Source organism: Dryobates pubescens, chromosome 16 (genome assembly GCF_014839835.1).
Source record: "Dryobates pubescens isolate bDryPub1 chromosome 16, bDryPub1.pri, whole genome shotgun sequence".
Taxonomy (NCBI): domain Eukaryota; kingdom Metazoa; phylum Chordata; class Aves; order Piciformes; family Picidae; genus Dryobates; species Dryobates pubescens.
The window spans coordinates 20202780-20267223 of NC_071627.1; the positions used below are offsets into that span (position 1 = coordinate 20202780).

General features: G+C 44.8%; 4 protein-coding genes across 8 annotated transcripts in view; 2 read left to right on the plus strand and 2 right to left on the minus strand.

Annotated features, from left to right (window-relative positions):
• Window positions 1–24746: 24746 nt before the first annotated feature.
• On the minus strand, window positions 24747–32156 carry MRPL22 (mitochondrial ribosomal protein L22). Its single transcript, XM_009904596.2, has 7 exons — window positions 32104–32156; window positions 31973–32018; window positions 30366–30501; window positions 29467–29532; window positions 28474–28551; window positions 27596–27665; window positions 24747–26216 (listed from the first exon to the last, which is right to left on the minus strand). Exons 1-7 carry the CDS (start codon window positions 32129–32131, stop codon window positions 26005–26007), a joined length of 636 nt encoding a protein of 211 aa, XP_009902898.1. The 5' UTR covers window positions 32132–32156; the 3' UTR covers window positions 24747–26004.
• A 51-nt stretch (window positions 32157–32207) lies between these two features.
• GEMIN5 (gem nuclear organelle associated protein 5) lies at window positions 32208–50503 on the plus strand. The gene is made up of 28 exons (XM_054168254.1): window positions 32208–32413; window positions 32634–32788; window positions 33288–33469; window positions 33949–34100; window positions 34305–34436; window positions 34621–34753; window positions 35166–35325; window positions 35943–36155; window positions 36737–36822; window positions 37213–37307; window positions 37909–38045; window positions 39092–39165; window positions 39561–39742; window positions 39844–39983; window positions 40409–40580; window positions 41180–41407; window positions 41885–41995; window positions 42447–42575; window positions 43211–43306; window positions 43601–43738; window positions 44284–44431; window positions 44530–44649; window positions 45481–45691; window positions 46323–46580; window positions 47203–47365; window positions 47993–48569; window positions 48986–49082; window positions 49731–50503. Exons 1-28 carry the CDS (start codon window positions 32251–32253, stop codon window positions 49884–49886), a joined length of 4608 nt encoding a protein of 1535 aa, XP_054024229.1. The 5' UTR covers window positions 32208–32250; the 3' UTR covers window positions 49887–50503.
• A 773-nt stretch (window positions 50504–51276) lies between these two features.
• On the minus strand, window positions 51277–59610 carry CNOT8 (CCR4-NOT transcription complex subunit 8). Of its 2 annotated transcripts, none has more exons than XM_009904594.2 (7): window positions 59543–59610; window positions 58374–58573; window positions 56826–57019; window positions 54857–55018; window positions 53909–54053; window positions 53149–53259; window positions 51277–52820 (listed from the first exon to the last, which is right to left on the minus strand). In XM_009904594.2, the coding sequence occupies exons 2-7, from the start codon at window positions 58488–58490 to the stop codon at window positions 52671–52673; spliced, it is 879 nt and encodes a 292-aa protein (XP_009902896.1). In that variant the 5' UTR covers window positions 58491–58573; window positions 59543–59610; the 3' UTR covers window positions 51277–52670. The 2 variants fall into 2 exon arrangements, with proteins under 2 accessions (XP_009902896.1, XP_054024514.1); XM_054168539.1 differs by lacking the exon at window positions 59543–59610 and adding an exon at window positions 59412–59530.
• A 2641-nt stretch (window positions 59611–62251) lies between these two features.
• FAXDC2 (fatty acid hydroxylase domain containing 2) overlaps window positions 62252–64444 on the plus strand; it is a 12192-nt gene continuing 9999 nt past the window's right edge. For 2 of the 4 annotated variants that reach the window (XM_054168477.1, XM_009904593.2), the window contains exon 1: window positions 63549–64045. The gene's annotated coding sequence lies outside the window, so the exon portion shown is untranslated. Of the gene's footprint in view, window positions 62297–62892; window positions 63048–63548; window positions 64046–64444 lie in introns of those variants that run through there. The other 2 variants (XM_054168479.1, XM_054168478.1) reach the window with 2 other exon arrangements.

Consider the following 64444-nt stretch of genomic DNA (forward strand, 5'->3'; position numbering starts at 1 on the left):
CCATTGGAGCTCGCTTGCCCCTGACCACCAGCCCTGCAGACGGGAACAGGACATTCTCATCCTGCATCAAAAGGCTGGGAAATGCAGTGCTGACAGTGCAGGAATGGTACCAGAGTAAATAATAATGAAGAGCTGTTTCAAACACAAGACTGAGCTGTTCAGACAATAACACTTGCTTTTACACTCCACCTCAGCCAAAGAGTCACAGAACTCCACCCAGGAGCATCACATTTGCTTCCTGCAGCACCAGGCAGTAGCCTCAAAGCAATTGCTAGGGCTCTCAGCAATTTCACCAGAGAAAGCTGCTCCTCTTCTCTAGCTTCCCTATAGAAGAGAGCACACATTTTTGTTTCTTGCCCTTTATCTTGACTACCCAGGTCATTTTTCCCTTTTCCTGCAGTCCAAACCACTGCTTGCTGTCGGTGCATACAGTCCTGCAAAATAAACAGGGGCTCAAATTTCACATGGGCTGAGATAACTTGGCACAAGCAGAATTAAATTGAGCCAGTCAGCATTTGAGCACTGTCAGCACATTGAGGAGAGGTGGAGAGCATCAGCTCATCCTCACAGCTCATGAGAAATCCTGATGGACGCTTCAGTCCGTAGAGCATGAAGCACAACAGTAAAGATGCATCTCAGAGCTTGGGATTTAGTCTCAAGGGCAAGGTAGCCGAGTTCTGCTGAACCATGCCTACTTTTAAACAGCATGGAGAATAAGTAGAATCAGCTTGGCTGCTTTCTCCAGAAAAGCAGCACCACAGTATCACAGTATCACAGTAACTAAGGTTGGAAGAGACCCCAAGGATCATCAAGTCCAACCTGTTCCAACAGACCTCACAACTAGATCATAGCACCAAGCGCCACGTCCAATCTCCCCTTGAACACCTCCAGGGACGGCGACTCCACCACCTCCCTGGGCAGCCCATTCCAATGACGAATGACTCGCTCAGTGAAGAACTTTTTCCTCACCTCGAGTCTAAACCTCCCCTGACACAACTTGAGACTGTGTCCCCTTGTTCTGGTGCTGGTTGCCTGGGAGAAGAGACCAACCCCCACCTGGCTACAACCACCCTTCAGGTAGTTGTAGAGGGCAATGAGGTCGCCTCTGATCCTTCTCTTCTCCAGGCTAAACAATCCCAGCTCCCTCAGCCTCTCCTCATAGGGCTTGTGCTCAAGGCCTCTCACCAGCCTTGTTGCCCTTCTCTGGACACGTTCAAGTGTCTCGATGTCCTTCCTAAACTGAGGGGCCCAGAACTGGACACAGCACTCAAGGTGTGGCCTAACCAATGCAGAGTACAGGGGCACAATGACCTCCCTGCTCCTGCTGGCCACACTATTCCTAATACAGGCCAGGATGCCATTGGCCCTCTTGGCCACCTGGGCACACTGCTGGCTCATGTTTAGGCGGGTGTCAATCAGCACCCCCAGGTCCCTCTCCGTTTGGCAGCTCTCCAGCCACTCTGACCCCAGCCTGTAGCTCTGCATGGGGTTGCCGTGGCCAAAGTGCAGCACCCGGCACTTGGACTTATTAAATGCCATCCCATTGGACTCTGCCCATCTGTCCAGTCGGTCAAGGTCCCTCTGCAGAGCCTTTCTACCCTCTAACTGACTAACATCTGTTCCCAACTTGGTGTCATCTGCAAACTTGCTGATGACTGACTCAACCCCCTCATCCAGATCATCAATGAAGATGTTAAAGAGGATGGGGCCCAGCACTGATCCCTGGGGGACACCACTGGTGACTGGCCGCCAGCCGGATGTGGCACCATTCACCACCACTCTCTGGGCTCGGCCCTCCAGCCAGTTCCTAACCCAGCACAGAGTGTTGTGGTCCAAACCACGAGCTGACAGCTTAGCCAGCAGTTTGCTGTGGGGGACGGTGTCAAAGGCCTTGCTGAAGTCCAGATAGACTACATCCAGATCTGGGTCACCCTCTGTCAACAACAGGGAGGAAACCTACCCAGAGAAAATTAGCCAAAGGAGGAAGTTAGGAAGTGAAATAGTACTGCAAAAAAATGAAGCTGCAGGAAAGAGCTCTCCAGAGTTTCAATTCATCCTGGAGATGAATGAGGTGATGGGTTCAGTGCCGCTGTGAGATGCTGAGTGGTTTTAACCCCAGGCCCAAGTGGGGGTCATTTTCTATTATAACTGATAAGGCTCTCATTCCTTGTCATTTCAATCCATTTTACAGGCACCAAACCAAGATTTGTGAGGTTTTGTCCCTCAGACTCTCTCAAAGCACTGCATGGAGGGGTAGACACAAAGGGGATGGCACATACAGCACCATACTAAAGTCTCACCTTAGAAACTCACATGTCCTCTCCTGAGGTGTGGGTGAAGCCTACTGTGATCTACCAGGGACCGTATGCATATCAGCACAGAGAGTTTAGGACATATTATGGGCTGGATCTCTGTGGGTTCTGGTGCCTTCAGAGCAGAGTGTCTTACCAGGAAACCCTGGCAGTAACACTTTATTACAGAGTCATAGACAAGTTTGGATCAGAAGGGACCTTTATAGGTCATGAGGGTCATCACTCAAGCTGAGTCCTGAAATAAGCATTCCTTTTGGACATTCATTTCTATTAATGAGGCTCAAAACCAGAAAATCCAAAGCCAGAAGAACAGAGCACACACCCAGCAGCATCCAGCCACACTGACAACAGCCAGCCTGGTATCCTGTGGCCTCTCTTGGGACACAGAGTGGGGCTCAAGAAAGAAAAAGCTCACTTTGCACTGACATTCTAAGACCTCTAGTACAATATTAAATTAGAGGCTTGGTACTCCCCATAGGACCACATACTGTTATTTGTAATACAGCTGAGCTGCACTTAAAATGAGGACCTGTGAAAGGAATGGACTACCATTAAAAAAGAATTAATTTTCTGAGCTCCAGATCAGAGCTGCAGCACTCAAGTGAGTCCTTTGGAAATGAGTAAGTGAAAAGCAATAAACCTATTAAAAGAACAAACTTTTACTGCACCAAAAAGGGGTGAAACAGTGACCTGTCAGATGAATACATTTTGTGTTTACCAAATCAAAGCACATTTCCTAGGGAAATGGATCTCTCTTTGAACAAATGCCTCTTTCAGGATTAGACATGTTGGAGCTGCAGCTTGACTTTACAACATGGCTGTGCCCTAAGCAGATTTTCACTAGAGCAGAGAAGTTATGGATGTAGGTAGTCAGCAAAAAGCCAAAGAGGATCATTAGCATAGTTAGGCACTAAAGACCCAGAGAGAGTATACTGCATGCAAAGTGCTCTGGAGCTGCAGCCTTCAGCCTGTGACAGAGTGCACGTGGCTGGTACCCAGTGCTCTGGATGGAGGCACAGACCCTGTTGAAGAGCAAGTGCTCCACTGCCCACTGCCTCTGTTGCTCTTATCTAGTCTTCATCAGTGACAGCTGTAGTTTGTACTTATGGCAGGTTGCAGCCAGGGCACATCTACTTTATTAAGCCTCTGTCCCTCACAAGGATGATCAGAGGGCTGGAGCACATCTCCTGTGAGGACAGGCTGGGAGAGTTGGGGCTGTTCAGTCTGGAGAAGAGAAGGCTCTGAGGAGACCTAATTGTGGCTTTCCAGTGTCTGAAGGGGGCTACAAGAAAGCTGGGGAGGGACTTTTTGAGGTCTAGGACTAGGGGGAATGGGGAAAAAAAGTAGAAATGGGTGGATTCAGATTGGATGTTAGGAAGAAGTTCTTCACCATGAGGGTGGTGAGGCACTAGAATAGGTTGCCCAGGGAGGTGGTGGAAGCCTCATCCCTGGAGGTTTTTAAGGCCAGGCTGGATGTGGCTCTGGGCAACCTGATCTAGTGTGAGATGTCCCTGCCCATGGTAGCGGGGGGTCAGAAGTGGCTGATCCTTGAGGTCCTTTCCAACCCTAACAACTCTCTGATTCTATGTTTCACAGCAGGGATTAACCCCTTTCATATTCTCTCATAGGACCTCCATTAGGTTACGCAGGTCCTGTGCATCAGCTCCTCATCCATTCAATGTTGTCAACCTCTGCTCCAAAAATACACACACCTAGCTAAAAGTCCTCAGGTTTGATGGCTAAAAAAGAGTTTGGCTTTTCTCCCATCCTGCTGCAGATAGGTCATGTATTCAGCGTTCAGCTGGGCAGATGAAAGTAGGAGGGTCACACCTCTAAAAACCAAACAAATCAGACATTTCCAGAAGCTGCAGTCCTCAGAAAGGCATTGGGCAAGGACTGAAAGTTGAAATGGCAGAAGCAGCAATGGTTACACGTACCCAAAACACCCCTGTGGTGGTGAGAGGGAAATCCACCTCACCTACAGCCCCAGAAAAATCCATCCACTCCCTCTTAGCTTTCCATAATGACAATGTTTTATTTACATTAAAATCAAAGATGCATCTGGATTTTGATGAGCTCTTGCTGCTTTTTAATCTATCTCTCAGGGAGCTGCTCTTGCAAGGAGTATTTGATACTGAATGAGAGGCAGCAGTGCTTGGCAAACCCTGACTTGCCTATCTTTACGGAGGCTGTTGGAGCATCCATCAGGTGTGCTGCTCACACAGCCCAGACAGACACTGGTCTCTGGCAAGTTTGGCAGAGAGCAGGTATCACAGCACTGCCACTCACTCAGAGTGTTGGGGGTTTCCCCCACCCCCACCCCTTCTCTCACTACCCAGATGAAGGAGAAACCTGAAAAAACCCCACCCCAGTCATCCTTCCTCCTCACATCACTTTTGCACTTCACAGTCATGGCATTGCTGAACTCTACAAGAGTCTCCATCTTTTTCTCCTCTCTGAGTAGGGTAAGGTGCAACATTATTTTTTGTTCCCCCTTTAACAGCATGGAAACTGGCATTTAATTTTTAATGTTAGCTTTAAAGCCAAGTGGTTGCTAGGCTTTCCACATCAGCAAAATCAATCTGCTTTGGGGTCATTTAGAGAGTTCAGGAGCTTGACACTAGTGCCTGCAACTAATCCCTTCCTCCCTCCTCTTTCAAACACCCTTTCAATTTTGCTGGACTAAAGGCAGGGGTAAGGTCAGACAACCAGCAGGCCTCCTGGGGTACTGCAGGGGCCATAAAGCACCAGGAATTAAAGCAGGCTATATATGCCAGGTTACCAAACCCACTTCCCGGCCAGCACAGTTTAGTGGCCCGCAACACAGTCCCTTGTGCTTTATCTACTGCTTTTGAATAGAGCCTGCTACTATTCATTTCTGGTCACTAGGACTCTGCAGCCCTCTGGATGACCTGCAGGCTGGTTTGATCCTACCTGCAAAGGCTGTCTGGTCTAAGAAAAAAATAATTCAGTATATAAAGGAATAGATAAGAACACATTCCTGCAGAGAGGAGTCCCTGTGGTTTTAGGGCTTCTTGCACTACCAGCAAGTTCATTGCACTAGTGGGAGGTGTCCATACCACCAGTGTTTTTAAACCTACAGTAGAGAACAGACTGCTTTTTCTTCTCTTTAGATTTTCTAAAGGGAAAGATCAAGAGACTGGAATGGAAGAGGGGGTGGGGTGGGGTGAAACCACAAATAGGACCAGTTCCAAGAATATCAGCTACTTGTCAGCTCTGCAAAATAGCTGTTAATTTATAGGGGAGAAGTGTGCAGGTTCTTTCAGAGCCATACATCAAAGCTTTCTCACTATGATACCTGGCTTTATTTGGCCTTCATATTATGGACCAAATTGGATTTCTCTGGTTCTGGATAAATGGCACAAGGGTGATGTACACTGTGATTTATTGCTGTAAGTGCTTAAAATGCCTCCCACTAAATTTGTTGTGACCTTATCACACCATTAAAACCTGAAGTAAATAAGTGCACTGAGTAAAGGTTAACAACACACCAAATAAAACAAACAGCAAACAGGGGGGATAGGACCTACTCACTCACATTGCTGGCATGCTCCAGGGGATGAAACTGCTGCATATTCTGGCAGCACAAGGGAAGAGCTCAGAGGATGCAGAGTTGTACAGAGGGCAGAGATAAGGAGCTGTGCTTAAGGCCCCAGACTAACACCAAACCCTACAGCCCACCAAACCCAACAGCTTTGCTTGTACTCTATGTAGAGCTGCATTCCTCTACCTCCAGGCCAGGCTGGGTAAGGCCAGCAGCATGGAGGTTCACAGGGCTCCCTCTGTGCAGGGACCCTTCCTTTAGGCTCAAAGCCCAAAACCCACTGAAGAAGGCCCTTTACAAAAGCATTAAGGATAGCAGGTACTGCAAAGAGGTAAGCAACTAGCAGCCTCTGAGATGGGCTTAACTGTAAGGTTATACAACTTACCTGCCTCCATTGTCCAGGCAATGCTCCCACGACACCAAAAGCAATGAGCCAGGCAGGTTTATGAAAAGCCAAGTACCACAGAGATCTCATCCTCTTCTCAAACAAGATCCCTCTACCTCAGAGGTTGCTTGTCTTCACACCCTCCTCTAAGCTAGCCAGCTAGACCCAAAGGGCCAACAGAGAGAGAAAAAAACAAGTCCTGGCTTAAACAGATCCCTTGCTGTCTCACAGAGGGAGGTGTTTTCATCTCCAGGTGTTCATCCTTAAAGCCAGAGACACCCACAATGCTTTGTGCTACTCAGAGCAACAGGACACACCTGTGCAGCACTACAGCTTGCTCAAATCAAAAGTGAAATTCAGGGGTGGGGGGAGAAGCCATTGATCATTAAAAAGCCTAAAACAAACCCAAAAAAAGGGTTTAAAGTCCTCAAGACAAAAGAATAGAACCTGATTTTTTTTTTTTAATAAAACCTGAAGCAGTTTATTCATTTGGCCTCTGCCTCCAGCTGGCACTGCAAACACTAAAGCACTTTATAATTCAAGGCAGTAGGTTGTGCCACCAACATCTCAGAAACCTTAGAGAACGTTTAGCAATCCACTGTGATCTCTGCAAGGAAAATGCATGAAGACTGACAAAGCAGACAAGTGCATCAGGCATCTGCTAAAAAGCCTTTTATCCTTGAAACATTCTGGTTCTCAGTAAGCAGGACCTAGGTTGAACCAGGTGAAAAAGTCTGTGTGATCAGGGGCTGAGAGCTGATTCCCACAGCTGGAGAACTTGGGCTCTGTGGGGGTGGAAACCTGCGCAGGTGAGGCTGATGTTTGCTGCTGTGGCTGGCAGGGAGAAGATCCCAGCCATGGTACTTCCCTGCAGCTAGGGGAGTTTCTTAACCCTGAGGCTTGAAGGCAGCAGAAGCCTTTAAAGAAGGTTCCCAAGGAGTCTTGTCTGCCCTGGCAAATGTGAGAGAGTGGTGTAATAACATCACTGAATTCCTAGAAGAAAGTATTTGGAAAGGAAAGACAGGCTGGATGAGAGGAAGGGGCTTGAGTGAGCTGCTGCTGGGGGAATGGATCCAAGCTAGAGGAGAGTAGATTAAGATTAGATGTTAGGAAGAAGTTCTTCACCATAAGGGTGGCAGACACTGGAACAGGTTGCCCAAAGATGTGGTAGCAGCCTCATCCCTGGAAGATTTTAAGGCCAGGCTGGATGGGGCTCTGGGCCACATATCTAGTGGAAAGCATCTTCATCCATGGCAGTGGGGTTGGAACTAGATGATCATTGAGGGCCCTTCTAAGCCTGACAATTCTGTGAGACCAGCCTTGGGGAGGTGAAGCCTCTGTGGGTACCCAGTGTCTCTGATTCAGCACTATGTCTGCCCCTCTGCTCTCACTTCAGAAGTACATCAGAAAAAGTCCATTATATCATGTGCTTTTAAGCACAATATTTTTTCTTGGCCTCAAAGTCATGATTTTTAATAGGATGTTAGATAAATTTCATGCTACTTACTTTGTTTGGGTAATGCCTTGTAAGGAGGATTTTAGATTAATTTAACTTTAATTGTTTATTATTGTGGCTGGGTAATGCCTCATAGTAAGACTTTTGAAATGAATGTGAACCTATTACTAAATTATAATGGAGCAATTATGAAAATAATGAATTTACTATCACAACTGCTGCTGGAATAAGAAGGAAGGAGAGTCTGACAACCTGACTTGCCTTCGCTGATACACCAGAAGAAAATGTTTCTGTGTGGCTAAGCCCTGCCTTGGACTGCTTTTTCTGAAGGTCACTCCATTAGGTTGTAATCACTTTTTAAATGAAAACCCTCACCTATTTTCTTTTAAACATGTGTTGAACTGTTGTTGCTGCATTTTCTCTGCAGCAGCAGAGCTTGTCATATTAATGCAAACCTGTCCTTCGTAGAGCAAACGCACGGTAACCCAACACGTTTCAGTAGCGTGGCTCAACAGCTAGGTCATGCACAGCGTTCAGAAGAAAGCTCCAGATCAGCTTCCCATCTGCCATGCCCAGCAAGAGGAACCAACAGCATCATTTTGGAGGAGAGACTTGATCTCAGTGTCCAGGGTTACACTTTAGAGTAGAATAGGAGTAGAGTAGGAGTAGAGTAGGGTAGGAGTGGAGTAGAATAGGAGTGGAGTAGAATAGGAGTAGAATAGAAGTAGAATAGAAGTAGAGTAGAGTAGGAGTAGAGTAGAATAGGAGTAGAGTAGGAGTGGAGTAGAGTAGGAGTGGAGTAGAGTAGGAGTAGAGTAGAATAGGAGTAGAGTAGGAGTAGAGTAGAATGGGAGTAGAGTAGAATAGAAGTAGAATAGAAGTAGAGTAGAGTAGGAGTAGAGTAGAAGTGAAGTAGAATTGAATTAACCAGGCTGGAAGAGACCTTTGAGATCATCAAGTCCAACCTATCACCCAACACCACCTAATCAACTAAACCATGGCACCAAGCGCCCCATCCAGTCTCTTCCTAAACACCTCCAGTGATGCACATCCCTGTTCAGAAACATATTAAAGCAAACACTTCACTCCACCCCTGTCAGTTGCCTCCTGTCTCTGCCTTAACAAGTCATTAACTGCATTTCATCTGTTCACTTCCAAACCCTCAAATTCAGCTGTAAAAATGGAAGCCCTTTGATCTCAGATTGCCGCCAATTCATAATTGATAACCCAGTCTGGAAGGAAGGGAAAAGCTCCGTCCCCATTAGTTGTTCCACTTAATATGTTCTGGTGCTTCAATTAAGCGAAACCCAACTCCCAGGGTCTGACTGCCTTCCAAAATGTGAGTCAATGGGGGAAAGGGAACAACCCAGATCAAATTATTCCAGCTGTAAATCTTTGTAATAGCATAGATGTCACGAGAGTGATCTCCATCACTGAACAATTCTGTTTGTTTTCTGAGCTGTTGCTTTGTAGAATTCCCAAGGCAGCCATTACTGACTTCAGAAAGCTCAGCAGAGGACTCATCCTCCCTCACTCACTTTTTTTGGTCAGGTCATTAGGCTGCATGCTGTAATGACCCCTTTTGGCCCAAGGCACTAAAAACATGATCTGGTAAGTGAGTAAGCAGGAAGGAATAATTAACACAAGTCATGTTACTCTCTATTTGGTAGAAGAAAACTGTAATTAGCACACATCATGTTACCCTTTATTTTGTAGAAGAAAGACTGTCACTTCTTTCTGAAGATGCTTGAATTATAAATGTTAAGAGTGTGAACACCCTGAAGAAAACAATAATGTGCAGACAGCACTGGGCTAAAACTTGTTTTTCTGCTGGGAGACTCTGACAGAAGCAGGACTACACAGCAGGCAGCTTGAAAAACTTCAGTTTCTCTACCTTGAGGGTAGTGGAACAGATTGCCCAGAAAGGTAGTTGGGGCCCCATCCCTGAAGACATTCAAGGTGAGGCTCAACAGGGCTCTGGGCAACCTCAAATCATCCCTGCTTATTGCACAGAGGGTTGGGCTACATGACCTTTGGAGGTCCCTTCCAACCCAGACCATTCTGTGATTCTATGATTGGATAGATGCTGGTGAAATGAGACTTTTAATCACATTATGCCCCACTGAAAACAGCTGGAACACCTGCTCAGGATACTTGGGTCCCATATTTCTCCATAGTCTACCCCCATCAGCTGTGTCTAGTGACTGATGGACTTCATGCAGCAGGAAGATGGGAACTCCAGTTGGGTATTTTTCTGGAGTAGGACCAGTACAAGGACTCTCTTCTAGATGCCATCATAGCTTGTCACTGATTTTCTATAAACTTTGTTCTCTCCCACACTTGTTCTCATCTGTCAAATCTGGTCAGCAGGTCCTGACACTGCTGGGAAGTCTGGGGGATGCTCGGAGTGCAAAGGCATTGACTTCCTGTCTGTGGTAAACTGTGCTAAAGAACACCACAAATATTTTGCAACAGAAATTCACGTCCTCTCTTTTTCTCTTATGTGCAATGAGTTTCCTAGAGTGACAGAGTAAAGGCAAAGGCTTAAAGCAAGTGGAGGAAATGTCTTCACATTGCATTTACTGCCAGAATGTGTCAAAGCTGTCACATAAAACTCCCTGCACTTTCTGGTACTTTTTAAGGGCTAAGCCATTAACCTCTTACAAGGGGAAATCCACCAGGTTCTCCAGACTTCCCTTGCTCTGCTCTTGCTTCCCTTCCAAAACTCTTTGAGTGCTCAAGAAATGGCAGGGTACACCATGTCCTTTACAAATAGATGTTACCTGTCCTCACATGCCATCCCCTTTTCCCTCTTTTCTCTTTGTCATGTGCTGCAACTCCCCCCCTGTCACATTTGTCCTCCTGGCATTCTCATTCCCCTCAAAATTTCCCCTTCCTTCTCAAGAGAAAAAAATTGCCTCAGCCTTGCCCAAGTTGCTGAGAGCAGTAAACTGTCAGCTTGCTTCCTCGGGCAGCACAGGGCAGGGGCTGCCCTGGGGGTGATGGCACTCAGAGCTCTGGCTTGGCTGGCAGACTTCAAGAATCCTGTCTTGTGGCCAGCAGGACTCAGCCCATCGATCCAGGGCCAGCTCTTGCTTCACACTTCGCCTCTTCTGCTTTGCTGCACGTTCTCCTGTTGTTTTCATTTTTCACAGGCACCTGGCAAAAGAAAAACAATTCTGCACCTCACAGACATTTTAATAATTCATATTCAACTGCAGTTACTGCAAGTTTAATAAACAAGTACTTATTAGAATGTAATCATTTCTCCTTAAAGCAGGCAGTTTTGAGGAATGAAATCACAATCATTACATCTAAGAATATGCATGAAGAACAAACATTCAGTCCTCCTGTTTTTGTTGGCTTGCTCATTTGCATGAAAGCCTTCCCCACTGTTCCCCTTGCCTTTGTTTTAGCAGAGACTTGGCTTTTAATTGGACTGAATATTCAGCTGGGTTCAAACCCAGATTTGTGTGTTAAAAAAAAAGAAGCTATACATAGCAACCAGCTCCTCCTGGAATCCATTAAAAATAACAAGGAAGGCTGGAATGAGATGATTCCAAGAGCTCTCTTGCATTCATACGAAAACAGATTTATTGCACTTGCAGAGCAGCTTTCCCAGATAAGGGAGATGCAGGTGATAACATTGACTCCTCCTGGTTTTTTTTTCCTGCAGTCCATAAAGCAGAACCCTCTGCATATCTGAGCTAATTTCAAACCTGAGAAAGGCTTGCATGCACTGATAGCCTGCTCTCCATTTCCACACAGTGACGCGCCAACACTGCCCATTTCTGCAGCCTGCTTCCTTCAGCCCTCCCTTGGGATGCTTTGCACACCCCTATGAAATTAACCTTGTGCCTAACGGAAGCAGTGGGAAATGCAACAGTTGGTAGGAAATGAAAATAAACCAGACATCATTAAGTGGCAGCTACAACAAACACACCTGCAAGGGCCAGGAAAGCAGGTTGGAAAGCTCATTTCAGTCTCAGTGAGGGGAAGCCAACCAGCCACAGCATCAGGCTGTGGCAGGGGGCGTTGAATACATCCCTACCATCCATGTGGCAACAGGAGCAGGGAGGTCATTCTGCCCCTGTACACTGCACTGGTTAGGCCACACCTTGAGTCCTGTGTCCAGTTCTGGGCCCCTCAGTTTAGGAAAGATGTTGAGTTGCTGGAAGGTGTCCAGAGAAGGGCAACAAAGCTGGGGAGGGGTCTGGAGCACAGCCCTGTGAAGAGAGGCTGAGGGAGCTGGGGTTGCTTAGCCTGGAGAAGAGGAGGCTCAGGGGAGACCTTCTTACTCTCTACAACTGCCTGAAGGGAGGTTGTAGACAGGCAGAGGTTGGTCTCTTCCCCCAGGCAACCAGCACCAGAACAAGGGGACACAGTCTCAAGCTGTGCCAGGGGAGGTTTAGGCTGGAAATTAGGAAGAAATTCTTCATAGAGAGAGTGATTGGCCATTGGAATGTGCTGCCCAGGGAGGTGGTGGAGTCACCATCATTGGAGGTGTTTAGGAAGAGACTTGATAGGATGCTTGGTGCCATGGTTTAGTTGATTAGATGGTGTTGGGTGATAGGTTGGATGTGATGATCTCGAAGGTCTCTTCCAACCTGGTCTATTCTATTCTATTCGGAAGCACAGTCACCCTCTCATGGTTGCCTAAATGGCAGACCACAGTGCCAAACAGCAGCCTGCCACCCCTCTGAGAGGATGCAGGCTGTCTTTTCCCTCCAAGGGAAGGTGTTGGGGGTTTTAATATTTTTTTCTCATCTATATAATAGCTATTTTCATAAAGAGCATCCTCCCTGCACTCCCACTCATAGCAAGAAAATAAAGTCACCCAGAGATTTGAGGTTTCTGCTCCTAACACCTGACAGAGGAAGGTTCTTCAGAAGAAAAAGAAAACCCCTCCTTAACAAGATAATGAATTGGTTTTGCTGACATGTTGTGGAACTGTTGAATGGAAGACAACATGGTGGGAGGCCAATTTTGACTTTCTAAGCTGTGAAAAATACCTTTACAAGCTGGAGGTGCACAAGTCCTCCACTAAGACTTGCCTTGCTGGTTGTCCCGCAGGGCTCTCACACAGCAGTTTCAGAAGAGGCCTCAAAATCATCAGCTCTAAAGGCACAGGGTCAGGTGTAACCCCCTGATCTAATCTGCCTTCCTAGGGAAGATGTATATTTAACTCCAGGGCCACAAAGAGAGGCCAGAGTGAAGAAGCAGCACATTCTCCTGTGTCAGGTAATGTGTGACCTTTCAAGTTGTTTTTCAAAGCAGAACATCTTCCTGCACCAGAGGCACACGCAACTCCAGCTTAGGTGACTGGTGAAAGGTCTGTGCTTAGAGGCCCAATGAAGCAGGATAAATTGGTAGTGGTTTTGAGAGCAGGCTTTACTGTCATACATCCTCAAGTGCTTAAAGTCTGCTGTTCCCATAAGGTCCAGGCCACTAAACAGCAATCACAGGAGTCAAGGTGGTCCCCTTTGAAGTTTTCCTTCTGGTTGCTTACAAATTCCAGCTCTCAAAGTAAATCAGCTGAAGCTTGCCTCTCTGTAGATAAAAGTCTTAGATTTGCACTGCACCAAAAGACCTCCCAGGGTGCAGAGCAATTCCTCTGCACCACACAGATTACTGTACGAGTTAACCACTGCAAGGCACAGTGGGGTCCTTTGGCAAAAGGCACTAAGGTCATCAGGTCCCATTTTTTTCCTCACACATTACACACCTCGAGTTTGTTTCTTGGCTTGGGTTTTTTTTTATAGAGCAAACTGAAATGGACATCATGTGGCTCACTTCTGCAGTAGATGCCCATCTGACAACAAAGCTGGGGAGGGGTTTGGAGCACAGCCCTATGAGGAGAGGCTAAGGGAGATAAGGTTGCTTAGCCTGGAGAGCAGGAGGCTCAGAGGAGACCTTCTTGCTCTCTACAACTACCTGAAGGGAGGTTGTAGCCAGGTGGGGGTTGGTCTCTTCTCCCAGGCAACCAGCACCAGAACAAGAGGACACAGTCTCAAGCTGTGCCAGGGAGGTTTAGGCTGGAGGTTAGGAAGAAATTCCTCACATAGAGAGTGATTGGCCATTGGAATGTGCTGCCCAGGGAGGTGGTGGAGTCACCATCACTGGAGGTGTTTAGGAAGAGACTGGAGGAGGCACTTGGTGCCATGGTTTAGTTGATTAGATGGTTTTGGGTGATAGGTTGGACTTGATGATCTTGAAGGTCTTTCCCAACCTGGTTAATTCTATTCTATTCTAAATTAAGAGAGCTCTGACCTGTATTCCTAAATCACACCTTGCCAGCCCAGGAGTGGATGTCTGAGGGTGAAACAGAAACAGAATTTACCAGGTTGGAAAAGACCTTTGAGGTCCAAGCTATCTAATCAATACATCATCGAGTCCAACACCATCAAATCAACAAAATCATGGCACCAAGTGCCTCATCCAGTCTCTTCTTAAACTCTTCCAGTGATGGTGACTCCACCACCTCCCTGGGCAGCACATTCCAATGGCCAATCAGTCCTCCTGTGAAGAACTTCTTCCTAACATCCAGCCTAAGCCTCCCCTGGTGAAACACAACCAAGATGACTACAGTTAATTCTCTAAGCCTTAGCTTCAACAAGGTTAAGAAGTCATCAATTACCTTCATTCTAGAATAGAATGGAATAGAACAGAATAGAATGGAATGGAATAGAATAGAATAGAATAGAATGGAATGGAATAGACCAGGTTGGAAGAGACCTTCAAGATCATTGTGTCCAACCCATCAACCAATCCAACCCACCTAAACAACTAAACCATGGCACCAAGCACCATCAAGTCTCCTCCTGAACACCTCCAGTGATGGTGACTCCACCACCTCCCCAGGCAGCCCATTCCAATGGGCAATCACTCTCTCTGTATAGAACTTGTTCCTAACATCCAGCCTAAACCTCCAATGGCGCAGCCTGAGACTGTGTCCTCTAATTTTGATAGTCCTCATTCCATGATTAGAAGAAGAAAGAGAGTTTTATTTCAGCACCTGAGTGTCTGCCCACTCTCCATATGAACTCCAAAGCATTTTACAAGAGCATCTGACTTGTGTCTTCTGCCAGCTCATTTTTCCCTGGTGCACAGGAGTGTGCTGGGCAGATGCAAAACAAACACCACGAAACAATGAAGGTGTTTGGATCTCACCTAGTTTGGGAATCCCTGGGATGCAGGGGAATTTGGCTACCCAGTTTCAGCTGTGTGGAGAAAAAAATAAATAAATAAATACATTAAAAAAATAAAGCCCTGGCTTCATTTTTAGCTTATTTATGTACAGATCAAACAAACAGACTTCCAAGTGCTTTCGTTTAACTTTGATGCCAAACTTTGATGTCTTCACCATCCACAGTAATCATTTTTTATGTGCACTTAATATTTTAGGGGTTTTGGGGTTGGGTTTGTTGGTATGTTTCCCGCCCCCCCCCCCCCCTGTAAATCCAAAATGCCAGACATAAAAAGCCCAACTTCATTTGAAACAGGCAGCATTTTTTGCCATTTGAAAACTCTGCATTTTTAATTTGTTCCTTATCAGCAGAGTACTTCTGGGGCAAAGAGAAGATCAAGTTTTTAAATGCCTTTCAGTTGATAGAAATTAATCTATTCTGTTAGCATTCAAAAGAGCTGGCTCATAGAAGGGCACTGACATGTTTTCAGGCTCTTTCTCTGGCATGTGTTATGTACAAAGCAATGGTTATTTCTCAACTGCTTGCTGCTTTATTCCATGATGAGTACCCAAAAGATGACATTTCCACGAGGTTTAATCCCTCTGGATCATTGCTCAAAAGCCCCATAACCAAGATGGAGGGAAGAGGTATCTCAACCACTCAGGATGAAGAGAAGAGAATAGAGAAGAGAATAGAGAAGAGAATAGAGAAGAGAATAGAGAAGAGAATAGAGAAGAGAATAGAGAAGAGAATAGAGAAGAGAATAGAGAAGAGAATAGAGAAGAGAAGAGAATAGAGAAGAGAATAGAGAAGAGAATAGAGAAGAGAATAGAGAAGAGAATAGAGAAGAGAATAGAGAAGAGAACAGAATAGAATAAACCAGGTTGGAAAAGACCTTCGAGATCATCAAGTCCAACCTATCACCCAACACCATCTAATCAACTAAACCATGGCACCAAGTGCCACATCCACTCTCTTCCTAAACACCTCCAGTGATGGTGACTCCACCACCTCCCTGAGCAGCACATTCCAATGGCCAATCTCGCTTTCTGTGAAGAATTTCTTCCTAACCTACAGCCTAAACCTCCCCTGGCACAGTGTGAAACTGTGTCCTCTTGTTCTGTTGGTGGTTGTCTTTGAGAAGAGACCAACCCCCACCTGGCTACAACCTCCCTTCAGGTAGACAGCAGTAAGGTCTCCTCTGAGCCTCCTCTTCTCCAGGCTAAGCAACCCCAGCTCCCTCAGCCTCTCCTCATAGGGCTTGTGCTCCAAACCCCTCCCCAGCTTTGTTGCCCTTCTCTGGGCACAAAGATTTAGATGATCACAGAATCACAGAAACATTCAGGATGGAAAAGAGCCTCAGGATCACCAAGTCCAACCATTGACCCTGCTGTACAAGGTTCACCCCTAAACCACATCCCCAAGCACCACATCCAAACGACCTTTAAACACATTGAGGGCTGGTGACTCAACCACCTCCCTGGGCAGCTCATTCCAATGCCTGACCACTCTTGCTGGGATAAAAAAAAATCTTCCTAATGTCCAGTCTAAACTTCCCCAGTGGCAGCTTGAGGCCATTCCCTCTTGTTCTGTCACTAATTTCCTGTGAGAAGAGACCAGCACCAGCCTCACCACAACGTCCTTTCAGGTAGTTGTAGAGAGCAATGAGGTCTCCCCTCAGCCTCCTCTTTTCCAAACAAAACAGCCCCAGCTCCCTCAGTCACTCTTCACAAGGTTTATTCTCCAGGCCCTTCCCCAGCTTTGTTGCCCTTCTCGGCACTTGCTCCAGCACCTCCACATCTCTCTTGTATTAAGGTGCCCAAAACTGGACACAATACTCAAGGTGGGGCCTCACCAGAGCTGAGTACAAGGGGACAATCCCCTCCCCACTCCTTACGGACACAGCACTTCTAATGTATCAACCCTTTGCTTTAGATGCAAATACCTCCCTTGATGTGCTTGAAGGCCCTGGCCCTGCAAAACAGCAAAGCAGGGGAGCATTTCTCTCCCTAGTTCTGTGTTTCTGATGAGCTCCTTCCCAAGACCATAGAAAACTAGAGATAAACGAAGCTTTTAATCAAAATGGGCCTGAATGATTTCTATTGCATTTAATAACCACTTCATCACTGTCACTGGATGAAAATGCTCTATTGGATTCCATAGCTGACATGAGTTGTGAGGTAGAGGATAGCCTTCAATTAAGAAGCTATACCCCTATCCTTTTAAAACTGATGGAGTACAGCCTCTGAAGCTACCTTTTCACTGCTGAACACTCCCCCTAACTTTACTTTAGGTGGCTCAGAAGCTGGTAGCAATCTACTACCAGCAGAATGGAGCTCAGTTTGTATTTATCATTGTATCTATCAGGATTAAGGTCAGAATGATGCCATGGTCATATTGACCAGAAGTCTTCCAATACACTCTTCAGACAACAGTACTAGATGACTGCTAAGGAGGCTGAGAATTGTTTCCAGAATAATTTGATCTGCTATCCACAGTGTCAGTAGCACAACTTGAACACCCAGATTCAACCTACAGGATTCACTAAAACTGGAGGTGAACCCTGAGCTTCCACACCTGCTTTAAGTCAGGATTCCTGCCATGCTACTCCTGTTGGGAGCACAACAACTAACCTTCAGCTCACTGAATCAAGAGCATACCTTCAAGCAGGAAAAACCACCACTGTTCCTGACACACTCACATGTGACAACACATTTTCTTTCTTTGGGTTTGCCTATATACATTGTTATAGCCCTAAACTTCCCCATGGGCCTGACAGAATTTAATGGTCACACAAACTGGTTTTATTTTCCCTAGCTGAAACCACTGGAGTCAACCTGGACCAGCTGTGCAAAGGAGTCAGCAGAAGCTCACTACCTCCTTATGCAAAGTCCTTGCTGAGCAGTTAGAAATGCTCTGAAAGCTTTAACTCTTCTATCACTTTCACAGCTCAAGGAGGAGTCAGTGGAGATGGAAGTTCTAGATTATCCCTGCTACAGCTATCACAATCACAGACAGGATCTACAAATAAAACCTGGAGAAGGAGGCAACCTAGAGGATGGCCACAATTACAGAGCTGAGTTTCACACAGCACAGGCTGCTGCAGTGTCCAAACCACAGTTTTTACCATTTATGCCACTGTCTGAGAGGACAGAGTGCAGGGGAGAAAGTTTTCCTCTGTAGGGCAGATGAAGGAGGAGGAGAGCACCGCGAAGCAATCATTAGCAAAATAATTGGCTGCCTGCTTTGCACAGTTGCCACAAAATGTTTACTCTGTCAGTGCTTTGGCTTGCCAAAGTCACAGCTGTGCCAAGGAACTGTCTGCTGTGGGGGGCTGCTGGTGCATTTCACCTTGTAGGTTTATGCTGCCCCCCTGGGTCATCACCTCTAGCCCCCTGCTATTTTTCCATATTGGAAAGATTTATTATTAGCCTGCTTCTGATATCTAGAGTTTTGGCCTCCATGGTTGCCATCAGGAGCAAAAGTGTCATCTGACACTTACTTCAGAGCAAGCAGGCACAATGTTGTCTGATAAAGGATCTAAATGAGGCATTATTTTAAAAGCAGTCATAATTTGGAAGCTTGTGTGTTAGAGAACAAAAACAATAGAAAAAAGCCCCGGGTTTGGGGTTTTTTTCTTGCTGTAGACAGAAAAATGTTACTGCCTTATGTTCAGGGACAATGATACTGAGGTTATTGTACTGTGCTGGAGTGGGACAGACGTGTCACTTCATGGAAGTGGTTTTTGTTTGCTTTTTCTCCCCTCTAACTTCCAACTGACTTTAACAAAGCACATCTTGAAGAAGGGAGGTTGCCTTTGTTTTGTATCAAAGCAGAGACACCCCAAATCATAACTATTCCTAAAAGATCCAGAAGTGATTCACTGAGCACAGGCAGCCATTGCAAACATTTAATCAAGAAGTCTCAGTTACCAGTAAGAAATCATATTGAAGAAGGGCATGGTCTGGGAAGGAAAGACATGCACCACACAGGAGCATATTCACATATTTTCTGTGTAAAGAAAGCTTCTAAGAGCACAGTCCTAAAAGGAGCTGCAGGCTCCCTGCAAGTTACTGCTGCTCTGGGTTTCACTGGTGTTGAGCACACTCAGCACCCTGCAGGATTTGCCTCTAATGGCTATCTGATCCAAACCCCAAACTGTTAAATGAATAAAATCCCTGCATGCTGAAGCAGGACAGGAGAAGATTGCCTGTGCTGCTGAGAGATTGAGATTATCAAGTGAATAAATCTAGCATGTGAGAGATAAAACAAATAGCCATTAAAAACATAAATCTCTCAACACTAGGAAGACAAATGCATTCCCTGCACAGACTCTGAAAGCCTTCAAAACCACAGGCAGGACCAGCATCAAAACAGATGGAGAAGAGGAAAAATAATTGCTTTCCAAGCATCCATCTGCACAGCACCCTAAAAAGATAATAAGAGCAAAAGGAAGAGTATCTCTGAAATATCTAGGACTTGGTGAGAACAGGTGGGAATCTCTGCTTTGAAATGTGACATGCTAGAGACAAACCCAGACATTTCCAGCTACTCAGCCAACAGTTCAGATGGTGCTGCCTTTCATCTTGGACACAAATTTGTACTGACTTTCCTAAGTAAGAGAGTTGCAACTGCACCAAACTTCTGACCCTTATTCTTGATTCCTGTCAGCCCAAGTTCCACATTACTTTGTCCCTTCCCTTCACTGACTGTGGACTCACTTTCCTCTTTTAAGGGCAACACAGCTCTGTTTGTTTCACACTCCAGTTTCTCCAGCTATGCCTCTGTCAAGAGGGTGCCATTTGTCTTCCCTCATTCACCTGTCTGCAGCCACATTTCTATGTTTACCTAAGGCCCTGAGCACACTCAGGATGAAACTTACCAACAGTGTTAATTTAAGAGGTTGCTATCAACAGGGGTCTTTGGGGGGGAAGGGGGGGAGGCCTCCCCAATTCACATAGACCAGGCAGACAAACCACAGCTGAAGCATGTGCATGGATTTATTATTATATCACACTTCTTTAAGGCCTTTTCCAACCTTATTGATTCCATGATTCTTCCACTTCTACAATATCAGCCCTGTATAGAAGTCACCCCTGGTGACTGAACCTTTCTGGTTCAGGATCTCCAGCTTGCCCTCTCACAGGAACCATGCTACAAGCTCCAACTCAGGGCACCTCAGTCACAGACCACTACTTCAGCCTGTGCTCCAAGCTGACAACCCATCCAGACAATCTTCCAGCACAACACTAATCCCAGTAAACCCCTGAGCCTAGCCCTGCCAGGGGGACCCTGGCTAACTCAGGACTGCCTTCCTCTGTGCAGGCAGGGTCTCTTCTTCAGGCAGCCCAATGCTCAGACCCCTGAGCTAGTGACACGCTGCAGGCCTGAAAGAAAAAAACCAGAAAAGGACTTTCCAAGCCAGTGGAGAGGATAAGAACCACAAGGAGAGGATAAAAACCATAAGGAATGGCTGAAAGCTAAAGCTGCGATATAGCACAGAGGCAGAATACTGGAAGGGGAACTACCACAAGGCAGATGTTCCACCTCCATACTGCACCACAGTGGGGTCCAGCTACACACCCTTCTGGTGAAAACTTGTGTCTCCTCTCATTTGCAGCCCTTTTAGCACACCTTGCTCTACTGGAGTAATGCAGGGAACTCAAACTCCAGGAGAGAGAGGGTAACAGGACAAAGCTCATTACTAACAATTTAATCAGCCATTTGTGGGGGTTTCTGGGTTTGTGCCAACTCTGCCTTCAGAGTTTTAGGACACACTGTGTGAGAGGAAGTAGGAGTTCTGTGCATTCTCTCAAGCTGTTCCATTACACCTGATTTATAGCATGACACTGCTTGTTCTAGCCCATAACCTTGAGCTTGTAAACTACACAGGGGAAAATTTACTAACTACTGAGTTCACCTTAATGCACTATGGGGAATTTTAAGTGAGGAAAAAAGAAGGTAAGGAATCAGGTGGCATCTAGAAGAGCTGGTTGTGAATAGCAATCCTTTAATGGCCCAGTGCAGTGCACCTCACAACCCACTCTAATTTAATTGGGGTTTTAATTTATATGGCCAGGATACAGTAAGGACCTATGTTTGTCTTGCTCTGAAGGAGATAATCAATAGGAGAGATGTAGACACATTTCACTGCTTATTAGCAGCACACATTGATGGAGTTTACCACAACAGCATGTACAAATGCCTTTACTCCACTCTTAGCTAGCTTAGGAGTTTGATTAATAACACAAGCCAGAAAACTGTTTTGCAGCTTTTCTACTATGAAATAAAATTATCATCCTCAACAGAATTCTCTAAATGGTAAAGGAGTCCCCACAGAAAGGCAACAAGAGCTGGAACACAGGTGCCACAGGTACTTACTGCAGTTCTGAAGATCCACATAAAAAGGGCCTGGGACTTGCATGAACACCAAGCTGAATGGGAGCCAACAACCTGCTGCCATCAGATACAGCAAACTGCACTCTTGGCTCCATTAAAAGCGTGGCCAGACAGCCAAGGGAAGTTATCTCCCTCTCATTAGTGCTGGTGAAGCTGTACCTGGAACATCAAGTCTGGGTTTAAGTCACACATTGCAACAGAGATGGGGAAACTGGAAAGGGTACAACACAAGAGGTAGAGGACTAGATTAACCAGCAGAGGTTGAAGCCAGGCTTGCTCATCCAGCCAAGAAAATGCATTTCAGGGTGATCAGGTAGCAAAAGGAGTTACAGAGTGACAGAGTCAACCACTTCTCAGCTGCACCAGGGAACAAAGTACAAGAGGGGACAGCCTGGGCAGGCTCAGGCTGGGCTTTGCAAGAAGTTTTCAGAGGAAGAGCAGCATAGCACTAAGTAGAGGCTACCAGAGAGGTGGCTGGATTTCCAGCTTTGTGGGTGACTTGATGCAGTGCTGACAATGGTCCCAACTTCATGCTACATTAAAATAAAGGCATCACATGACCACAAGTATGGTTTAAACCTCCATTCTTCTTGAAAGGATGAAAAAGGGAGTGAATCCAGGCTCAAGCATGGCACATTCATTTTACCTCACAGCCCAATGACTGTACTACTGTGCAACAAACACAAATTAGCACTCAGATGCAGGAGTTAGATGCTCTGCCCCACATTTTGTCTTTAGTTTCAAGAACACTCTGTTCAAGTGCATTACATGGACTTTCAGATTAATTTCCTCAGCTAATACTCTGAGGTGGGTGCCTAATGTGCCTGGTGTAAAGTTGCACTCTCCTTGGTTTGTTCTCTTCAATGGCAGCCTGCCCTCTGTGTTAGTGTCTAACTTCCCTGAAACAAGAAGGGAGTGCTGATGTTACAGAGCAAATACAAAATGAGCTCTGCCTTTGCTAACTTCTCTCAAGAGAGATCTTGCTCCTTACTTCAGTCTCAAAAGTCAGTTCCTGAAATCTTCCCCTCAAGTTATTTTCCCTAGGTAAGGCTCCAGCAATCAGGAGCTTATGTCATCATCATCATTACTGCTACTGCAGTGTCTCATTTTGTTTAATTAGTAATTCTTTCAAATTTTAATTCTGAAGTATGGCTGGGTAGATGCCATTCAGCAATAGACTTGTCCTCTGCAAATCCTGACTCAGGAGCATTTTCAGCTAGACCACAGCTCATGATGAAGAATGCCACACTATTTCTATGGTTCATTAAGGTCGTTAGGAGTAACCTTATTCCTATTTAAAGGAGGCTTCAGTTTGCAAGTGACCTTACAGCATCTCAGCAATGGGTTTTCCCAGGGACTGGCACAAAGCAAACAGTGATTCCTGCTGTTCCTTCACTCCAATGGCAGGACTGTTAGACACTCCCCTTTGTGCAAATGGGTTGTCAGAAGAACTGTGCTGCGTGACCTTCATCAAGTTCACGCCAGGTAAAGTAACACAGCTGAATCACAGGGCAGAACATGCCTATCATAGTGTCAGTCAGGGTTGGAAGGGACCACAAGGATCATCTAGTTCCAACTCCCCTGCCATGGGCAGGGAAACCCCACACTAGATCAGGCTGGCCAGAGTCCTGTCCAGCCTGGGCTTAAACACCTCCAGGGATGGGGCCCCAACCACCTCCCTGGACAACCCATTCCAGGGCTTCACCGCTCTCATGGTGAAAAACTTCCTCCTCACCTCCAGCCTGAATCTCCCCACCTCCAGCTTCATTCCATTCCCCCTAGTCCTATCACTACCTGACATCCTGAGAAGTCCCTCCCCAGCCTTCTTGTAGGCCCTCTTCAGATACTGGAAGGCCACAATTAGATCACCTCGGAGCCTTCTCTTCTCCAGACTGAACAGCCCCAACTCCTTCAGTCTGTCCTCATAGGAGAGGTGCTCCAGCCCTCTGCTCATCCTCGTGGCCCTAATGCCTATCTGTGCCCAGGGATGACCTGAGCCCTAACACTGTCCACCTCACAACAGCACAGACCTGACCAGCATCAGAAGTCCCTAACTGTCCAGTTGCTGTCTATCACACTTGCATTCCACATTTTTAAAGAGGCTGATGATCATTTTATAACTACATTCATCAGTCTTTCTTTACTCCACCTTTGATGAACTACCTCAATAGCTTCACAGGACTTTTGAAAAGTCAAAAAGAAAAATAATAAAAATAGCCCACATCCCAAAAGACATCAGGGCTGGCTGCCAAAAGTGCTTCCACTTTCTCACTGGGTGCTTTAAAATGTTTATCCACAAGCCCAGCTGCTCATTTTTAAGTTTTCCTCAATTAAATCTCACATTGCTGAGCACAGCTCACAGTTCTCCTCTCTTCAGATTTCCCTGAAGTCTTACAACACCTTCAGGCATACTTGCTGCCTCTCTAGTTTCTGTAACATCAGCACATACACACACCAGTGGTGAATTTACAGTGCCCCCAGACGTTACGAATAAAATCAGCAACAAGTAGAGGCCCAGGTGCCCAGCTCCCTCCCCTCTGGTGGTGGCTTGTTCAAGAGTGTTCTTTTACTGGGGGGGTGGTCACAGTAATAAATTATCTTCTTCTGCTAAAGACTTGCTGCAGTTAGCATGGAATTTGCTGTTGGAATAGGTATCAAATATCTAACTGAAGTGCAGATGTGCTAATTACTAAGAAAGCACAGCAGAATGAAAGCTCCCAGGTTTTATTTACCTACAGAATCTGACAGTAAAAACTTCCATCACTAGATCTTACTGCATTTTTCAGAGGTTCAGGCAATAATGGCAAGCAACAAGCATACTTTTTGACTGAAATTTTTTTTGGAAGCCCAGGTCTGTTTGTTTAAAGGAGTGTCAGAGCCACCTGCTGCACCATAAAGCAGCTGGAAGAGACATCAGTCACATCCTCACTTCTCTCACTGCCTGAAGATTCATAGCTAGAGCAATGGTATCTGTGAGGACAAAACCTTGTCTGCAGATCCAGAAGGGATCTATCTGAAGCAAAATCTATAGCATGTAGGAGAAACTGCTACTGGAGTAACATATCTAGAAGCCAGGTTTCACATGCTTACATGACAAGTACTTGGATTATTTTGCAATTCTCTAGTCTTCTCCAAGATCAGTGACCCCCTGAAAGATTAAGGCATTCAAGTTTGCTACAACTTGCAAGAGATGCAGTATGAGAAAAGACTTTAACAGCAACTGGCAAGCAAAGCACAGCTGTTTATCACAGCACACCAGCAACAGCTCTTCAAACATTACATAGAGGGTTTTACCAGGATGCATACCTTTCAGACACAAGTTATAAATCATGGATTCAGATCTGTAACTGTGCTGCAGAACACAGACAGCAAATGACCACCCACTCATGGTACTGAGCTAGGTGTGTACCTTCTGTAACTTCAGTCTCTTAACACTCTTGGAACATTAGCAGACCCTTTATTTGGCAGCCAAAGGAAACAGCTGGATCACCTTCATTCAGTCAACAAAGCAATTTGTTTCTTTATAGAAACTGTCCCTTCACCATCACTCAAGTACTGATCAAAGCAAAGACATGTAAGAAAAGCTTCTGCTAGCTGGTGTAGTAAGAAGACCCAAATGAAGTAAGCAATCTGTCTCTAGAATCCATTCTAACATTCCCAGAATAGAAAAGAAAGGTCTAAGTATCAGTCATTTGCATAAACAAGCAACTGCTGATTCTCTTTTTATGTTGATGTTCATGATCTCTGGCCGAGTTGAAAATCTGCCTGAGTGAAATGAGATTCCCCTTACTAACCTCAGTCTTTTTGTCTTCAAAATGGGATTGTTTTCAGAGAACTGAAAGTCTGATTTGTGTATGCAACAAGCCATTCCATATTAAAACCACACAGCATTTTACTTCCTTCCACATTATAAAAGCAGTCTGTTTCCAGACAGTGGAGATTAGCTGGTTCACTCTTCACCAAGAGAAGCTTTTGTCCATGTTGTGCCTGTTGCCCATACTGAGCTTCCAGAGAGGAGCCTGGACTCCTTGCACACATTTATGACTATTAATGCCATGGTCAGAATCAAGAAGAGTTTCTACAGGCTGGGAGTTTTCACTGCTGCTTCCCTCTGGCAAACTAAACATCGCCACCTACCGACTGCCAAAACATGAACTTCAAATGCAGTTTCTGTTCCCCACTCCCAGACACGATGCCCAAGACGCACAACAGAAGGCTGTAAGGAAAGAGCACGACAGAAAAAGAAAGCATAAACTGGTGCCTGAAAATCTCAGCTCTTATTGTTACTTGTTTTGTTACACCGTTGTAGCTACTTTGAGGTATCAAGTTCTAGTCCAGGTCTTGACTTTGCAGCACGACTGTCAAGCACATTTTTACAACAGAGGACCCAACCATAGGTAAGAGACAGCTGTGTGAATCTGAGGACAACTGCAGTTGCTTACAAGCTTTACAATGGCACCATGTGTTCTAGATTTGATAGTCCAGGGTAGAGCTGGAATGCTGTGGTCCAAATATCTCAGCAAAAGTAACATCTGATGCTGCCTTTCCAAGATTCTTCCAAACCCATGGCTTGACACCCAAGCAAAAAGTCTATGATGATTCTTGTATAATCAAAAACATAACTAAAACCATGATTTGAATTTTTCTGTTATACATTTACATTGTCAAACAAGAGATACCTATATAGCCACAAGAGTTTGTCACAGAGTATGAACGAGGGTTCTGCTTCGCAGCTGCTGCAAATATTCTTTTGCTTGGTCAAAACCAGTCTTTGGTGGCTCTGGAGGAGGAGGAGGACCTTCCACCAGCTTCACAAAGTAATGGCACCTGGAGATCTTCATGATGCCAAACATGCCCTTGCCATGGTAACGGATCCGCTTCACATAGTGGCCTCTGCCCGTGGCTGACACAGCTGAAGGAAAAAGGCAGGAGGGAGAGGAGACAACTCAGTCAAGAATACTGTCACACATCTGCAGCTGAAACACTGCCTTGCCAGGGGATCTTTCATGACTGCTTATGAAAAGTTAATTCTACTTCAGATTCTCTCCACCACCTTTCCTCCACTGCATTTAGCAGATACTGCTACAGAGGAAACCGTGAGTCGAATTCGCACTATTCAAGAGCACCAAAGAGATGAACCTAGATAGCATGTGTGCAAAGATAAATATGTGGTAAAGGACAAACCCAAAAGAAGCTACACTGAACACTTACTAGATAAAATAGCTCTTCTGAAGGTGGTATTAATTCCACTGCTTTTCAGTAGTTTGTGTCATGAATTTCTGTTGCAGTACTACAGACTTCATTTCCCCTTGCCCCGGCCCTTCTCCCTTTATTGCATTCATCAGAGGTATTTTCATTATCTACACATCCAGTGCTGCTCTAGCAGATAAACCTTCTTATGGTAAAAGCCTGGAGGACTCCAAAGAATTCTAATCAAATCTGCTCTACAGTCCAGGTTACTTTAAGCTTATGAGGTCAGCTTAACATCTATATCTTATTTGGAAGTTTTTTACTTTGGGCCTAAAATAAACAAACCCTACAAGTAAGTTTCTCTCAACTATATTTCTAGGCAAGGAAGTGCTACAGTTACCCTGTAATCATCTGAATAAAAAGTCTTTTTATTAAGAAATCTATTGTCAAGAACTTTACTTTCATACTGTTTCTTGCAGAAGTGTAGATTGCTATCCTGCAAATCTAGTAGTACTAGCCACAGATGAGGCCTCCAGCATCTATGTTTGTTGGCAACATCAAAAAGTCATTAAAATTTCCAGCTTCTTGTCTAGTCTTTCAGAATCATGTCAAGAATCAGGGCTCTCTGTTCACAGAGGCAGCAGAAAGTCCACTCTCAGATGAATAAACCTTAAACCCAATGCATCTTGCAGATGCCAGAAGAACAATAGTGAGACGCCAACTACAACAAACTCATGGCCAAAGGCTCAGGAGCCACACTAACTTCAGTGGTGCTGCTGCAGATGCCTTTCCTGTTTTGGTAAAGGTGAGAATAGAATAGGATAGGATGGGATAGGGATGGGATAGGGGTAGACCAAGTTGGAAGAGACCTTTGAGATCATCAAGTCCAACCTATCACCCAACACTATCTAATCAACTAAACCATGGCACCAAGCACCCCATTCAGTCTCTTCCAAAACACCTCCCTGGGCAGCCCATTTACTAGAAACTATCCTCTGGTCATTTCTGCTGATTAGAAGCAATAAAATGTTATTAAGTGTAAAAAATTTTTCATAGGGTAGGGTGACATTTTTCTGCAGTGAAATAAGAAATCAAATGTACCTATATGCAAATTTGATTTGAACTCAACATTGTGATTCCTTACTGCCATTTCCTGTGCTTCCAACAGAACCTGCAACAAAAGGAGAAGAAACACTGAGCAGGAATTTAAGCAATGTTATTGCTGATCTCTAGATTACATGGAAGAAACAGGTACAGAAAAAGTGTTTTATAGAAACCCACATTTCAAACAGACAAATACCTTTCAGACAACATTCTTTGCATATGGACTGGAAAAAAAGCTACAATACAACTTGTTTTACACTTTGGGGAAGAAAGGGAGTGGAAAAGATGGTTCTCATCAGCTTCTGTCCACCTTCCATCCATAGACCTTTGTTTAATTAGATAAACTATCAAAAAATCCAAAAGGTGCACAAAAGGAACTTAAGCCATTCAATATTTTCAGCTAACCCTGGACATTGCTTTGTCATTGTATTGCCAGAAAACAATGCTTTGACCAAGAAAATGACTAATATGATACACCTAACAACTACAGTGTGTGAAAAGCTTTCAGGCCTCTACAGGACTGAGTCCATTCCCTGATGATCCTTTGTCTCTTACAATTTTAAGACCCAAAGTACATAGATGTAGCAGCCATCACTGACAAGGACTCTGCATTACTTACCATTTAATACCAAGTACTGTTGGAGAGAGTGCCCACATGTGATTTATTATCACTACAAGTTCAAACAGCCAGCACAAGTGACCCCTGCGTATTCTTAAGTCACAATACTACATGACTGCTACCAAACTGTGCTGTGTGAATGTGTTCCAAATGGGCTAAATAGGAAGATGGACAAGTATAGAAACATCTCCAAACTTCTGGTGGAAGATATTAAGTTTTCATGAAGGCAGCAGTGTTAAAGAAGAGCACTACATACCTCTTTGATCACTTTTGCTCCCTTTTTATCACTGAATTCCAGCTGAGCAAGAGCCTGATCAATGGACATTCCTTTTATCTGCAATCAAAGTGTTAAGGTTAACTCCTGTAATTACAAATATTTCCCTTCTCTTATTCACAACACACTATTTAAGTCATTTTGCCATGATAAAGAGAAAATCAAAAGAGTGCAGTTTCCTTAATTAGCATTTCTTCAATGTAGTATCTTACATACAAACTCCTGAGCTAAGTCCTGAATGAATCTTGTTAAAAACATTACCCTTCAAAGTTCCCTCTGCCAGCTGCTACAGCACATGGAAATTCTTCCACAGTGCATAATCTGCCTGTGATCCTGGGTACCCATCTGAGGGCATACTTGGATAAAACAGCTAAACCAAACCACAAAGAACTGTTGGCCTACACAGAGGCATGCCCTTCCCCAGGGTGCCACAATGAAGATGCTCATTGGATTGTACCTGCACTAGGCTGGTAGGGCAAATACAGACATTACATTTTGCATTCTAACAGATACAGGACCACAGCATCACAGGATGTTAGGGGTTGGAAGGGACCTCCAGATATGGAGGCTGGGGAGGGACTTCTCAGGATGTCAGGTAGCGATAGGACTAGGGGGAATGGAATGAAGCTGGAGGTGGGGAGATTCAGGCTGGACGTGAGGAGGAAGTTCTTCACCATGAGAGTGGTGAAGCCCTGGAATGAGTTGTCCAGGAAGGTGGTTGGGGCCCCGTCTCTGGAAGTGTTTAAGCCCAGGCTGGACAAGGCTCTGGTCAGCCTGATCTAGTGTGGGGTGTCCCTGCCCATGGCAGGGGGGTTGGAACTAGATGATCCTTGTGGTCCCTTCCAACCCTGACTGATACTATGATATCATTAAGTCCAACCCACCTGCCAGAGCAGGGCCACATAACCATATAATCTAGTGCAGGTCTATATAGCTAATCTAGTGCAGCTAGAGTACAAAGTACTTTTTGCTTACCAGTGTTGCCAGATACCACATCTTTTCATGGCTGTATTTTATATCCCTCCGACAGTGATACACTTCCTAGGTGCAGAAACAAGGCGTTAGTAATGCTGTGAAAGCAAGAAAGGAGCACACACATCTGCTCCACAATCTGCTTTCTTACTAGGAATAAAGTAGGTGTGACTCCCTCTACTACACCATGAACATAACAAATCAGCCATACTTCTGACATGTGGAAGTGAACACATTAAAAAAAAAATGCAGCTAGCACACAGAAAATTTGAAAACCATCTTAAGGGATTTAGTTTATAAATAGAAGTTTCTGAGAAGGATGAGATATTTTTTTTTTTTATCATCTTTTCCTTTCCTCCTCTTCAGCTTTACAAGCAGTCTAACACTGACAGATCCATTCAGCCTCCAAAATACTACTCTGTTGCCAAGTCAGCTTGCTGAGACAGCAACTAAATATTACCAGAATGAACTTAATTAACTTTGCAGAAATGAAGGCGGTTTCCAGTTTGACTGGCACGAAGAGCTGTCTCCACAGACTCATTTAACACTGTAACTGTACCACCAGGGACCAAAATTAGCCAGTAAACTTGAACATCAATACAAATTTGAAAGAGATGGCATTCTTTATGAACAGGTAAGAAACTGATTCAATAAGCGAGTTGGTCGATAACTGCATTTTCACATCCACTGTGTTAGTCAGCACAGTGCACTGCATGCAGTCCCATGTCCTTAGGTCATGGTCTGAAAAAAAAATGCCTGCTCTTTTGAAATGCAAATACTTTTGCTGAGGAGTGTGCCAACAGATGCCACAACACATTAATTCCTAATGAAGAACAATTACAAAACTGTTCAGAAATGGCCTAACACAAGCAGGCAAAGAAATGCACAGGTGTAATCCTTACAGCTGGTCTGCGAGGCTCTCCAGGAAGCTGGGGAGGGTAAACAATCCTGTTCTTTTTCTCCCATTTTGCAGATTTCTGCAGATATGTACTTGTGTGGATGCATGACAAAGGAAGAAGGCTACTGGATGCCAGCCACCTGCAAGACATGACCACAGTCTTTGCTGCTGAGCACAAGAGTTCTTTGTCCCTGCTCCGTTTATCTGGACTAGAATTCTACAAGAAGCCTCAGGCTTTCTAAAGCAAACCATAAACTACAAGTGACACTGGCATAGCATGAGATTCCACATCCAGTGTCCCTCAATTGTCACACAAAGACACAGTCACAGTCAACATTCTGAAATTTGAAAGGAAAGATACTTCCAAAAGGCAATCAAATCCACATAAGCCAAACTCGATAGCAAACAGCTCAGATGCAGAAGAAAGAACAAGCTACCTTTTGCCCCCTGCTGACTAGATGAGGAAGAACTGGGTGCCCACTCCTAACTACAAAGAACAAGGGAATTCAAGACTAGATACTACGAGTTTTACTAAGGCTGGAAAAGCTTCCTGAGGGTAGCCAAGCTGTGCAAAGCATTTTTAAAATGACTAGCAAACGAGGTTTGTATATTGTACATGAGGTCAAACAATAGGGAATATTTTTTTCAGATCTTTACCAAACTCAGTTTAACACTTCGAAATCTCATCCACTGAAACAAACAATTCATCATCACTAGCTGCAGTTTCATCAGTTAACACAGGAAGGCACTTAACACATACATTAATATAACTTTGTAAGTTAACAACACAAGTAGTGATAAAGTCTTCCTGGTATTAGCCGAGCACATTAGCATATTTGACAAACAATCAGTCTTACACTCCTACTGTAAGGTAACTCGACCCTCATGTGAAGAGCAACTGCTATTTCTCTTTAGGAGGCAAAAAGGGCACAAACGCATTGTAAGCAGAAGAAATTAGCGACCATCGACAAACACAAGTACATTCTGCATGGGTCAGTAAGGGGAACATGAAACTAAAGCTTTCTAGAATCATGCATAGTCAATAATATATAAACCAGAAGAATTAAGTAAAAGAAACAATGCATCACCCTGTTTAGCTACAAGGCAGTAAAGCAAAGTACAGATCAATGTAAGTCTGTTTCTTCTCAGTGAGACAGGTCTCTGGAATTTACTTTGCTCTAGCACAGACCTAAGCTCTGCACGTTGCAACCTTTCTGAAGTCAAGGATACAGTCAGCACTGATCAATACTCCCCCAGCAGAGCTCTGATATTCCGCCAGACTAAGAGGAAAGACCAGCAACCGCAGAAAAACAATGACTGGGGAAAGGGTAGAGGGGAGCAACAGGTCAGCCAGAGGAACACGAATATCCGATGGAATGAGGTCAGGGGAGAAATGCCAGCAGGCCACAATCTTCGAATACATGGAGAGACACTACAGGGGCACAGAGCATTCCCCGCAGCTCCAAGGTAGTGTGAGAACCCAGTAAGCAGGCTGAGCCAGGAGACCCGTGCCACCAGCCTCAGGGAGCCCCTGAGCGAGGCGCGTCGGGCCGTGCCTCAGTGCCCAGGAGGGCAGAGCCCGCTCCAGGTTGACGGCAGAGCCAAACTCACCTCTCCGGCTGCGTCCTGCTGAGGAGGCCGCGCGCCCAGGCACTACCTGGAAAGAAAAGACATAACCAGCAAGAGTAAGCAGACGAGAGCCGCCCCCCGAAACCAGCGCTCCGCTGTGCCCCCACACTCACCCACACCGAGCGCCCAGCGCGCAGCCATCTTCCCCGTCTCGCTTTACGGCAGGCACGCTCGGCGAGGCTCGTTGTTTGCGACGGCGTGCGCGGCGCTTGGCGGCAGAGCCCGCGGCGCTGTGGGGTGGCCCGGAGCGGCTCGGGGCGATGGCGGCGGAGGGCGTGCGGGTGCTACCCGCCTCGCCCAACTGGTACAGCAGCCGCTGTAGCGACGCCAGCAGTGACGGCCGCCTCTTCGGCTTCGCGGCGAGGCACCGCGTCTGCTTGCTGGATGTCGGCGGCGGCGCCGTTGCCGCACCCACGTTTTACGGTACCGGCGCAACCTTGTCCTGCGGGGGCCTCGGCCACGCGGGACCTTCGCCCCGCGTATTTTATAGCATCGCCCTGCCCACGCGGGGCCGCTGAGCCGCCGAGATCCCCTCAGGCACGTGGGGGCCGGCGGAAGCCCCGGGGTGGGGACATGGGGGTGGATTTGGGAAGATACGGTTGGCTCACGGGGGTCCCATCACGGTGTCTTGCTGTCCGTGTAGGGGAGCTCATCGGGCACACGGACAGGATCTCTGGGTTCGCGTTTTGCCACTGCCCGGGGCAGAGCAGCCTCTGCGCCACCAGCTCCGACGACGGGAGCGTCAAAATCTGGGACACGGAGACGTTGGCTCCGGTGGTGGAGTACAGCTTGCACCAGGTAGGGTGTCCGCCGGGAACTGCTGCCCCGGGGACCGATAGGGTGGGACAGAAGGAGCTCGCAGGGTGGGGGGTTTGTAGGTCTTGCACACAAAGGTGATGTTACTGGAACCAAAGGTGAATTTGAAACCCGGGGAAATCAAAGCCTTTGAACGCTTCTGGGCAGCTTTTTGCTGTACCCCGAGGACTGCAGCGTTGTTACATCATCTTAAATTGTGGGTTACCTTCAAAGCCTCAGGAAGCAATTATGATCGCAATGAGTACTCGTTGCACTTAGCTCACTTTCATCTTTTCAGCAAGTTACTGTTCCACACAGGACAGAGTAAGAACAGAGATTTGGACAGTTACTGTCACTCAATTATGCCAAAGCCCAGCAGAACTGAAATGCTTTAAAGTAATTGAGCTGACGCTGGGGAGCACTCACCGATTATTTTCTACTCATTATTCCCTGTTAGACGGTGGTCAGAGAGCTTTAAGTGTCTCCAATCCCCTTTCTTTAGAACGTGATCTCGGCGTTGCACTGGTCGCCCCTTGTGAAAGATCTGATTGTATCCGGTGATGAAAAAGGTGTCGTCGTTTGTTACTGGCAGAACAGAAGTGACAGCCAGCAGTTCTTCCCAGAGCCTCGGACGATTTTTTGTCTCACTTGTTCTCCTCACAATGAAAACGTGGTGGCGATTGGGTAAATATTCATTACATTTTGTTTTCCATTCTTCTGCAAGAATCTTACAGTGAATGTTGGCTGTACTGTTTGCAAGGTTGATTTGAAGAGGTTTTAGTGGCTGTTTAGTTGGATTTGGTAGACCTGTGAAGACACAGAAATCTGTAACAACGTAAGGGTCTGGGTTTGGTTTGCATCTTTGAAGCTTCTTAAAACTGGTGGGTTTTAATTACAGTTGACTGGAAGCTGTATTGATAATGAATCATTGTCATTCCTGAAGCCAAATATGCTGCTTGCACTTCTTGAAAAGGCAGCTGCAGGTACACCAGTGCTATACTGGAGGTCCTGTTGACTATTAGTTTGCTAGTTCCATTGCTTCCTGAGAATTGGCTTCTCCATCTGTTAATAAGGAAATAGTGGTCCTGGTAAAGAGCTCAGCAATTGGCTTAGGTGTTACTTCACAAAGATCTGAGAATCTCTTCATTCTCTTCTGTTTTTAGCTACAAGGATGGCATGGTGGTTATAATTGACATCAGCAGGAAAAGAGAAGTACTTCATCGGCTAAGAGGCCACGACGATGAAATACATTGTCTGGCCTGGTGCCCTGTGCCCGGTGAGGAAAGGTTACCTGCTTGGCAGGATGAGCTCCAAGGTTTGTAGAAGTAATTAATAGTTTGTGAAGTAATTTTCAGTTTATGTAAATGTCCTTTAATAAAATTTAATACCTTCCAGAGTGCAACTAAGCAAAGGCAACTGATAAGTTAAATATGTTCTGATACAAACAACTACATTTTTAGTTAACTTAGATTAAGTTTTGAATTTTAAAGTGTAATAACACAACTTCAATGGTATTCAGCAGCTTCTTCAGAGGAAAGCAAAGTTCCAAATGGGGAGATGACACAGGACACAACCACAAAGAAAGGCTGTTACTTGGCTTCGGGGAGCAAAGATCAGACCATACGAATCTGGAGCTGTACTAGAGGCAGAAGTAAGTAAGATAATAATGTGATGCACAACAGTATGGTGGGTGAGGTCTTCTCTCACTGCAGCCTTCATCTGCTGACTTGTTAAAGCATGGGAAGCCTACCCAAAGCATCAGATTCAAAAGACTTCTTTTTGTCTCAAGAGAATTTTGATGTAGTAGGTCTAGATGATCCCTCTTGGTTCCGTAGGTGTAATGACTTTGAAGTTGCCACCCACGAAGAGAAGAGGTGGAGCTGTGGATCCTGCTGTTAAGGAGCGCATTTGGCTGACTGTTCACTGGCCTTCTGGTCGATCCACGGACATTGTGTCCAGCTCTTTCGGGTAAGTAGGGCACACAGCAGCCTGAGTACCGCAGATTAACACTTGACAAAGAGCTGGCCGGGAAACTTTGACACCTGCTTCCTTCCAGTATCACTTGAGAGAAGACAGTTAAAGTGGGGGTTCAGTAATAGAAAACCACTGTTTGTCCCATAATTCAACAATCAATGTTGACTGCTAACGGTAGGTTTGCCCATCTAATGGGAGAAAAGGAGCACAGCAGTTTGCAGTGTGGTAGCTGTGATGCCATTTACAGGGTTGTGTTTGCATGTCTGTATTCATGCACACATGTGCACGTGTAGTAGATGTGTGTCTACCTGCATTACACTTGCAGTATGTATTTGTGTAATACAGTCTATGTGTAACTTACATTCTTTTGAAGCGAACAGTGAAGTACACACTTGAAATTTTGCAGAGGAGAATTGCTGCTCTGGGATTTGACCCAACCTGGAAAACGCAAGTGGACGCTTCTAGGATCTTCAGAAGGACAAAACCACTCCCGCATTGTGTTCAACCTGAGTCCTGTGAAGCATCAAGACAAAGAGCTCCTTTTATCCATTTCAATGGACAGAGATGTAAGAGCCATTTATAACATTAACATAAAAGTAGCCTGTAGGCTCAGACTGAGTGAGGCTACCCCATACAGGGCCACCACTTTTCCTCTAGGGTGGGTTCATTGCAGCATTTTAAAACGTCATTGCTTAAAATTGGTTTGGAGCACAGGGTGCATATGTTTTTGCCCGTTTATAAGCTCACTCTCTTACCACGGTGGAGTGAATGGCTATGACATTATGCACTCAATAGTAAGCATTTAATAAAGGGAGTTTGCCATCTCTTTTTTTCCTGTATGTTTCAATTTGAAAAGGCCTTTTTTTTTTTTCCTTCTTAAAATAACTTGTACAAACTAAAGCATCTATTAAAAAAGAAATGATAGTCTTTTACAGGTAGTAGATCACCTATTTTGAAGCCAGTGGAGGGCCATAATATCAAAATAGAATCTTTTTTGCCCGTTCCATTACAGTCTTCTAACTCCTGCAGCCCTGTCTGTGACACAGCCCTCTGGGTGCAGGTCACACACTGCTGTCAAGCCTTGAATGTGACCCTTTGATTTTTCATCTCAGTCATGTTTTGGTTTTCTTTGTCTTACCAGTCAGGACAATTAACCATTCCTTGTTCCTTAAACATTCTTCAGGTGAAATGCTGGGACCTCTCAACTCTTGAATGTTGCTGGACCATGCCCTCACTTGGGGGATTTGTCTATAGTCTCGCCTTCTCCCCTGTGGACACGGGCTCTCTTGCCATTGGTGTTGGAGACAGCATGATCCGGGTGTGGAATACTTTGTCCATGAACAATATCTACGATGTGAAAACCTTCTGGCAAAGCATAAAGTCCAAGGTTACAGCAGTAAGTGTGCTTTTGATTCCCTTTTCCTCCTGTCTCTTTTCCTCCCCTCGCTCTGTTTTTCTCTCCAAAGAATATTTCTCTTTCACTCTGAAGAAGACTTTTCCCAACTCAAATTACTCCTTTTGTACTTCATTCAAGGCATCTTAGAATTTGGCAAAACATTTTTAGACCTTTTTTTTGGACCTTTTTACAGCCCTAGGTGTTTATAGTACATGTAGTGAAAGTCAGCTGACTGTTAATTACATTTTCACTTTTATGCTCCTTTGTGATCCTTTCTGGCTTCATCTGTGGTTTCTTTTGCCCTGCTGGGAAGCTTGATATACACAAAAACCAGCATGGATGTCTTCAGGTAGCCAGAGGTTACTGCCTTTTAGTCCATTTCATCTCATCCCACAGTGGATGGAGGGGAATCTCTAATACTAATAGTAGAGGGGACAGATCAAATGGCTGTATAGTTTGAAGGGTAAGGTGTAAGGGGTGGTGTTTGCTCACCAGTTCCAATGTTTTCCTCTTGTTTATAAATCAGAAATAATGTGTCAATTGCTTGTGCCAGTATGAGTCTCTTTCTGTTTTGCTTCTAGTTAGCCTGGCATCCAACTAAGGAAGGCTGCTTGGCTTTTGGAACAGATGATGGAAAAGTTGGCATATTTGACACTTTCTCCAGCAGGTAAGAAAGTCAGGAGCAGGATTAAATTAAAATCAGTCAAATAGGTGGATTTTCAGTACATCTTTGCATCTCTCCATTATGACTGGTAGCTTCTAAGGTAATCTTAATCAAGTGGCATGACCAGAGGTAACTGTGGGAAGTCATCAGTTAAGGAGAACTTTAGCCAGAAAGTCATTCTCAGAAAAATGAAGAGCAACAAGCAGGTGCAAGTCATCAGGACAGTTCTGTTGTGTTTTCAGTAGTGTCCTACAGGAAATGCTAAGGAAGGCTTGGCTGACTCATTGCTTTATTATGGTCTAGCATCTGGTGTCTGTTTTTACTACTGGAAATGCATTGCTTTAATTCCATTGCTGAAATCTGACTGTTCCTGCCTCCTTATCTTCTGCCCAGTGCTAGGAATAAGCCACCTCAGATCTCCAGTACTTACCACAAGTGCACTGTATATGCATTAGCCTGGGGACCTCCAACTCCTCCTCTGTCTTCTGGTGAGTCTTTGGGTGCCTTGTTGTAAAGCTGCAGAGTACACACATGCCATGAAATGGAAAAAGAGCCCCATTTGCTTGGTATCAATCCTTTCTAGCAGCGTTCTTATATGTATTCTGCTTGAGGAATTGTTCACACTTTTGCAAGAGAGCAAAACAATCCCTTCTAGTTTTTTAATTCTAGTAGCTTCAGGAAGTAGGTGGGAGTGTAGAGTACCACACCTCTGCACTTACCTCAGGGTATTATAGACCAGTAACTGTCACATCCAGCATGGGTTCCTTTGCTCCAGCTGTCCATTTCTGCAATTTAAACCAAACAGGAGAGCTCCATTAGCTGCTCTTACACAACTGCATTTTTTTTTTCTTAAGTACCAAACACCAAAGGGAATTTTAATGCTTGCAGTGATTGTGCTAAGGAGAGATCTGTTGGTAGAAATGAGAGGTTGTTGCAGAGGTTTGTGAGAAGTATCTTGCTGCCAGATCACAGGCAATCAAAGCAGCTACACAGCCTCTTAAAAGAATGTTTTGATTTATAGTAGGCGTGATGACTTCTGAGACTGATGAAAAACACAGTATATTGAGCTTTTTCTTCTCTGATGGATAGGAGGAGAAGGTGAACAGCCCTCTGTAACTTTATATAGTTGTGCTGGAGAAGGTATTGTTTTTCAACACAACCCCTGGAATCTCAGTGGAGAGGCAACTGACATCAACAAAGTTATCCGAGACACTAATTCAATTAAAGTGAGTATGGTTTTTGGGTGGCTTGTAATGGATTCTTAGTAACTATACTTTCTGTGACATAGTTTGTGTGTTTGTCTCTGAAAAAGGATCTTTTTTTCCCCCCCACTGTCACTGTGGCATGCCTGTTCCTGGCATCAGTTATTTCATTTTCTGCTGTTTAGTTTGTATGACCAGAAAAGAATTGAAACACAGGCTCTGGTTTTTCAGGCTGTGTGTGGCTCTTTAACATAATTAATTCACACCCAGATTTCAAAGCACTTTGAATAATATTCTGAATAATACCAGAGCTTAGATCAAGTGGTGGACATGCATGAATGAACTCTCTCAACTTTAGTTCTCTGCTTTCAAACATTAACTTTTGAAAATAGATACTGCAGTAAAGACAGCCATCCTTTTGTAGGAATCTGTTTCCATTTATGCTGCAGCTAATGCAGAGTGCTTGGTGATAAATGACCATAACATCTTCTCAAGTATGATCAGTCATTTTTTAGCTGAATGTACAAAATACACAAAGTGGTTTAGATCTTGAGTTGCTTTTAGTCAGCATGTATCAGCTGACGTCAGTCAGAGTCTGTTGATTTATATCAGTTGGGTTTTGGCTTCTTCCTAGAGCAGAAGACTCACTGGGGGTTAAGAGACTAATGCCACAGGCAATGAGATGATCTGGTATAGGCATCTAATTTGCAAGTAGCCTTCACCTGAATTAGAAAGGATAGAAATAATTAAGGATGACAGAATATGCTCACAATGTCAGGAGTCTTCCAAGGAGCCTAAGAAGATTGAATATCAAGGTCCTGTTGGAATCCAGACAAATTTCCACTGAACCATGTCACTGAACTGATAAAAATAATCACTGGTTCTTGCATCAGTTCATTCCCCTTCCTGCTTAGGCTGATGTCACTGCTACAAAATGCAGTGGACCCTTCTGTGACTTTTGTTTTGCAGACCTCATTGCCAGTCTGTCCAGTTGCCAGTCTTGCTCTGTCAAAGGCAGGTGAGAGAGAGGTTTAAGAGTTGTTGGCAATAATTGTGTCTTCTTTCTACAGCACAAACTGCCTGCCCGTACAGAGATCAGCTGGAAACCAGATGGCAAACTCTTGGCTCTTGGCAATGAAGATGGGTATGTTTCCCTTGTAGGTTAAGGCTGTGTTTGTGCTGATCCTGACTAGAATCACTGTAGTGAAGCAAAAGTACTTTCTGTTGCCCTGGGTAGTCTCTGTCCTTTCGCTGCCAATGTTTTTGAACTGTGATAATGCAGCATTCATTGCTGTTACTTGGTTTAGCTGCTCTTGGCATGGAGGTTTCACATCATCATGTTCCATTGTTTCTCAAGGATCCACCCATGGTTGAAACCCACTTTTACTCATGAACTAAATGAGAGGTTTGAGTTGCATCCAGAAAATCAAATCTCATTTAACTCCCTTTCAAGCTGTTACTCTGCTCATGCAGAAGAACAACAGAATACCCATTTTCACAGACTAGTGGAATTCTTACACTGTTGTTCTTGCATTTCAGCTCCATTGAAATATTTCAGCCACCAAACTTGAAGTTGCTCTGCACTATCCAGCAGCATCATAAACTGATTAACGCCATCCGTTGGCATCATGAGCATGGGAGCCAGCCAGAGCTGAGTTACTTGATAGCTTCAGGCTCAGTCAATGCCATTATTTATGTGCATAACCTGAAGAGTGTCATAGGTAAGAGTTTGCAGATTATATTCCTAGCCTTGACATCTTGATTTGGTTTACTTCTGGTCTGTCTTGCTGGCCATGCTTGATGGATTTCTGTTTGGTTTTAGAGAGCACTTCGGAAACTCCTGTGACCATAACAGAGCCTTTTCGAACTCTGGCTGGGCACACAGCTAAAATCACAAGCCTTTCTTGGAGCCCCCACCATGAGGGAAGATTGGTGTCTGCTTGCTATGATGGCACTGCACAGGTATTGTTCCACAGCCACTCAAAAGTGATACTTCTTTTAGTTTCAAGTAATCCCATTCTATAGTGTGATGGAACCAGACCAACTAAACAGCAAAGCTTCTTGTGTGAGATAAGCTGTTGAAGTACTGCAGGTTTTCCCTTGATAACCATCTCCTCATTCTGGACAGCAGGTAGTGGGATGCTTTTGCAACTTGCAAGTTGGTTTCTAAGTCCATCAGTATCATATAATCCTTTTGGATCCTTCAAAGAGAAAGCTGTTACGCAAATGTACTGATGCAAACAAAGGGAGCCCTGGCTTTTCTCCATTTGCATGTTGGTGCAAACACCCTGAAAGAGAATTTTGCACAAGTGCAAATCACTGAAAAGAAAAAGCATAGGGGGAAGATGAAACTATCTGAGCAATTGCTTTTCTTTCTTGCTTATAAGGTATGGGATGTTATGAAGGAAGAGCCACTCTCCAACTACCGAGGGCACCAGGGCCGGCTGCTGAGTGTCCAGTGGTCACCAGTGGATTCAGATGCTGTTTATACAGGAGCAGATGATTTTTCAGTTCATAAGTGGCACATCTCAAAGCAGGAGCATACAAGGCCTCCTCAGGGTAGGTATAGTCAAGCAGATGATGCTTTCCTGAAGATGAGGAGTCCTATCAGGAGAGGCTAAGGGAGCTGGGGGTGTTTAGCCTGGAGAAGAGGAGGCTCAGGGGGAGACCTTACTGCTCTCTACAACTACCTGGTTGTAGCCAGGTGGTGGTCGGTCTGTTCTCCCAGGCAACCAGCAACAGAACGAGGGGACACAGTCTCAAGTTGTGCCAGGGGAGGTTCAGGCTGGATATTAGGAAGAAATTCTTTACAGAGAGAGTGATTTGCCATTGGAATGGGCTGCCCAGGGAGGTGGTGGAGTCACCATCCTTTGAGACCTTCATGAAAAGACTGGATGAGGCACTTAGTGCATGGTGTAGTTGATTGCATAGGGCTGGGTGATAGGTTGGACTGGATGATCTCAGAGGTCTCTTCCAACCTGGTTGATTCTATGATGCTGGAGCTGGGAAACAGAGGTTTGTCATGTTGAAATGGTATGATTAGTTCTTAAGCTGAATTCAAATCTGCCTGTTTGGAAACAGTCTTGATCTTGAGGGACGGACAGCTACAATACTATCTCAGCAGGTAATATCAGGGTAACTTTTGCAACCTTTTACAGGCAAAAAGAGGACAGAATGGGAGAAAAAAAAAAGTACACAGCCAAAAGTCAAAACTAAGAAGAAGAAAAAGCCTGTCGAAAAGAGCTCAGGCAAGCAGGAGCTAAGTGATGCCACGAATGGAGATGAGAGCCTGAAGGAAATGTTGCTAGAGGAAAATGGAGTGTCAGACCATGAAGGGGAAAAAGAAGCTCAGGGGACAGAGGTGCCTAATAAAGTCTCCATGAGTGGTAATAATCAAATCATCTTTGTTCAATGGGTCCCAAGCAGTTTAGCCCTCAGAGCATCACCAAGTTTAATATTTTCTTCTAAGATGGTCTCCTTGAAGTAGCTCACTTGAAGAAAATACAGTTCTGGAATAAACTAGTTTAGGTTTGATTGTCTTTAAATAAGATCCTGGCCTGGTGAACAAATTTACAGTGTTGGGCCATCATTTTTTGACCAGTGTTGCCTTCTGGTGATAGATCTTACAATCCTGGTGGATCTTTGTTGGTGTCTGTTGACACCTTGTTTAGCTTTCTGACTGCTTTATGATACTTTGTTAATATTTCCTTTCCCTAAAAGGCTGTTAAGTTCTATGGCAAAGCAAAGCAAAGCTTGTTCTGTATATTTCAAAGTCATTGTGATAGAATGGAAGTGTTTCAAGTATTCTGCTGTGGACTTTCCCATGTATTGTTTATCCTTTTTCTTTTATCACTTACCTCCAGTGTCCAAGGATACATCTTCATCTGCATATGATTATTCTTCATTCAGCTTGCCAAAGCCTTTTGTGACCCAGAAAGCTCCTGTGAAAAAGGAACCACCTAAAGAGAAACCAAGTTAGTATGTTTCAGGGACTTCCAATAGTCCTGCCTCACGGCAGAGTTCCATAATGTAGGCTTCTGTTTGGCTGCAGCCTCCCTTCCTAATATGACACCAAATTAAGTGCCAGAGAAAGAAGAGAGCATGCTTTTAAAGTCTCTTAGATGTTCTAATACTGCTGCTTTTATTTGCCCTGTTTCTCAGGTCAGTTGAGTAGTTGTTTATTGTGGGCTTAGGTCCTGCCTTTTAATTGCTGGTTTAATCCTAGGCAGGATGGGCAGAAGAATATGCAAAGTGATCAGTGTTCAAAAGTCAGAATTGCCATAATGGAGATGCACATAGGACTTAAGCATCCTGTGTGAGGAAGAGGAGGGTTCAGAATGTGTTGCAGACTTCTGTTGCAGGAGACACTTTTAACTGCAGCAGTGACTTAAATGTGGTATTTTCTTTTCTTTTTATGTTTTTTAGCTCCTGATACCTCTTTAAAGAAGAGGAAGCCTCGTTCTGTTCTACCCTTCAGCACATTCATGGATCACAGGTCAAAAGATGAATTGCATCAAGACTGCTTGAGGCTGGCTGCATGTCTGAAAACCAAAGGTATCAGCCTAAAACTGAACTATTTGGAGGGTGGGTGCTCTAAAGTGTTCAGAAGCCTGTGTCTAAGGGCTAGACTTTGACCACCACAAGCATCTATTGGTTTGTGGGGTTTTTTCATCCTTTATCAAAGTGTGTGACTTGTGGTCTCTTATCCTAGTTCTTTAGCAGTGTGATGGGATAGGATGGGATAAATCAGATTGGAAGAGACCTTTGAGATTGTGTCTTAGCACTCTGTAGCCACTCCAGAGAGGTTTTGAGTAGGATCCTATGTTGTGGAGATAGTGTGGAGTTATCTGCATACATGCAAAGAGGTTTTCACCTTCAAAAATCTAATAGGGGCAGAAGAAAATAAACCATGAGGGAGATGTTTGTACTCTCACAGTACTGTTCCTTAGATCATGTGAAGGAACATGCTGTGTTTGGTTCAGACTAAATGTTCTGCACAAAACATGGTTCTTCTACTCAAACTGAGATGGGAGCTCTAAGTGTTGATCTGCAAATTGTACAGGAAAGAAAGTAGAAGGCAAAAGTACTTACCAACAGTTGAGTGTAATGGAGTGGGAGAGTGACCTGGCAGGTTCCAGTTCCCAGTCTTGTACCAAATCTTAAATATTTATTCTTTTCCTCTGGTTTAGATGATAATGAAGATGCATCCCCTGACCTCAAGGATCGCATCCACTTGGGGCTGTTTGCAGACAGGGCTTCTCTGCACAAGATGATAGATGTGGAAGGTAAGTGGAATAATGAATCCACTTCACAGTATGCCTATTGTTAACTGCTGCATTCAAGGAGAAAGCCAATTAGGAAAACTCTTTGAATTTTCTTTCACTGTGGATTGAAGTGCAGGATTAAGAATGCTGGTCTGTGTGAAAAGGAAAGACATCTTTTTCCCAGAACAGTTTTTACATCTTTCAGATGCAAACCTGCAAAACCTTGAATAATCCTCACTACTGCCAAGTTACTTTACTGTAGTAAATAATGCTGCTGCACTCAGGCTGATAGGAAGTGTTGTTTGCTTCCAACAGGAAAAAATCACCTGGAGAATGGGCATCCAGATCTCTTTCAGCAGCTCATGTTGTGGAAAGGAGATATGAAGGGTGTCCTCCAGGCAGCTGCTGAGAGGGGAGAGCTGACAGACCAGCTGGTGGCAATCTCGCCAATGGGTATGGTTGTTCTTCTAACACATAAGTAGACAGAATTAGCTGCCAGGGGTAGCCTTGTTCTGATTGTTCTGGATTAGAAACTTAATGATTGTTCCTGACTGGGAGGAAGTTGCTTCTTTAACTCCTTGATAACAAAAATCAACCACAAAACATGTCCTTTTTATGACAAAGACATAAATGTTTCCACAAGCACCTTTGGGCTGGGATAGCAGGAAATAAGGGTTGTTTCCTTTGGGACTTCTTGAAGGAGCAGATCCATCCTTCCAAGCACAAAGTTGGTTCTTTGTAACACGTAGCAGTCCTTCCACCTTGCTGTTGCTTAAATATGCTTTTAAGCTGTTTTACCAGCAGTGAAGTCCTACAGGTGTGTTCAAGCTCTAGCTTTGCCCTGTTTCATTGCCTCAGTGACTTGTATTAGGGTAGTTAAGAAGCAAGAAGCTAATCTAGGGCAGACAAGGGTGATGAAACCAATGACCCTGTCATCCCACAGTAATTCTCCCAGCTTTACACTTTTGATTCTAATGATACTGCTTTCTCTTCTGCAGTGGGGTACCAGGCCTGGGTTTGGACAGTAGAAGCCTTTGCAAAGCAGCTGTGTTTTCAGGAGCAGTATGTGAAGGCTGCCTCCCACCTCCTGTCCATCCATAAAGTGTACGAGGCTGTCGAGCTCCTGAAAGTGAACAATTTTTACAGGTTGCTATATGTTTGGCTATGTTTGGTATATTTTGACACTTTGGTTGGCTTTTTGTACACACTTAACTTTTCTGTCTGCTTTCTCTTACGTGCATTAGGGAAGCAATTGTAATTGCTAAGGCCAGGCTGCGGCCAGAAGATCCAATCCTGAAGGATCTCTACACCAGCTGGGCAGCTCTGTTAGAGAAAGATGGTCATTATTCCATGGCTGCCAAATGGTGAGTGGTACTGGGAAGAAGACAGAATTTGTTCCATATCTGAAACAAAGACAGTTCTTGGGTTTTTTAGTAGCTGAAATCTGTTAACTGGTCTGGTCATTATTTCTCTAAGGTCCTTTCTGAGCCTAATCTCACTGGACTCCTGCTAGAAGCTCCAGATGGCACTTCAGAGCAGAAGGTCCAAATGCCATAATAGAGCCATATCTTCCTGTAGACATCACTGGTAGTCTTTGGAAACTAGTCCAGCAAGACTGAGGTTAGGATGTATATGAAAAGACTGTGATGTTTCCAACCTTTCCACTGGAAACGTGCAGTGCAACACAGTTCATCCTGAGCTTCTTGAGGCCTTGGCTGATACCCTAATCATTGGGTTATCCTTCCTCAACACCAGAGTGTTTCAAATTTGTTACTACCAACATTACCAATAAGGCTTGAAATATTTTGTCTGGCACAGTGTCCTTTGATGCTGGTTTTAGTCCTGGCTTTTTTGAGGGTGTTCACGCTTGTGAAAAGGTTCAGCTGAAACCCAGAGAAATGCAGTAGGGATAAACTACTGCATACAAACTTTCTCTTCTGAATCCAAGCTGTGCATGGTGTGCACACCACCAGAAGTATGCGTTATTAGGCCATGTGACTTTCCCTTTGTAACCCTGCATCAAATCAGGCATTGTATGACTGCAGGAAACTTTGGTAAGGCAAAGCGATGAGAGCTCTGAGAACCTGTGGATGATGCAGGTTTATCTTCCTTTGTGTGTCAGTGCCAGTGGGTTGTAATCCAGTTTAAAAGCAGTGCTGCAGTACTAATCATGTCAATTTGCTCTTATCTTTCAGTTATCTGGGGGCTTCCTCACCTTATGATGCAGTTAAGGTGCTGGCAAAAAAGGGGGATGCAACGTCCCTTAAAACTGCTGCTGAGCTTGCGCTGATATCTGGAGAGGAGGAGTTGTCAGCAACTTTGTCTTTCAGATGTGCCCAGGACTTGCTGTTATCCAGGAACTGGGTGGGAGCTCAGGAAGTCCTTCAGCAACATAAAACATTATTTGTGAGTCTGAGCATTTCCTTGCTGCTCTCTTTAGCACTGTCTCCAGATTAACTTGATGAGCTTCCCATCTGTCACTAGTCCACGGGTAGTCCTTCGAGTCTCGCAGTATTTTTCTGTAAGTCTATTGCAGTGATCCTGCCAAAATCCATGTGCCTTTGCAGAGGCAGAGGGCCCCTGGAAGGAAGGCTTGTAGGCTCTATGCTTGTTAATTATGTGAGAGTAATTGAAAAAAAGAGGGATTTGTTTTTTTAGGTTGGTTTTGGTTTTTTAAAAAATACATAATACCAGTCATGAAAAGAAGTGCAGGAAAGTACTTGATGTTTCCATTGAAGAAGCAAACAAGCTGACTCTTAAATCCATCTGCTGAAGGTTTAATCCAGTAACTTGGGTTTTGTGCAGGCTGAGAAGCAGAAGGCTCCCTTGACGTGTTCAGAAATGTCCTTCTGACCTCTGAATCTCTATCAGCATTGTTCCTTTAGAAGCTGCAATTGTGAACCAGTCTATCACCAAGCAGCTTCTACTAGCCATGATGTTCCTAAACTTGTCTTACCTGCTGTGGTCAGAAAGGGATTGTTTTTTCTTTTAGTAGCAGCAGCAGCTCAGTGCCTTTTTGTTGTTGTTGTTGTTAAAGGGACAAAGACTCGTCTTCTGCCTTAACGAACTGCTTTGCAAGTGCCTTAGTGAAAGAAATCCCTGTGACCGAAAGAGCCCTGTGCCTCCCTGTTACCACAGCTGGGAGCTGAACAGAAAGGCCTCATTTTTGGACATGGTGATAGAAGTGTGGCAGAATGTATTCGGCATGGACACCACTGAACAAATCTCGTGTGCACGGGAGCAGCTGCACAGTATTGAGCATCCTCCATCTACCAGAAACACACACCCAAAGCAGGTAAAAGCATTTGGATTTGTATGCACAGGAAAACTCAGCCACTTCGTGGTGGTGTGCCAGCTGCTACCAGGGACTGATATCTGCACCCTGCTGCAGGATGAGGCTATAGTCTGGGAGAAGTAGTGTCCTAGGCAGCTGGGACAGCTTGTTTCTGCATTGCTTTCTGTGCAGGCTAAGAACTGGTGCACGGTGTCAGTGCTGAGCAGTGAGATGTGCTGGCTGGGTGGGAGAGGTCAGCATAGCTGAGTAGTCTCAGCAGTGATTCAGGGTTGGACTGCTGGGAGAGGCAGGGCTGCTGCTTGTTGAAATACCCTGGAGTTCAGAAGATCTGTTCACAGCCTGGTGCTCTTCTTTTCTGTGACTGCACTGAGTCACTGACATCTCTCATCTTCATCCTGCTTTTCATGTGTTGGTAGGATACATGGAAGCACAGCTGCTGATTTTACAGATACAAGTAATGTAGAAGTGCTCAGTTTCCTGAACAAAGGAGTCAATGTACCTTGCATTGTTGTTAAAATTGCTTTTGGTTAAGTCATGTGCTTCTGAGCTCTTCCACAATGGTCACAAGCAGTGTGCAATTCATTCTTGGCATTAAAACTATGTTCTGTGGTGCTTCCTCCAGGTGCTTTTCCATATCTCCCACGACCTGACCCTTGCAGCCCTGAGCTATCAGACTGCAACCTGGAATGAGGCAGTGAAAAGTATTATGGGAGCTGTGACTCGCAGTTATGATGCTGGTAATTTCACTCTGATGCAAGAGATTTGCAGTATCATCCTTCCCGAAGGTAGGTCTCTTCATGTGCTTCTCCTGGCACCAACAGCTTGGAGCATCTTCCTTGTAAGCACAGCTGTGTGTCCATTACTGTTACATTATCATGTTTAGAAGGAGCAAGATGTGCCCTCATATATAGAAACCACTGGGATTTGGCCAGTACAAGGCCTGCTGGACCATCAAAATCCCTGGGTCTGGAAGGAAGCTCAGCAGTGTCAGCTGGTATGGCTGATGCAGAAAACTGAACAAATTCTCTTCTGTAAGGGAGATCAGGACATTGAAAAGCTGCATTCATCTCATAGTCACAGTCCTTCCAAGCTGCCCTTACCTTCCTTCTCTGCAGAGTAAGAATTGCTTTTTGCAGTTCTTGATCATGTGAATACCCTGACATGTAGCCTGGGTACCAAGGTATTTTGCTGTAGATAATGAGAACATGGAGTCTCATGCTAGCTAGAATGGAGTATTGTGTTTAAAAAGATGCCAAAGGTGTCTGCCTTCCTTTTTCTGCTTCCTGCACCACTGTGGCAGCATCTGAGTAAATCTCTGGTTGGGGTCTCCAAGATGGTAATTCATTTACTAGGATTGGTCTTTTCCTTTGGAAGTCTCTGCAAATTGTTTGTAATCCTCTTCTCATTATTAGGCTGCAATAACCTGAGACACAAACTGGACAGCACAGATTCTCAGAGCATGGATGCTTGCAGAAGTTTAGAGGCCTTTGTGGCTTATGGACTGCTGTATGCCCTGTGGTGGAAGCTACCCAAAGACTCCATTGTCTTGCAGAAGGCTGTTTCGGATCCCGTGCCGTGTCCCGGTGAGCAGACAGCTCTTGAGAAGGATTATGTTTCAGGTCAGTTCTCCTCTGAAGAAACTCCTGATCAAGCTGCAACTGAGATGGATGAAAACCACTGCAATACAACTGAAGTTCACAGGCATGAGGCCAAAAGTGATTCAAAAACCAGCTTGGGTGATTTGGTGGACAAGCAGTCAAAACTGATTGGCTGCAAAGTGCTTCTTTCAGAAGAGTTTGCTGCTCTGCAGAACACCCAGAGAGATATAGCTGAGGTCCAGCAGATTTTAGCAGATATGATCCACCAGCATCAGCAGCAGAGGAACAATCTCCAGGAAAATACAGATGGAAACACCCAGGAAAGCAACCTGCAGCAGAGTTCAGAGACAGAATCAGACAAACCATGCTCTGACAGCAACCAGATGAATTGGTAAGCTTTAGAACATGAATGGACTAAAAAGGAGTGCTTTTAGCCTGTGTTTGTGCAGCACATTTCTTGTTTAGCTCAGATTGCCTCTGATCTCTGGCTTGTCACCCAGGGACACTTCATTTACAGCTCAGAAGACTTGCATTTCCCTGGGGCTGAACTACCATGTGCATGAACTTATTACAGCTGAGTAACTTTCTCACATGCAGGGCATGTTTGTACAGTGAATAAACAGAGTAGCTTGAAAAGGGGAGGATAATGAAAAGGACAAGCATGATCTAAGAGGCCTGTCTCTCTGTTAATAATTTGGGCCTTTGGCAAGAAGGAGCTGGAGTGTCTAACTCTATGCTCCCTGTACAGGAGGGATGCTATGCTGTCATTTGAGAAAGTTACTCATGACATCTCTCTTCTCTTGACAGTGAAGGTGAAGTAAAGGAAGCAATTACACTCCCTGACCTAACAAAGCAGCTCCTAAAAGCAAAGCAGAAACTAGCAGAATTTCCAGACAGCTTAAAGGTAAGTTTTCAGAAGAGAATGAAGAGGTGGTTCTGAAAAAAAGAGACAGATTTTTTGTAAGGGCAGCCTCATCACAGAATCCCTTTCATACAGAAGGCAAGGAACAGAGATTTTCTTTGTGATCCTAGGGAAGCTTTGAGAGCAAATTGACAAGAGGGCAGCAGGGTGATGTTTTTAACTTCCTCCATGTAGTTGGAAAGGGGTGGGTAAAGCTTCTGCATGGGGGAGCTCGGTGGGATATTCTGTAGCAATCTCTCCCATGCATTTTAAAAGTAACCCCTTGCTTAAAATTCTGTATGCAAAACCAGTTTTGATAAAGAGTGAAATCAGAAGTTTAAGGTATAAAAGTGCCTTTACAGATAAGGAGCTGTAGAGACTACAAATCACCAATGAAAAGAACATGTCCTTGGCTGTCTTGGACCCTTCTGTTCTCTAGTCTGTAACACAACTAATCATAGTGATTGTGCAGAAGGAGGCAAACCTGGTTAAACAGGAGCTAATGCACTGGAAGAAGAGATAGAAACATCTCACTCATGCCTGTCTGTATACCAAAGATACTCTAAAGCAGTGCCTGCCTGAATATGTTGTACTTGAACAATTATAGCTGAAAGAACAGACATCAATCACCTTATGTTCCTTTCTGTGCAGGTCTTCCCGTTCCCCGATGTGCTGGAGTGCTGCCTTGTGCTCCTCCACCTTGAATCCCAGTGCCCTCCTGAGCTGCACCAACAGGCTCTGGATCTCCTTAGGAAACATGGTAGTGCTAGTACTTACAAAAAGGCTGGCAGGAGGTTCTTGACATGACATTGTGAAACCAGCCTGTCTCCCTTGAGCTGCATGCAGCTACTTAACACCAAGGCTGTTCTTTCTTGAAGTGAAGGCTTGTTTTGAAGGCTGTGGTTACTTTGGATAAAACTACTCATATGTTGTCAGCAGCTGCTTAAGATTGTGCTAGAAAATTGAAAAGCAGGAGGCCTTGAACTGGATACAAGATTTTTGTCCCATCTTACTTCTTGGAAGGTGTGTTAATGAAAGCTCTTGCCATTTCCATGTAAGAGAAACAGTTTTAAGCAGCTCTATCAGTCTTTCAGCAGTGGAAGAGCAGTAGGACCTCAGGAAAAAAACAATGGTTTCTGTAAGTAAACTGACCCTTAAGCCAGTGTTGTTCTTCCCTTGTGAGTTTATTTTCCCTCCTTTAAATAAAGTCTTCTACCACCATGAATTAGCATTTAATTTGAGGGCTAGAAATCAGTGTCAATCAAGGGCAAATGCATTAAAACTAAGCCTGGGTAGTTTGCTGGTTGGTTGGTTTTGGTTTGTTTTTTGTTAAATGCACTGCAGAAAATAAACTCAGTAAATGAAACAAGTATGTGCTATGACTTAGCTTTGGGTGGTGAAACCACCTGTACAATCTAAAAGGGGGAGGGCAAGCATGTTTCCAGCATGACTAGCAAGAGAGAGATTTCTCCAGCTCAAGAGAAGTCCCATGTCTGAAGAATTGATTTTTGTTTGCAGTTGGTAAATTTGAGGTAGCAACAAGTTCCTCCAAAAGGTGCCAGAAGCAATCCTTGATTCTGGAGTCTTGAACATGCAACATTTTGACCAAGCTTACAGCTTTGCCTGTCTTGTTAGAAAAAACTCTTGCTAAGAGAACAAAGCTACATTAGTCTTAGTGACCACTGCACCTGTCTTAAGAATTTGTTACAACAGCTTCCTCTAATTCAGCAGAAAAAAAAAAAGGTAGGAAGGAAGTGGGGTGTCATGAATTTAAGAAGTTTTCAACTACAATAAAGATGAAGGAAAAAAGGACAAGAGGTGGATTATACATTTTTTTTCTTTTAGAACAAGAGCTGTTCCAGATTCTTCCAGCTAAAAGGCAGACTTGATAGTGATAGAACAACATGAAGAGCACTAGGTTTACACTGAAAGTTTTCTCTAGCTGTGTTAGTGGTAACTTGGCCTTGTTAAATCATGTACCAAGCCCTTGAAAACCAGGAGGGGGAGCTAACGCTTAACCAAACAGCCTTCTACATACTAAAGCAACTGGAGCAGGAAAAATTCACACAGGATAGATGAGCAAACAGATTGGGCACTTCTATGCTGCACTGACAGAATACTCCACAGTACTGCCAGCTGTGCTGAGAAACAAGCAGCAAAAGAACACCACGAGTCCCCCAAAGAAATCTTCAGCTCCACTGTAAAAGAAGCTCAGCAGCAGGTTTTAGTAAGAACTACCCCAACAGCACATCATAAAATGGTAGAAGAAGAAAGAAACTTGAGCATTTTTGATTCCAAAGCCTGAACTTTGGGAATTTTAGTGCTTGATGGACAATCCAAACCAAGGCCTGGTTTTAAAAGATTTATTTTACAAAAAATTAAAAACGAGTATTTACAAGCATTTTAAATACCAGCTCTAAACCTCAACTCCTAATAATGGATTGTTTAAGCTTGTTTAAAATGCAAGACAAAAGTCTTAAGTTGTTTTTTTTAAGTTTGCCATGTCCAAAAGGGTTTTTGGTTTTGGTGGTTGGGATGGTTTTTGGTTTGTTTGTTTTCTTGGTTTTTAATAAATGCCATGACAGAGCTGTTGGGAAAGAACAAAAAGCAAAGCTCATTTTTAAAGAAGTCAAAATCCCAAGTTGTTCTTCCATCCTCTTAACTACTTTTCAGATGCTTATAATGAAGAGAAATGGAGCTGGTTTGCCTGTTATTAAGCATATACTAAAATTGGGGCTGAAAAGGAAGGGGACTGGGGAGAAGAGGAACAAATATTTATCCATCTGCTGAACTATTTGTGTTGCAATAATGAGTAGGTTAAGCTGAAGAAAACTGAAGTCAGAGTACTAGAGTACTGGTCCAGTCCCTTCTCAAAGGTGAACTTTTTGGCCTCTTTAATCTATTTCCAGAACAGTTTATTAATACCCTTAAGAACTAAGCTGATGCTCAGTATGGGTCAAACCTGTATCAACCCTAGAGAATTAGAAACTACAGAGAGGTGATCAAATCAGCTCCAGTAATATCCACTGCCATTGTTGTTAAAGCAAATCTCTGAATTATTTTTAGCTGCAAGGATCATTTTTAATGTCATCCATTCCCAAACCTCTGCAGTGATCAAAGGGAGCAATTTTCACAGACTACACAAAGATAAAATAAGCCAAACATGAGGTGAAGCAGTCACCCTCACAACATGCAGAAGTTTTAAAAGAAGCTTTATAAAGCACATTTTGCAAATTTGTGTGCATGTCTGTGTCCATTTTCACTGGATTTCCAGACCCTTAGCTCTACTGAATATTCTACCCTTAAGTCTTCCTTGCAGATTCTGTACAGTATAAAGAAGAAAAAAACCAGAGGTATACAGAGTAGGTTCTGTTTTTTGCCCTTGGTATTAAAAAGATGGCAAACCACAAATGCTGGCATTAGGAGTTCAGTCAGTTCTCTTCTTCTGGGTTTCAGATGAAGATGCAGCTCGTCAGCAAAACTGCAGGCTGTATACTGTAGATGCCTTTTGTTTGAGAAACTATTAGGGAAAATGGTTGAGGACAGCAGCTGCCAATATGGTAACTATGTTCTGCCGAGGGGTACCACTTCTCATGGCTGCATGTTGTTGATAATAGCCAAAATGCTCATTTTCTCCTGGGCTGAGTCCACATCTTCATTTTGTTTCTGAGCCACTCCTGTCCCAAGGCCATACAGCCGCCCACAATATTTTGCATCATCAATTGTATCCTCAAAAAACAACTGCAGATAAAACAACAACAAAAAAAAGGGAAGAAACGGGTATTGTTTGTTTAGTTGTGCCTCTAAATCAGAAAACACCCACTGTTGATTAAACAGCTCATTTGAAGTCAGCCACCTCTAAGGCACAGCATGCAAAACACAGGAGCAAACAGAAGTCTGTGCCAATATCAATAATTCCTATTACTGACAGTTTGAAGTGTGGTGGCCACAAGGCTAAAAAACAACAACAACAACAGAACAAACAAAAAAACCCCAACACATTTTGCATCTTGACATTTATGAGTAGGAACTGGAGAAAGACAACCTGTAAAGCACACTACTGCAGTACCTCTTTCATTCTGAAGAATGCCATTCCCGTGAGAAGAGAGTCTGATCCTGCCTGGTGCTGTCGTCCAATTCGCTGCAAATCCAGCTGATCTGCCACTTCTTGAAGGCCACCCTACAGCAACAACAGAACAGATTTTATCTTCTAAGATCCATCTCTTGCCAAAATTGCCATGTTTGTCTAGAACAAGAGGGTAAACACTGACTAGAATGAATGCATGCAGACTCCAGCAGTACAGACACCCCAGCTGTTACTGAAGCACTGGTAAATATATGTTCTTGAACACACAGATACTCTTCTCAAGGTGCCCTTGTTTTCTTGCTGCAGATACCCAAGGTGACTGTGGGTACATTCATATGTTAAAAATGCTAGACCCTTCTCCCACTTTTCCTCAGCCAAGGCTGTGATTCAGTAGATAAATTACTTTCAGCCCTTTGAGTATCTACCAGTTTATAAAGTCAGGTAGTAGTTCATGTAAGAAGAAACTCCACCTTGAAAAGGGAAGTGAAGTATGCTGAATTATGATTAGCCTCTGGAATTACACAAACCAGAAAAGGTTTATATACATACTGAAGGAATATAAATATTGATAAGCCTAGAACTGAGGAGGCCATATCTATTAGACAAACTTAGTCACAGATGCTTGTGCAACTCCTAGCCTTTATATATGTTCCAGTTTTAAGCCTTCTTAGGTGCAGCAGTTCTGCCCTTGGCTTGTTGTATGTACCCATCCATTACTTGCTTACTGGGGAGAAAAAAGTACCTTGAGGTTTTTGCAGCTCTTCATTAAGTACTTTACATCATATATAGATGGGAAGAAAAGGTTCAAGATATGGAAAAATTCATGTTCCTCTTCTGGTAACCTGGAATCTGTCAACAACTTCACCATGTAGCCAAAGTCATAACCACTGAGAACAAAACCAAAGAAACCAGATTAAGCAGGTCTATTACTGACCTATACTTAGGACCAGAATCTCACTTTTCACAAGAGTTTGACATGCTGTAGCTTTGAGACCTTAAGATTTTTTCTGACATTCATAAAACTACTCTGTATCAGAGCCAGAATTCATCCTGATCATCTATGAAAAGACTTTTGAGTGCTCCCTGCATGTCTCCACTAACCTCTTGCAGAACAGCTAAGGCACTGGGAAGCACATACTTCTCTTCCCAACACTGCAAGTTTCTGTAGCTATGGGCAATAATGAAAAGCAGGAAATCCTCTAAGTATCTGTTGCCACCACTTCATCTTCCCTTGAGACCTTTCATTTGCAGTAACAAGGACTAGAGGCTTTGTAATCAAGTTGCTTGAAACACTACAGGCAAGGCATCTTGACTGCACACATTTCTTCTTCTACATAAACAATACTGTAAGGAAGAAGAAACAAACCCTCTACTTCACAATGCACACAATTCATTACGTGCAGAAACCACATTTCAACTTGTTAACAACTCTTACCATAGAGAAGACTAACAGTGAGAGGATTTGCAAGCAACACATACACAAAATTCAGACCACATTAAGCTCTAGTACAAAATACAATGTCCTTACTGCTTACACTTAGCCTTTGCATCTTTTAGCTTGTTTTAACAACTGCAAAGCTACCAATTTGTCTCCTTAATATCTGTCTCAGCCTCCATAGGCAAAAGCAGCAGCATTTCAATCAAGAAGAGATTTCTCCCTTCAGAGTGTCAGTGCCCATCTCAGACCTACCTGTGGAAGGACAGCCATTTCACACTGTCACTAAGGACAACCCCAGATGTCATAAGCAGCTCAGCAAAATGCAGGGTATCGATCCCTTCTTCTTCGTGCTTCTGGAATTGCAGCCCAGAACTGGCAAGGAGGTCTATGGAATCCTGAGAGTACATGTCCTCCCTGAAGGAGAAAAGCAGCTTTGTACTCAAGGTGCTACCAAGTAAAGCTCATTTCAGGAAAGCTCTCCCGACACTGTACTTCAAAACCTGGCACAACCACGTTTTTCTCCCTGGAAAAGTCCAACTGAATCAGTTTTACTACCACTGCTGCAGCCTTCTACTTCCATGGCAAGCTGCTCTGTGATCGTAACTAGCTAATTCTGTTCCAAAGAGTCCACCTCCACAGAACTGAATGACACTTTGAAAAATACCACTTCTGCAAGGTGAACAGCTGCACCATGTATGAGGGCAGAGAGAAGAGGGGAGTTCTCCCAAACAGGAAGAAGTGCAACTCTAAAGCACCCAGCATCCTTCCCGTCTACATTTTATTTTCACTTCACAGCACACACCACCTCGTCATCGCCTTCTGTTCCATCGCTGCAAGTAAACAAAATTGAGTAATACTTGACTAAGGCAGGAGGACGGGAAGGAGTGATGATGTGCTTGGTGGAGAGCTGAGCAGGAACCTGACTTGTGTTTCATTTGAGGGTGGCAGGGGAAGGAAGAACGTGACTACACATAAGTCAAATTCATGCCAAGTGAGACAGCCAAGTGACGTGATCGCACTGTGAAAACCACTTCACTCTGGTGAAGTGCCCCCTCAAAGGGGCTCACAAATTTGTGACTTTGGGGCTTAAAAAACCTGCACAATCTGCACATATTAAATAGGAATTTAAAAAATGTTTTCCAATGCCAATTCCATAAAGATACTGATTTTCTACTGAGGGGTGGCTGCTCCAGATAAAGCCTCTCTTTATTTCCAGGCAGCTCTGTGGTGATGATGCCGAGTTTGTCTTTACATTACAGGGGAAGGGACAATGAAACCTGTATGAAGAAGACAACAAAAACTGCCACACTCCACTGAACAAGATTCACTTCCCTGAACAGCTGTGATGGTTACACCAATATTTTTTCTTCTAGATCCCAACTTATAGTTAGCATCATCTTTAAAGAGATACCTTCTTTATTTTTTTTGCTGAAGACTGTGCAGATCTTATTTTTTTTTTAGCAGAAAGAGGTGGAATTTATTTATACAGTATATAAAAATATAAGAAATATGTATAAAGTTTAAGACCATGGCATTGTTCTAGGAAATAAAGTTTAAGGCACATACAAGTGTTGGGCACAAGCTATTTACCACAGGAAAAAGTACTGAGGATAGGACTTTATCGTGCCTTTGACTTCCAAGAAACACTGCAAACTTCTGTCACAGCAAAACAGATTCCACAAAATCTCTGTTAGAATCTGGGGGGTTTAATTATTCCGAGGAACACAAGGTCGGGCTGCCCAGGGAGGTGGTGGAAGCCTCATCCCCAGAGTTTTTAAGGCCAGACGGGGTGTGGCTGTGAGCAACCTGATCTAGTGTGAGGTGTCCCTGCCTGTGGCAGGGGGGTTGGAACTAGGTGATCCTTGAACTTCCAGGTGAAGTTTAGGCTCGAGGTAAGGAGAGAGTTCTTCACAGGAAGAGTTACTGGCCATTGGAATGTGCTGCCCAGGGAGGTGGCAGAGTCACCGTCCCTGGAGGTGTTCAAAAAGGGATTGGATGTGGCACTTGAAGCCGTGGGTTAGTAGTCATGAGATGTTGGGTGATAGGTTGGACTTGATGATCTCTGAGGTCTTTTCCAACCTTATTGGTTCTATGATTCTTGAGTTCCCTTCCAACCCTAACAATTCTATGCTTCTGTGATTCTATGACACCTGCATTTGCCAAAGGAAAGTGCCACCAGCTGAAGAGACCAGGCGATTACTCCCTAGCTGAAGAGACTTACGTAAGGTTGAATTTGAAGTTGAACTGCCAGGTGTTGATGCCAGAAGGATATTCTCCTTTCTCATTGGTGAAAGTCAGGCCCAGCTGGATAATTTTCAGTAGGTCAACGTTACACCGAAGGAGCTGATATTGGTAGTCTATGGAACTGCGGAATTCACCAATTGGTCTTACAACAACTCCAGGAAACTCTGTGTCCTGGGAGAGGAGGGAAAACCTTTTTTCAGTACTGACTCCATTAGGAGTTACGAGTATCACTCTGTTAGTGACCACACCTATTCAGTGTGATCACCTATCCACACTGGCAGCACTCCATTCTGTGACTTCCATTCAGGTCTCAGCACTCCGTTCTGTGACTTCTGCTTTACAAATTACACTTTTTTTCCCCCCCCTTTTACACAACCACATGTATTTTAAACTGCTACAAGTCAGACACTAAAAAAAAAACAACCAAAACCTGCACAACTCATTAACTATTGCATTCACCCATTTATTACAAGTCTCCCTTCCTACAGTTTTGTTCATTACCAAGTCATCCAATAAACACCACTGCGTAATCTTACATCTTCCTCACAAAGGACTAACCCCTTCATTTCCCCCATATCTACTAAAATAGGCTTTTATTTAGTTATCCAGTGTTCCTTCCTGTTCTAAACACAAGTTAAATTTAGCACTCTGATCATCTTCATTCAATGGTTCGGTGTCCAGACAGTTTTTGAGCCGTGATCAATCAACCTCAACAGAGCAACCATGTATTAGACAAAGCACATTTTACTTGGCCACTGACTGTGAGGTCTCTGCTGAAAACCAAACTTTCAGACTATTTTTTTCCTCACAGTTTAAGTCACATAACTTGAACTAACTAAAGCACATGCAAAAACTCGTGTGCTGTGCAGCTGACAGAACTCATCCGTTGCCCAAGATTATTTTTGTCCACACTTCCAGCACAGCCACTAAAACAGGTTCTAAGGACACTTCCAGGGACATCAAACAGAAGCAAGAAGCACCTGCCCCAACACATGGTAACAAAACCTTCATATTCACATATACAGTGACGCCCTACAGTGAAACACTGCACACTCTGCAGGGGGCCCTGGTTTTATGCAACACTTAAGGACTTCTATTATCTTGAATTTAGTGTTTCTAAGCAAAGTTGGCTTAACTTACAATATCATAACTAAAACCAGTTATTTGTGTAACTAACTGGCTCCTGCCAAGCACATGCAGACTTGTGAGGGCAGGGAAGAGATTCTCACCATATGGGGAACATTCTGGTTTGTGTAAATAAGCCTTCCAAACATACTGGCATACCTAAATACTAAGCAAATCTCTCTTTCTCATCTTCAGTTCAGTCCATACTCAACACTACTTGTATTAAATTCTATAAAGCTTCTGCTAAACTGCTTTCTAATTTTTCACCATTGAACTTCTAGCTCAGTTTGAATAGGGGCAGGAGGAAATTATTTCTCATTCAGGAATGAACTTGTTCCCCTATCCAAAAAACCAATAAATCCATTGATTAAGGCAGTTAGATGGCACATAAAATATTTACCATTGCAATGTAGCTGTAACTTAGAACAATTTCTCGAATTTTCCTCATCTCTTCTTCCAGATTGTTTGCCCATACTTCACAGATAACCTGGCTGTTCTCTGCAAGGGCTGCTGGCATCTTGCAGGGACCAGAGTAAAGTCAGATGATGGTGAATTCAGAGGACAGTGTACCACTGCAAGCTGTGCAATCTTATCCACGTGCTGCATTAAACAAATAAATAATGCTTTACAGAAAGAAAGACCAATGTGTAGGAACAAATGCTCTGTTTAGAGTCAGGCACACTTCTGTTTCCAACTTCAAACAGCCCATTTAGAGTTTACACCAAGTTGTTTCTCGCTTTTATCGCTTCCTGTAAACGAGTGGAGTAAGAAGAAAATCTTGAGCATCCATTCAAAAGTTGGATGCACAGTCAACAGTCCCTTTTTTCCTTCTCCCTGCCTTTTTTCTCCCGGCACAAGCTCTGAAACTTTGGGTGCAAGACGTACAAGCCAAAAATCCTCCTATTTAATACCCAACTATCGCCATACTATTAGGAGCAGTAAGCCAGAATGCTTCACAGGCATTTATCAATATCGGCTTCCCTCATGATTACATTATCGGAGCACACTGGTATTTCAGACTAGCGGCAGCTCCAGCAGCGACACACCAAGACCAGATCCCCGCTTGTTTGCCGCTGCAAACAACAACACGGGCGAAACTACTCCACGTTTCTGTAGGCCAGGCTCAAACGCTCCAAGCACGGCCGGACCCTGCGCGCCCTGAGGCTGCCTGCGGCGGGACTCAGCACAACCGCAACAGCCCAGCCCGCCACGGGGGGTGTCCCGCTTCCCTCAGCCCGCCGACAAAGGCCCCGTTGCCTCTGGGCCGGGCCCGTCGCGCGGCATGGAGCCTCGCGCCGCGGCCGCCAGTCCCACACAGAGCTAGGCCCGCCCGGCCGCGGCTCTTCCCGGTGAGGAAACGAGAGGGTTTTCCCCCTAATCACCGTCCCCTCAGCCCGGGGCGTCCCGCCCAGCGTCCCGGGGCCGCCCCCCCCCGCACCTGCTCGCGCGCCGCCAGGCCCCGCCGCTCGCGCTCCCGGGAACCGGGCCGCCCGGCCGCTCTAGCCCTCAGTCCCCCCCGCGACTCGTCTGCTCCGGCACTCCCCATCGCCTTCCCTGCCCCCACGCTACCTGCCCGGAAGCCGGGGCCGGGGCCTCTCGCCTCGGCGCAGGCGCGATGCGGCCTCCGGGGGAGGGGGCGGGACTTCCGGGGAAAAGCTTTTCCTCTCGCGAGAGCTATGGCGAAGCGGCCGGGGTGCGCGGAGAGGTACGTTACTGCGCGCGAGCCGCTCTCGGGGCCAGGCGCGCTCCCGGGAAGGGGCGGGGCCAGGGAAGCAGGCGGGGGAAGCGGAGCGCCACGCGGGGTTCTGCCCAAGGCGCGCCTGCGCAGAGCCGCTGGGGGTGTCCGTCTGCCTCCCGCCCCCAGCACGGGTAATGAGCTCGCCCGGCCTCGCTGCTGTGAGAGCGGAGGACGAGTCCAAAGCCCGTCGGTGGAGGGAGCGATAAGGCAGTGGGATGCCATCCTCTCCCTGCGGGAACGGCGGTGTCGAGGCTGGATGAACATAGGCTTGGTGCCACTTTGGCGGCATGGAGAGCCCCTAGCAATCCCGCAGCGAGGTTCCTTGAGACAGGGATGGTGCTGGGTCCTGGATGAACGTCCTCGACAGAAACAGCGTGCACCCCTCCCTCAGCAAAGGGTCCCAGCAGAGGCCCTTAGGCCGCGGCCTCTCTCAGGCTTGAGCTGCTGAGACAGAGGGCTCCTCGCTGCTGCCAGGCCTTGCTGCACAGGCCCAGCCATGGACGCGCGGGGCTGCGGAGCCGGGTGAGGGTGCAGTGTAGTGCAGTGTGTGCTTTTCGAGGCCATTCTGCTCTCCTGGCACGCGTGCCTCAGATACTGCAGTGCATAGCAAGCTCCTTAGTCGAGAAGCTTAGAAGCTATCGTTCCAAGTACCTATTATGCCTGCAAGCTTCTGCTGGCTTCTCCTGTTCTTTCATTATATAGAAATGCTATTTAAGTTACATTAGCAGTAGAACTTTGTCTCCAGCAAAGCAGCATAATGTAACTTCTTGCGTAACAGCTGCCAGCGCTTGCTTTGCTGGCTGACACTGATGGCAGATACCGAAGCTCGTGTAGTAATTAAGCTTCGACAGTGTTTAATTTCTTTTAGACTGACAGTCTTCCGGACAGGGTCACATCTGTTATAAGATACTGCAGTTCTGGTGCTGCTGCAGGATTGTGATCTACCCACCATTTGAGAGTCTTTCACTGAATCTTAGTTCCATGACTATCATTTTGGTACAAGTATCTGGAAAAACAAATCTTGGTATCTTTTACACTTCAGACATAGTTCAATGTCTCAGGTTTAGTGTTCACACCTCAGCAGAAACATAACTTTTAGAGAACATGAGCTTTTTCTGAGTACTTCTCTCTCTCCAAGTGACCTTGGTGCTGTCAGCATCTTATGGTATCCCATTACTGAGCATTATCTTGATTCAAAGTTTATCTTCCTATCCTTACTGCCTTCTCAGCTCTGCAGTCTCTTGGGTTGTGTAAGTTATATGTTATGCAACGTGCTAGACTGGCAGAAAGTAATCACCTTTCTTCCCCTGGTCACTTGAGTTTGGGACTTTGTGCAAGAAAACATAGGTGATCAGCAGATAAATACAGCAAGTTATATTACAACACATTGCAAATACAAGGCTAGAATTATTTTTATTCCTCAAGAGCTCAATGCTTGACAGTATATTGAATCCAGGGGAAAAAGGTGGATGACTCTTCTCAGGATACTAAAGTAGAGTACCTTGCTACTCTAATAAAGTATTGCATGAAATAATCCACTTGTGATAAATTACATTTGTAATGTTTAGCAGTTTGGATGCAGTTCAAACAAACAAACAAACTACTTGGGCATGTTTACAAGCACTGGTGGTGAGATCTGGGAACATCTTTTGCTCAAGCAGAACATTTTCAATCGTGGGTAATAAAGCTGAAAAATAGCTGGAAAAGGCATGCTGCTCTTTAAAAGAAAAGTCCCCAAGTGCTTGTATTTGGAAGTCAAACTTTCTTCCAAGTCTAGCACTCCAAAGCAGGTGCTTGAAGAGCCTTCACCTCCTCTACATGGTTCTGTTAAGACCAGAGTAAACAAACAGTTTGTGTGCATAGACCTGTTACATCATAAGGTAGAATAAAGGGCCTTAGCTCAGCATTTTGACATTAGTCAGCTTGAGCTGTGTGTCCTGGGTCACGCCTTCTTGAAGCACTTGTGACTGCTTAATAGCAGCACCACAACTGCAGAAAACTTACTCATGACAATCTTTACATGTGACTCGAGAGTTAGAAAATGCAGAACATGTTTGAGCCATCATTTCCATCTGCCTGACCCTTCCATTGCTCCATCAGAAGTTTCCAGAGCCTAGCACTGCAGTGCTAGGTGGTGGCACATGTGTGCCCTGGCAGGTGGCTGGGAAAGTAGTTCAGAATGCAAGGAAATGAGGATTAGATGAGATCTGCTGAGTTGAGATTCCTCTTTAAAGTTAGAGGAACTGTGCTGTCAGTGTGGGTTTGTGCAATCCTGAAAGATAGTTCTTTGCTTGTCTCTTTCTAATGTGTTTTGGTTTGGGGTTTCCTTCTTTCAAACAGCGAAACAGACAGTGACTATTACAAGAGCTGTGGGGAGTGAACAGAGAAGATATATTATGAAGTAGCTGATCAAAAAAGCCTTTCTGCTGAGAAGAAATCAGATGTCTTTCATGCTTCAGCAAAGATTTTATTAGTGTTGGAGGATCTGTGGTGAAGAGGCCAGCGTGGAGCAGGAGCTTGCCAACAGACAGAAGCAGCTTACAGATTACTGCCAGCCCGCACGAGACACAGACTTGCACCAGAAGGTAAATTACTTTTACATCCTTATGACTAATATGCTGAGCTCTCTGCACCTATTGGGTATAAATATTTCAGAGATGACTGAACAGTGGTGGAAAAGAACCACTGAGGTCTATGAAATCCACTGGTTTATCTCCTGCTTCTGGCTGCTGGGTGAGCAGTCCCCCCCAGGTGCAAGGCCAAGTACAAAATAGAGATGAGCTCAGGGCCACATTCAGGTGGCACTCCTCTCTTGAAATGCCAATTTGCACTTCCTCCTGTGCATGTGTGCAAATAGTTTGAAGGAATAGCATTCCTCTATGTTGAGTCTGCTGTCTCTGATAAATAACAATTAGTAGCAAGAGCTACGAATTACAACCTCTCTCCCCACTAGGGAATTGTTAGTCAAGAGAAAGTGTCAGTGGAAACAGTAGCACAGTCTCAGAGCTGAAATGAAGCAACAGCAAATGTTTACCACACTAGGTAAGCTGGAGGGCAACCCGTTTGAGGCTGGGAGGGGAGTTATGGGAATACTCTCCTTCCAGGTAGAAGTTCATTGGTAAAAATACAAATGTTATGGTGGGTACAAGAAACCAAGGGCACCATCTCTCTTCATGCTCGCAGCTCTCTCTGCAGCTCTAGCTGCTGCTTGCTTGAGGTGTTGCTTCCCAAACAAGAGTGTGTGTTGCTTCACCTGCGAGTGGCCGTACAAGGCTGACTGTGAGGCTGCTATTCCTTGGTTTGCATTCTGTGGAAACAGAAATCTGCCAAGTTCTGGTGTGGAGCAACACCCTCTGTTCTCAGACTGTAGTTCACAGCAGAGCACTGTATGTTAGGCAAGGAGCATAAATTTGGGCCACATTTGCATAAAAAAGAGCGGTGCCGCTGCATTGCACCTTGCTTTCTGCAATCCCATAATTACAGACTTTCTGGTCTGTAAACAGCGCATTTGCTAACCTATTTGCATCTTATCCTTGCAGATGGAACCAATACCAGTGGCAGGTTGAGGGCACTATGTAGCAACAGCACTGGTGTCATTTGTAGGCTTAGTACACCACAATGAAAACTGGACTTCTGGGCCTTTCTTGCCAAATTCCACAGTAAGCCTTACTGCTTTCAACAAATACATCTCTGACCTACGGCACCAGCTAGTTTGTGCTCAAACCAGGAGCCAGTGCACTATGAAAACTACTGATCTTTAAGGTGTGGGTGGGTTTAGTTTGCTTTTTTTCCTGATGCAGCAATTAACTCTTGATGCAAAACTCTCACCTGCAGAGATGTATTCCAAATGCTCAGTGGAGTGACAGCATGCACACATGCCCAGGGAACACTGCCAGTGCTAACAGTGACATGGCACTGGCCTCACATGACATGTCTGGGAGGGGACAGCTGGCTCCTGCCTGGAAACACACCCCTGTTGCCTTTGCCTAAACCCTCATAAAGTTTCCACAGCAGTAGTGAAAGGTGAGGAGTTGAACTCTGGGCTCTGAATAGGCACAAAGGACCTCTCCTAGGCTACTATCAGCAGGAGATGTGCAAAGAATGGGCAGCCAGAGTTCATGAGTGTACTATCTTGAAAAGATAGAATAGAAACTGAGGAAATCATTAAAAGGCAACATCACATGTCTGTGTAAAGTACAATTATAAGCCTTTCCAGGCACTGTGGTTGCCTTCAGGTCTCTGCAGTGCTTGGCACAGTAGGACACCACCAAACACAACGACTAGCACTGTCTGTGCACACAGTGTGGACGATATGCAGCTTTGCAGGTGACCAGGTAAGTTGTCTTTACATTTTCCTTTCTATATGCTCTATACTCTCATGGGTAGTTGTAGACTTTTTTTCTCTCAGGATCAGCTGTTTTCCAGTGCCTGTGCACTCTCAGGGTTGATTCCAGTGAAGCAAGGTCTACAACAGAAGATTCAAGCAGGAGTGAAAAAGGAATACCAAGAAGCTGTGGTAGGCAGCCAGGGCATCACAGCAGATGTACCCTGTTACTGAGATGCCCCTGCCAGCAGCAGGGCTGGCTGGTGTCAGGAGGAGGATGCACTGCAGTACAGCATTGGGTACAATACCAGCAGAAATAGGCACTTGGGCAGCCTCAGCCTGGGACTCAACTGTTCAAGGCTCTGCACAAACTGCTAAGAAAGCTGGAATGGAGCAGAGCCCCCAGAAG

Bases quoted from the DNA above. Each gene is read 5' to 3' on its own strand.
- MRPL22 (XM_009904596.2), bottom strand. From the start codon at position 32,131: ATGGCTGCGCGCTGGGCGCTCGGTGTGG. The intron at 32,019-32,103 runs GTGAGTGTGGGG...TTTTCTTTCCAG, and splicing joins GCGCTGGGCGCTCGGTGTGG to GTAGTGCCTGGGCGCGCGGC. The intron at 28,552-29,466 runs GTAAGCAAAAAG...CTTTGATTGCAG, and splicing joins TGTGGTATCTGGCAACACTG to ATAAAAGGAATGTCCATTGA.
- GEMIN5 (XM_054168254.1), top strand. From the start codon at position 32,251: ATGGCGGCGGAGGGCGTGCGGGTGCTACCCGCCTCGCCCAACTGGTAC. The intron at 39,743-39,843 runs GTAAGAGTTTGC...GTTTGGTTTTAG, and splicing joins TAACCTGAAGAGTGTCATAG to AGAGCACTTCGGAAACTCCT. The intron at 44,432-44,529 runs GTTGCTATATGT...TACGTGCATTAG, and splicing joins AAAGTGAACAATTTTTACAG to GGAAGCAATTGTAATTGCTA.
- CNOT8 (XM_009904594.2), bottom strand. From the start codon at position 58,490: ATGCCAGCAGCCCTTGCAGAGAACAGCCAGGTTATCTGTGAAGTATGG. The intron at 57,020-58,373 runs GTAAATATTTTA...CTCCTCTCCCAG, and splicing joins GTTACAGCTACATTGCAATG to GACACAGAGTTTCCTGGAGT. The intron at 54,054-54,856 runs GTAGGTCTGAGA...TTTTGTTCTCAG, and splicing joins AAATGGCTGTCCTTCCACAG to TGGTTATGACTTTGGCTACA.